This window comes from Apium graveolens, chromosome 4 (assembly GCF_009905375.1).
Source record: "Apium graveolens cultivar Ventura chromosome 4, ASM990537v1, whole genome shotgun sequence".
In the NCBI taxonomy this organism is placed as follows: domain Eukaryota; kingdom Viridiplantae; phylum Streptophyta; class Magnoliopsida; order Apiales; family Apiaceae; genus Apium; species Apium graveolens.
In genome coordinates, this window is record NC_133650.1 from 78508805 (window position 1) to 78580893 (window position 72089).

The 72089-nt window shown below is 37.6% G+C and overlaps 5 protein-coding genes across 5 annotated transcripts; 4 read left to right on the forward strand and 1 right to left on the reverse strand.

The window, feature by feature from the left end:
* The first annotated feature begins 25692 nt into the window (after positions 1–25692).
* LOC141716783 (uncharacterized) lies at positions 25693–26974 on the forward strand. The gene is made up of 4 exons (XM_074518961.1): positions 25693–25819; positions 26068–26097; positions 26195–26498; positions 26589–26974. The coding sequence occupies exons 1-4, from the start codon at positions 25766–25768 to the stop codon at positions 26771–26773; spliced, it is 573 nt and encodes a 190-aa protein (XP_074375062.1). The 5' UTR covers positions 25693–25765; the 3' UTR covers positions 26774–26974.
* A 1712-nt stretch (positions 26975–28686) lies between these two features.
* LOC141718088 (ferredoxin-thioredoxin reductase catalytic chain, chloroplastic) lies at positions 28687–33062 on the reverse strand. The gene is made up of 6 exons (XM_074520451.1): positions 32822–33062; positions 32514–32626; positions 31886–31935; positions 31687–31758; positions 29654–29714; positions 28687–28830 (listed from the first exon to the last, which is right to left on the reverse strand). Exons 1-6 carry the CDS (start codon positions 32934–32936, stop codon positions 28786–28788), a joined length of 456 nt encoding a protein of 151 aa, XP_074376552.1. The 5' UTR covers positions 32937–33062; the 3' UTR covers positions 28687–28785.
* Positions 33063–51974: 18912 nt separating this feature from the next.
* Positions 51975–52448, forward strand: LOC141718655 (zinc finger BED domain-containing protein RICESLEEPER 2-like). The gene has a single exon (XM_074521032.1). It carries the CDS (start codon positions 51975–51977, stop codon positions 52446–52448), a length of 474 nt encoding a protein of 157 aa, XP_074377133.1.
* Positions 52449–54215: 1767 nt separating this feature from the next.
* Positions 54216–54862, forward strand: LOC141718089 (histone H2B). The gene has a single exon (XM_074520452.1). The coding sequence runs from the start codon at positions 54301–54303 to the stop codon at positions 54724–54726; it is 426 nt and encodes a 141-aa protein (XP_074376553.1). The 5' UTR covers positions 54216–54300; the 3' UTR covers positions 54727–54862.
* Positions 54863–56000: 1138 nt separating this feature from the next.
* LOC141718090 (uncharacterized) lies at positions 56001–58571 on the forward strand. The gene is made up of 3 exons (XM_074520453.1): positions 56001–56081; positions 57222–57745; positions 57893–58571. Exons 2-3 carry the CDS (start codon positions 57272–57274, stop codon positions 58415–58417), a joined length of 999 nt encoding a protein of 332 aa, XP_074376554.1. The 5' UTR covers positions 56001–56081; positions 57222–57271; the 3' UTR covers positions 58418–58571.
* Positions 58572–72089: the final 13518 nt, after the last annotated feature.

Genomic DNA, 72089 nt, shown 5'->3' on the forward strand with positions numbered 1-72089 from the left:
CGACGGCGAAAATGAAAATGAACCTAAGGTACTTAGAAAAATGAAGCGACCATGATGTAAATAAGGACTTAAAGGAATAATAAGGGTAATATAAGTTGAGAGGGTGCATAATAAGTAGCACATGAGTGCGAGTCGCCATACATTAGAACGAGACCTAACAAAACGAATTGTGTTTATGATTATAGTTTTCCGAGCGGAACCTAGAGCATCCTCCACCTCGAGATACCCAGTAAAGTTTACAAACCCAACTCCATTTACTGTTGTGTTGTGAAAGGATTATTTTATTATCATTTCATAACTACCATGTTTGCCATGATACGTAGTTATTGAATTTTTGCATGATATAGCGATGTTGTACGTTAAGTATATATCGTGAAACGTTTAATTTCGCTATAAGCATAACATATTATAATAAGACCGAGAGTCGGTCGGGATTTCAAGATAAAAACCCGAGAATTATTCCGGTGATATTATAGGACGATTATAAGTCTATAGTAGTACGTTTTAAAGGGACTCGACGTCCACTTACCAATATTAAACACCTCGAGCTTTTATTAAAACGATTTCCAAAGATCGTATTCCCTCAACTATACTTTATCATTTGGACAAGAAATATTTACTTACTATTTATTTAATAAGGAGAAGTATTCTTCAGTAAATATTTACTTCAATCTCGATTAAATATTAAAGTTATTAATGTATTAAACATAATTTAGTTGAGGAATATTATTTTATTCTTTTAAAAATAAACTCCTTCGAGGTTTAATTAATTATCGATTATCATTTAAATATTTACTATTTATTAAAGGGTTTATTTATGATTTAAAAATAGTAGAACCGGATTTAAATTACTTTCTGATTTTCAAAAACCATTCGAATAATTTCAGATTGTCGGAGAATATTATCCCGACTTATTTAATATTTTGAATATAGTTTCAAGGAGAAACTTTCCCCCCTTATTTAATTATCTATTGACAACGGTCAACTCACATCCTTAGTACTTCCTCCGAAAATTTCAGAAGTATGTATATATATATACATTTATATCTTAGTAAGATTAACTGTTTCTATCAACAAGCAAAACGTTTGGGGAACTTCGATGTGGTTCGAGTTCTCGAGATATGATAGAATTCTTTTTAAAAGGACAAGGGAGGGATAGACTCTGGTACTATGTGTGCTAGATGGACTACAAAAGGTACCGCAGGCGAAGGTACTCTGTGTACTCAGGAACTTGTGAAGTATGTCTATACCCAAAAATGGGACACGTAGCCCGAATGCGGCAAGGGTGATAACCGAATACGAAGGTGTCGTCCTTCTACTAGTAGAAAAGGTTACTATTATCGTATTACGACTGATCATCGTATGCGGTGGCTCCAACAGGTGTCCTAATTCTTCCAATTGGAATTGTGATGCAATACCGTAACCCAAGCCTAGGTTCTGGGTTTACTATTAAGGTATTCGCAGGATAATAAAATCCCCTAAAGAATTATTTTCATAAGAAGGTGTGTATCACCAAGGGAAAACTAATTTCGAATAAAACATAATTATTATATATGATGTTTTACGTAAGTTATCATGCAGTCATTTTCATACTGTATATTATTATGCTTGGCATTATAGCTCACACTTGTTTTCTTAAATTGACACAATACAACAGTGAATTAAGATGCCTACCATGAGAACCACAACAAGGAAACGGGTAGGAAATGGCCAGCTGTTCCGTAGATTGTTTGGTGTTGTACCACAGGTAGTCCGAATAAGCTGAATTGGTTTTCAGTTATTTTTAGTTCGGCTTATTTATAAGTATGACTTATGTAAGGTAATGAACAAGAAACGTACATTTGACAGACGGACTAGCCTTACTTAAAGGTTACTCCCCGGTAAGATTTAATTAATTTTGGGTTGTAATAATTATTACTTTATGGTTGAATTACTCTAGCTATAAATGGTTCGTTTCCAAGACAATAACCTGTAACTGTGTGTGTGATAAGTTTGGGGTCGTAAAGTGTGAGTATTTATATATTATAGTGTGAGGTATGTGGTTTATAGTAGTTTAGATGGCGTGGCCTCCGAGATTCCTGACCCCGGATTTTGGGGCGCCACAGAAATGGTATCAGAGCCTTAGGTTATCAAATTTTGGAAACGATAGGATATAAAATACGTAGACATAGGAATAATAAAATAATCAATTAGAGCTTAAGTCGAGTTCGTCATCGGGCTACACGGGTAGTCTTGACTGTTTTACCCTCAAGGGAATTCCGACTCTAAGTTGGTAACACCTTGCCTATTGTGTCAGGTACCGGTGGAGCCTATGAGGGAGTTTGACCCTGTTGACGATGTTATGGTTCTTGAGCGTGACCCTACTCCCGAGCCAGAGGACCCACCCATTGATGACTCAGATGATGACCCTACTGAGGATGTCCCAGAGGAGGAGACCGACCTTCCTGTCCCAATAGCTGATGACGTTGAGATGACCCAGGGAGATAGCGTAGGCTGGAGGGATGTAGAGATATACCCTCACCCGACCATTCGCTCTCCTACCCCACCCCCAGGGATTCAGAGCCCTATGCCCTATGCTGATGATGATGACGAGGATAGGATATATGCACAGGTCTACGAGGCTTACGACATATCCTCTAGCGACCCAGACTCACCTCTACCACCCCCGGCGACCATACATGTAGCTGTACACGACTGAATGGTGGCTCAGCTTAACGCTGAGATCACTGTGGCATCTGCCCGCATTGCGGAGTTACGCTAGGCATTGACAGCTGAGAGAGCCATCAGACTAGGATACCTAGGAGATTTCAGAGCTGCTTCCCCAGTCATAGCCCGCAGACAGATTGATGAGATCGAGCTCCGTACACGGGTTCAGATGAGGATGACATCGATTGGTGGGTACATCCCGGTAGTTGAAGCAGAGCTGATGTTGGCGGGAGCGATGAGGAGGGTGCATGACCTCACGCGCAGTGACAGTGACTGAGGGACTAGTGACTAGATATGGACCTTGAAGAAGGCTGGGTGACTTGTCACCAAGTTTGATAGGATAGCTAGTAGTAGATAGCGTTCCTAGCCCTTCAGGGTACATGACTAATGTATTTGCATTTCAGTATTCAGGACAAGTAGTGATGTATTATAATCAGGCATGTATGAACTCAGCTAGTTGTTTTGTCCCCCAGATATAAGTGGGAGACCTTATGAAATATATATCTAGAAGTTATTAAGAAATTGACGTCCATATTATTGCACTATAGAAAAACATGCTAAATAATAAATGACATGCTTACATATGAATAAATTAATCCAATTATACAATATTGCAACTATATTGACAATTTTTCATTATCAGAACAATGCCAACCCGTAGAAGAGGAACCAGGGCACAACCCGCAGAATCTGTTAACCAACAACGGAATGAACCTGACCCTGTAGTAAATGAGGAAAGTGAAGAGGACCTAGACTATAATGAATATGACGAAGAAGACTATGTAGAAAAAAGAGGCCGAGAATACCCATCAGGGAGGAAACCCCATGAATAAATTTATGGAACTATTAAGAGCAAATATGAACCAACAGCCTATTCCACCACAGCCACATGTTGCCCAACAGACTGCAGCCACTGCCTTTAGGGCCTTCAAATCTCTCAAACCCCCAGAGTTTCTAGGATCTTCCGACCCCGTTGAAGCACGGGCCTGGCTCAAAGAGATAGAAAAGTCCTTCGAGATACTAGGTGTGGAGGAACGACACAAGACCATTTTCACTTCTTACATGCTGAAAGGAGAAGCTAACTACTGAAGGGTTTTTAGCACATAAACGCAGCGAAAACGTAAATTTAAATCTTAAAAAAATGAAACCCTTCGCAGGATACATGCGAAAAATAATATTTAATTTGTAGTTCAGTATGTTTAGCTTAAGAAGTTTTACGTTAATGGAAAGATGGAGGTCTTTAATGGCGATACAAAAACGATGAACGGAAATCCCTAGCAGCTGCTCCTCAAGTGTGAAGCATTCCACCGGTATCCACCAAGAGTACAATGTGATGGAGGAGGAAGGGGTTGAGAGAATTAGTTGCCTCCCTCTTGTTCTACTTTAGAATTAGGGTTTTGTAAATCTTTTTGGTTGAGGCAAAAATAGGGTTTATAATAGTATTTTTATAGGCAAAATTTTCAGCTGAAAATTTTCCCATAAAATATTATTATTATTAACCCTTTATTATTCTCACTAATAATTAAAACACCTTTTAATTATTAATCCTTTTTCTAAACTCTTTAGAAATAATTCTCTCACTTGATTTAATTTCCAAAAATTAAATTCTTAATTAATAATATTAAGAACCTTTTCTTAATTAATTTATAATCAATTAAATCTCATTTAATCAATTATTAAATTTGCCAATTAATTATTTATTTCATAAATAAATAATTATCAGCCATTATTAATTAATTCCTCCACCATTAAATCATTCTCTTTTATGGTGTGACCCTGTAGGTTCAATATTAAGCCGGTAGTAGAAATAAATAATAATAAAACTATTTTATCATTATTTATATAAATTCTCTAATTCATTGAATATGATTAATTAATAAATTAATCATATTTATTCTACATCGTGAGGGATACTTCTCAGCATATCGCGACTATCCGGATAATACGAATTCACTGCTTAGAATACCAAGAACCTATTCAGTGAGTAGTTACCGTACAATCAATTCCTTCTACCCTGCAATGTCATGATTAAATACAAGGCATGGAACTTGTGTCAAGCCTATCTTATTTAATCATTTGCTTTCCCATTCACTATGCTTAGTTCTATTTAATGCAAATTAGAAACTCCTTTCTAATTTTATTCACTCTGGCCAGAGATTCCTGAACTAGCATAAGTGGATCAGCATTGAACATTCTCTTCCTTCACCGGAAGGGGTAGATCCTTTATTGATCATACACTATCTTCGTGTACAAATTCCTATACCCAGTAGAGCCCTTATAATTGTCCCTGGAGACTAAGAACTAAACCAAAGCATAGTTCAGTGTACACAAGATGACTATGATGACCTCAAGTCTAAGGATACTTGTACAATTATCACTATGTGAACAACTTCTGACACGTGAGTGAACTCCATCAGTTGTTCAGCTGTGTGAGTCATGTTCAGTGAACTTATTCAATAATAAGCACCTACATACTAGCTATAGTGTCACCACATAAATGTCTATGAGAACAGACATCCTTCATAATGAAGCAAGCATAGTATGTACCGATCTTTGCGGATTACTAATTACCGGTTAGTAATCCTACGACCAGGAAATATTTAAGTTTAGAGTTATCATCTTTTAGGTCTCATTATTATGATCTCATCATAATCCATAAAATATCTTTACTCTAAACTATGGTATATATTATTTAAACACTTAAATAGATAAAGCCCGCAATAAAACCAAAACAAGTCTTTTATTAATATCAATGAAATCAAAACAGATTACATAAAAGTTATTCCTAAATCATCATACATGATTGGACTTAGGACACATCTCTTTCAATCTCCCACTTGTACTAAAGCCAATCACTCTGGTATCTAATACCCATCTTGTCTTTATGACGATCAAAGTGACTTTGAGAAAGTGGCTTTGTGAGTGGGTCTGCTACGTTGTAATGTGTGTCAACTCTCTTGACGTCTCCTCTTTCAATACAATACAAGAAATGTTACCGCGCTCCCACTAAGCTTTTTGTAGACACATGGTTCATCTATGTTTTAGATAAAACCAAACTCTTTGATTGTCTCATCAAAACGGATGTTCCATCTACGAGAAGCTTGCTTTAAACTATATATGGTTCGCAGCAGCTTACACACTAGGTGTTCATTTCCCTTGGAAAGAAAACCCTCTGGCTGTGTCATATACACTTCCTCTTCAAGTTTCCCATTGAGGAAGGCCGTTTTCACGTCCATTTGCCAGATCTCATAATCGTAGTAAGCAGCAATCTTTAGCAAAATCCGAATTGAGTTTAACAGGGCTACATGCAAAAAAGTTTCATCAAAGTCAATCCCTTGCCTTTGTCTGAATCCTTTTGCCACGAGCCTGGCCTTATAGGTCTCCACCTGCCCATCTTCTCCAATCTTTCTTTTGTATACCCACTTGCATCTAATAGGCTTAACACCTTCAGGCGCCTCAACCAGAGTCCATACTTGGTTGGTATACATAGATTCCATTTTGGATTTCATGGCACTATGCCATTTCTCTGAGTCAACACTACTCATAAACTCATTATAGGTCACAGGGTCATCATCATCAATGATTGACAACTCATTGTCATTCTCAATGACAAGGCCATAATACCTCCCAGGTTGGCGATACACTCTCCCTGACCTACGAATGGGTTGTTCCACAGAAGGTTGTTCAGTCTGAACAGGTGTTTCCACTTGATCCGTAGTAGTTTGTGCTTCTTGAACTTCATCAAGTTTAATTTTGCTCCCACTGTTTCCTTCAAGGATAAACTGCTTTTCTAAGAAGGTAGCATGTCTGGAGACAAACACCCGATGATCGGTGTAAAAGTAATACCCTAAAGTCTCTTTAGGATATCCCATAAAATTACATTTTACAGATCGAGATTCCAGCTTATTTGGGTCAACTTTCTTGACATAGGCTGGACATCCCCAAATCTTAACGTGTTTAAGACTCGGTTTCCTTTATTTCCATATCTCATATGGAGTTTGAGTAACAGATTTGGAAGGCACCTTATCCAGTAAATATGCTGAGGTTTCCAATGCATAACCCCACAGGAATACTGGAAGATTCGCATAGCTCATCATGGACCGAACCATGTCTAACAAAGTTCGATTTCTCATTTCAGATACCACATTCAACTGTGGAGTATATGGAGGAGTCCACTGGGAGACTATACCATTTTCTTTGAGATAAGCTAGAAACTCTCCATTCAAGTATTCATCACCTCAATCTGATCGAAGAGTTATAATACTATGTTTGGTTTGTTTCTCCACTTCATACTTTTATTCTTTGAACTTTTCAAAGGCTTCAGACTTGTGTTTCATCAAATACACATATCTGAATCTAGATCGATCATCTATGAAAGCAATGAAGTATGAAAATCCACCCATGGCTTGCGTAGACATTGGTCCACATACATCTGTGTGTACCAATCTTAGCAAATCTGCAGCCCTCTCTCCATGTCCACTAAATGGAGATTTGGTCATTTTACCCAATAGACAAGACTCGCATGTAGGATATGATTCAAAATCAAAGGGGTCAAGTAACCCTTCCTTATGCAATGTCCGCAGTCTATTTTCACTAATATGACCAAGTCCGCAGTGCCACAAGAAAGTGAGATTTTCATCATCCCTTTTTCTTTTATTAGTATGTTCAATTTGTAGTAAATTATGCTCTACATCACATACATACAGACCATTATTTAAAATACCACTTCCATAAAGAACGTTATCTCTAAGAATTGAACATTTATTATTCTGAATAACAAACAAAAATCCAGCCAAGTCTAACATGGAATAGAAATAATATTCCTCACAATCGAGGGAACAAAATAACAATTATTTAGAACAATAGTCTTGCCCATAGGCATATGTAAATGAAATGATCCTACAGCTTCAGCAGCAACTCTTGCTCCATTTCCCATCCGTAGAATAACCTCCTCTTCTTCAAGAGTCCTACTTCTCCTTAATCCCTGCAACAAATTGCAAATATGAGAACCACATGCGGTATCTAATACCCAAGTAGAAATTTGACTTAGTGACATATTAACTTCGATCATAAACATACCTGAATCAGAAGTGGTAGTCTCACTACCCTTCTTCTTCTTCAATTCTGCAAGGTAAACCTTGCAGTTCCTCTTCCAGTGCCCCAACTTGTTACAGTGAAAACAAACAGCTAAATTATGACCAGTCAACTTGTGAGCATCTAGTATGCTCCGGAGTGACAGTGTAGAAGACATGACGAATATAGTAAATCTGTAAATGATAAACACATAACAACACTTAGCAAATATTCAATTTCATTTCAAAACACTATATGAATCGGGTCTTTATTCATAAGTGTCTCCCACTAGTTTATCTAATTTATTCAACCCCCTAAGTGAAAATTAAGCATTCATAATGCTAGTGGGAATAGGGATCATACATTCCATCACACAACCTCGGCTGTAGCACGAAACGTCATGTGATGTTCAATAGGCAGACAACTCTTATCAATTACATCTTATGTTATTCCCTAATAACTTTAGCCTCTTGAATAATTGAGTCACGACTGTGGCATGACAAACTCAATATCCTAAGTCAAGTCTAACCCAACATTTCGTACAATTGAATCAGTCTCCAACGGCCCACGGCTGTAGCACGTACCGACCTTTAGATTCTAATTCAATGTACACATCTCTATGTAATAGACAAGTATTTCTTATTTCGAAATCAAAGCGCTCGGCTGTAGCACGAAACGACAATGATTTAAAAATAAGAACCACTTTCTACCATGTTGGAAGGCTATGACCGACACAAGCCCGTTGTGTCATTAGCCAATTACTACTTGATATTATTTAATTTTAGAGGGAATATATTATGTTACAATCATAATCATATTATAAAGAAATTCTTCCTTTTAAATTAAATATTTCAAATCAATAATCGATAATCAGATGTTTCCCAGATCGGGTGGAGCATTGTCAAGAGGCGTCACTTAATAACCCTTTCTTACAGATAGAAATCTGTTATTGACAGAATTATCCTTTCTCTCAATATTAAAAATTCATATTCAATTACCTGTTTCATAAACACAAGAATCTCATGATCGTATTCATAATATTTATTGTTAAGGCAAGAAACGATTCCTATTCTAGATTTTCTAGAGCACGCCTTATATTGATTTAAGTTCACCTAAATCTATCGTCGCATGGTAAACATAGGCATATATCTCATATATAAAATTAAATAAACAAGACCATTTTCGCTTCTTACATGCTGAAAGGAGAAGCTAACTACTGAAGGGTTTTTAGCACATAAACGCAGCGAAAATGTAAATTTAAATCTTAAAAAAACGAAACCCTCCGCAGGATCCATGCGAAAAATAATATTTAATTCGTAGTTCAGTATATTTACCTTAAGAAGCTTTACGTTAATGGAAAGATGGAGGTCTTTAATGGCGATCCAAAAATGATGAACGGAAATCCCTAGCAGCTGCTCCTCAAGTGTGAAGCACTCCACCGGTATCCGCCAAGAGTACAATGTGATGGAAGAGGAAGAGGTTGAGAGAATTAGTTGCCTCCCTCTTGTTCTACTTTAGAATTAGGGTTTTGTAAATCTTTTTGGTTGAGGCAAAAATAGGGTTTATAATAGTATATTTATAGGCAAAATTTTCAGCTGAAAATTTTCCCATAAAATATTATTATTATTAACCCTTTATTATTCTCACTAATAATTAAAACACCTTTTAATTATTAATCCTTTTTCTAAACTCTTTAGAAATAATTCTCTCACTTGATTTAGTTTCCAAAAATTAAATTCTTAATTAATAATATTAAGAACCTTTTTCTTAATTAATTTATAATCAATTAAATCTCATTTAATCAATTATTAAATTTGCCAATTAATTATTTATTTCATAAATAAATAATTATCAGCCATTATTAATTAATTCCTCCACCATTAAATCAATCTCTTTTATGGTGTGACCCTGTAGGTTCAATATTAAGCCAGTAGTAGAAATAAATAATAATAAAACTATTTTATCATTATTTATATAAATTCTCTAATTCATTGAATATGATTAATTAATAAATTAATCATATTTATTTTACATCATGAGGGATACTTCTCAGCATATCGCGACTATCCGGATAATACGAATTCACTGCTTAGAATACCAAGAACCTATTCAGTGAGTAGTTACCGTACAATCAATTCCTTCTACCCTGCAATGTCATGATTAAATACAAGGCATGGAACTTGTGTCAAGCCTATCTTATTTAATCATTTGCTTTCCCATTCACTATGCTTAGTTCTATTTAATGTAAATTAGAAACTCCTTTCTAATTTCATTCACTCTGGCCAGAGATTCCTGAACTAGCATAAGTGGATCAGCATTGAACATTCTCTTACTTCACCGGAAGGGGTAGATCCTTTATTGATCATACACTATCTTCGTGTACAAATTCCTATACCCAGTAGAGCCCTTATAATTGTCCCTGGAGACTAAGAACTAAACCAAAGCATAGTTCAGTGTACACAAGATGACTATGATGACCTCAAGTCTAAGGATACTTGTACAATTATCACTATGTGAACAACTGCTGACACGTGAGTGAACTCCATCAGTTGTTCAGCTGTGTGAGTCATGTTCAGTGAACTTATTTTATAATAATCACCTACATACTAGCTATAGTGTCACCACATAAATGTCTATGAGAACAGACATCCTTCATAATGAAGCAAGCATAGTATGTACCGATCTTTGTGGATTACTAATTACCAGTTAGTAATCCTACGACCAGGAAATATTTAAGTTTAGAGTTATCATCTTTTAGGTCTCATTATTATGACCTCATCATAATCCATAAAAATCTTTACTCTAAACTATGGTATATCTTATTTAAACACTTAAATAGATAAAGCCCGCAATAAAACCAAAACAAGTCTTTTATTAATATCAATGAAATCAAAACAGATTACATAAAAGTTATTCCTAAATCATCATACATGATTGAACTTAGGACACATCTCTTTCAACTACTGGTGGGAGTCCAAACAAAACCTAGAGACTGATGTTGTGATCCCATGGGATAGATTTACCCGATTGTTCTTAGACAAGTATTTCCCTAGGTTTATGGAGACCCAGATGGAGATTAAATTTTTGGAGTTGAAACAGGATAAGATGAATGTGGCAGTATATGAGGCCAAGTTTACTGAGTTGTCAAGATTTGTGCCTGAGTTTGTGAATACCGAAGAAGAGAAAGCGCGAAGGTTTCATCTTGGTCTGAAACAGTGGATCCAAAACCGAGTGGTGGTGTTAGAACTGACAGACTATATCACCTTAGTGCAAAAAGCCCTAATTGTTGAAGCTGGCAGCGAGCAAAGTGTGAAGGAAAAGGAAAATAGGAAGAGGAAGTTAGGAAGCCAAGCCGGATGAGGAGGAGTAGGAACTGGGAACATGAGCATTCCAAGCAGGTTCTTCAGGGAAGCGGTGTCCCAACCTGCACGAGGCCCCGGATTCAGAAAGGCCCCGAGTGAGAGTGTTGGCCAGGGCGGCGGACAATCTAGGGCAACGTTCCATAGCAAACCCCGTGCCCCAATACCCGAATGTCAGACATGTGGGAGAAGACACCTTGGAGTGTGTACCCAGGCAAGAGCCCCTCTAAAATGTTACAGGCGTGACCAAATCGGACACCTTGCCAACAACTGCACCCGACCCAATGTGACGTGTTTCCAATGTGGGAAGGTAGGACACATAAGAAAGGATTGTCCGACATTGAAGCCCCCAACCTCAGGGATGAGCAGAGCTGCATCCAACCGCCCCCCAGCTGCTAGGACCTTCAACATGACCGTTCAAGATGCTGTCTGAAATACTGACGTGATAGCAGGTACCCTTTTGTTAAATTCCGAAAATGCAAATGTCCTATTTGATTCTAGAGCAACCAAGTCATTTATATCTCAATATTTTTCTAAAAAGTTAAAACTTAACACCGTACCCTTACGCGAGGTATTACAAGTGGAAATAGAAAACAAAGAAATAATTCATGTGAATCAAGTACACCCTAAGTGCAAGTTGAAATTAGAAGGAAAGGTCTTCGAGGTTGACCTAATCCCATTTGTGTTAGGAGAATTTGATTTAATCTTAGGAATGGATTGGTTATCCAGTAATGGAGCGTAAATAGATTGTGAACAGAAGAGGGTAAAGATAAGAGTGCAAAATAGGAAAGAAGTAGTGTTTAGAGGTCAACGATAGAACCAAAAATTTCTGACCATGCTACAGGCAAAAAGGTTATTAAGGAAAGGTAACGAGGCTTATTTGGCTTATATGGTAGATACCAAGAAGGGAGTCCCTAATATACAAGACATACCCACGGTGAACGAATTCGAGGATGTGTTTCCAGAGAACTTACCAGGGCTGCCACCTAACAGGGAAATAGAATTTATTATAGAATTAGCACCATGAACGACACCAGTATCCAAGGCCCCATATAGGCTAGCCCTAGTTGATATGAGGGAACTAGCTTCTCAACTACAAGAGTTATTAGATAATGGAATGATAAGACCCAGTGTGCCGCCATGGGGAGCGCCAGTATTATTCGTAAAGAAAAAGGACGGCAGTATGAGATTATGCATAGACTATCGAGAATTGAATAAGCTGACTATTAAGAATAGGTACCCTCTCCCCAGGATTGATGACCTATTCGACCAACTCAAGGGAGCTGTACATTTTTCCAAAATAGATTTGAGAACAGGATACCACCAATTAAAAATCAAACCTGAGGATATACCGAAGACAGCTTTTTGCACTAGGTATGGGCACTATGAGTTCTTAGTCATGTCGTTTGGGCTAACCAATGCACCCGCAGCCTTTATGGATTTGATGAATCGAGTGTTCAAAAAGTACCTAGATATATGCGTGATAGTTTTTATAGATGATATTCTGATCTACTCAAAGACAGAGCAAGAACATGCAGAACATTTGAGGATAGTCTTAGAAATCTTGAGGAATGAGAAATTGTATGCCAAGTTCTCGAAGTGCGAGTTTTGGTTAAGAGAAGTTCAGTTTTTAGTACATGTGGTGAGTAGCAAAGGAGTTTTAGTTGTCCCTGCCAAAATAGAGGCGGTATCCAACTGGGAAAGACCAACTACCCTAACAGGTTAGGAGTTTTGTGGGTTTAGCAGAATATTACCGAAGATTCGTGCAAAATTTTGCTAAGATAGCTGGTCCACTGACTAGACTTACTCGGAAGACAGAAAAGTTCGTATGGACAGAGAAATGTGAGGAAAGCTTCCAGGAATTGAAAAGGATACTGGTGTTAGCACCAATGCTCGCTCTTCCCGATGAAAAGGGAGAGTTTTTGATATACAGTGACGCATCGCTTAAAGGATTAGGATGTGTACTGATGTAGCACGACAAAGTTATAGCGTATGCCTCTCGGAAATTGAAGGAGTATGAGAGCAGATACCCGACTCATGATCTAGAACTAGCAGCCATAGTGTTTGTCCTGAAAATTTGGAGACACTACCGATAGGGTGAGAAGTGTGAGATCTACACAGACCATAAAAGCCTCAAATATATTTTCACTCAAAAGGAACTGAACATGAGACAGAGGACATGGTTAGAGTTGATAAAGGACTACGACTGTGAAATTTTGTATCACCCGGGTAAAGCCAATGTGGTGGCTGACACCCTTAGTAGGAAGGAAAGACTCAAGATGATAATGAGATCAGAGGAGTTAATTAAAGAATTTGAGAAAATAGAAATTGACGTGAGAATGACCGGTAAGGGAACAGAAGGATTATTTGAAATTAAGCTAGTGCCGGAACTGACTGAAAAGATACGAGTATGCCAGGAAAAGAAGGCGGGTGAAGAAAGAGAAACATTGACCGTTGAAGAAGTGAGATACGAGAAGGACGAGAAAGGGATCATGAGGTATGCTGCCTGAATTTGGATTCCAAATGTGCAAGAGTTAAAGGATGAGCTGATGCACGAAGGGCACAGCTCCAGATATTCAATCCACCCAGGAAGTACGAAAATGTACTGTGACATTAAGGAATATTATTGGTGGCCTAACATGAAGAGAGAAGTAGCAGAGTGGGTCAGTAAGTGCTTGACATGCCAGAGAGTGAAGGCGGAACATCAGCGACCTAGTGGACTATTACGGCCCCTGGAAATTAAGGAATGGAAATGGGAGCATATAGCCATGGATTTTGTGACAGGCCTACCAAGGACAAAGACCAATCACGACGCCATATGGGTTATCATAGATAGATTGACCAAGTCCGCACACTTCCTACCAATCAACGAAAGGTACACCGTAGACAAGTTGGTGGATATTTACTTGAAGGAAATTGTAGTGAGACTCGGCGTTCCTGTAGCCATAGTGTCAGATAGAGACCCAAGGTTTAATTCCCAATTTTGGAGAAGCTTCCAGGAATGCGTAGGCACCAGACTAAACATGAGTACCACTTACCACCCCCAGACAGATGGACAAAGCGAAAGGACTATTCAGACCCTAGAAGATATGCTACGAGTATGTGCCATTGATTTCAAAGGAAATTGGGATGACCACTTACCCTTGATCGAATTTGCTTACAACAATAGTTATCACGCTAGCATAGGAATGCCTCCGTATGAAACTCTTTATGGACGGAGATGTCGTTCTCCCCTATGTTGGGATGAAGTTGGAGAACACAAGATATTATAACCAGAGTTAGTCTAACAGACCAAGGAAATGGTGAGACTCATCAGGAAAAGACTGGTAGCAGCTCAGGACAGACAAAAGAAGTACGCCGACCAGACAAGGAAGGATAGGGAATATGAAGTAGGAGATTTTGTGCTATTGAAGGTATTTCCGTGGAAAGAAGTGATGAGATTTGGGAAGAAAGGGAAGCTGAGTCCGAGATTCATAGGACCCTTTGAAATTTTGAGGAGAATAGGACCTCTAGCTTACGAGCTCGCCTTGCCTCCTAATCTGCAACAAGTGCACAACGTGTTCCATGTGTCCATGTTAAGGAAGTACCGTGCAGATGCATGACATGTAATAGAATACGAGCAGGTAGATTTATAACCAGACCTGACCTACATCGAGCAGACAGTAAGGATAATGGTCCAAAAAGAACAAGTGTTGAGGAACAAGACTGTGAAGCTGGTTAGAATCTTGTGGAGGAATCAAAATATCGAGGAGTCAACTTGGGAACTTGAAGACGCAATGAGAAATAGATACCCCCACTTATTTTCCAATTGATTTCGGGACGGAATCCTTGTTAGAGGGGAAGACTGGAATAACTCGAATTTTTGAGACCTTGTAAAACGTTTAATGAATAGTAACCCTGACGGGAGGGAAAAACTTTTGAGCCCACACTATTTAGTACATGAGAAAATGAGTTTCGGAGTTTATATTACAGTTATATGTACCAAATGAGTGTATGTAAACGCTATTAGTTTTCGAAGAAAACGAACTTTGAAAAACGACCATATTTACGACTCATCAAGGATTACGGGAATCCCAATATAATTACAAGATTAAAACCCTATGGATTTATATCCAAGTATGATAATTCAAAATATAAGGAATAAATGCGAAGGAAATTACATCGCGAACCATTTACGAGGAAATATTACGAAAATGTTTAAGCGGCCGAGCGAACGCGTAAACGATTAAATAAATGTACCGCACTAACTAACCATGGTAAGAAAGTAACCATGGTTAATTTATCAAATAGTAAGCTAGATATAGGATGATCAACCAAGGCTAATCAAATAGTGTGCTAAGGAAGCTAAAACAAGTAGCTTAGCTTGTAAACTAGGAAGCTACTTAGATTTGTCCATGGATTTGGCAACAAGAATAAACCTAGGACTCTATACTAGGAGAATATCAAATCAATATAAAGATATCACCAACATAATTTCCAAGAAGCAACCTAGGAGCAAGCATAAAAACTCTCTCCCCCTTCTTCATTTCTTCCATTCGGCTATTTTCATCAATGCAAGGAAATCAAATTCAATTCTTCAAGTTCTAGCCATGCTTAAATCCTCCCATTAATTCTAATGTTTCCTAACAACCAAAATAAGGTAAGATAAATCTTTGATCTCTTTTTATCAAGGTTTGATGGGTGTAATCAAATCAAGAAAGTTGAGAATGAATAGTATGAATAGTAACTCTTCTTTGGTTTCTTGATTTCAATGGTGGTTTTAGGTTCCAAAAACCATACCAAGCACTCCCAAGACTCCACCATCCTCAAGAACACAACTCAAGCTTTCAAGAAAGGTAAAAATCTTTGACCCGACTTTATTTAAGATTCAATTTCAAGATCCTTTTAATATGTAGTTATAAACCTAGTTTTAGAGGTGATATTGTTGAAATCTTGATATTTAGCTAAGTAGATTTGAGGTTGATTGTTGTTGCCTCAAGAACATGATGTTCTTGAGAGGAGTTAGTGTGTTGATGATGATATGATAATTTTTGGTGGTATTATAAATATTTAAGGCGTAAACGAAACTCCGATCGTAAACGTAATCTCGCTAAAATGAACAAAACGTAACTTTACGTTTCTGCAGAAAGTCCCGAATATGTAAACTGTAGTTTTTTGAAAAATAACCCTTGATTATGATAAAGAATGTTATAAGGATCGTTTAGGCGCTGGAATCGCTTGATTCCGATTTATGGATCAAAAGTTATGGATGTTTTACTAAAAGTGATTTACTCGACAAAAACTGCTACGAATTACTAACTTTGAAAATATAAAGGATCGATTTAAGAATGTTCATAAATCATGAAATTTTTACAGAGAGTAATATTTTGAGTTTCCTAATTTCCATAAATATTTCAAGTGAAAATAATGATTTTTTAGTTTTATAAAAATATGGGAGCCGAGACCGCGCGATTAGAAACCATAGAATCCATAAGCGGAGCCGATGGCGAAAATGAAAATGAACCTAAGATACTTAGAAAAATGAAGCGACCATGATGTGAATAAGGACTTAAAGGAATAATAAGGGTAATATAAGTTGAGAGGGTGCATAATAAGTAGCGCATGAGTGCGAGTCGCCGTAAATTAGAACGGGACCTAACAAAACGAATTGTGTTTATGATTATAGAGTTCCGAGCGGAACCTAGAGCATCCTCCACCTCGAGATACCCAGGCAAGTTTACGAACTCAACTCCATTTACTGTTGTGTTATGAAAGGATTGTTTTATTATCATTGCATAAGTACCATGTTTGCCATGATACGTAGTTATTGAATTTTTGAATGATATAGCGATATTGTACGATAAGTATATATCGTGAAATGTTTAATTCCGCTATAAGCATAAAATATTATAATAAGACCGAGAGTCGATAGGGATTTCATGATAAAAACCCGAGAATCATTCTGGTGATATTATAGGACGATTACAAGTCCATAGTAGTACGTTTTAAAGGGACTCGACGTCCACTTACCAATATTAAACACCTCGAGCTTTTATTAAAACGATTTCCAAAGATTGTATTCCCTCAACTATAATTTATCATTTGGACAAGAAATATTACTTACTATTCATTTATTAAGGAGAAGTATTCTCCAGTAAATATTTACTTCAGTCTCGATTAAATATTAAAGTTGTTAATGTATTAAACATAAATGAGTTGAGGAATATTATTTTATTCTTTTAAAAGTAAACTCCTTCGAGGTTTAATTAATTATCGATTATCATTTAACTATTTACTATTTATTAAAGGGTTTATTTATGATTTAAAAATCGTAGAACCGGATTTAAATTACTTTCTGATTTTTGAAAATTATTCGAATAATTTCAGAACATCGGAGAATATTATCCCGACTTATTTAATATTTTGAATATAGTTTTAAGGAGAAACTTTCCCCCCTTATTTAATTATCTGTTGACAACGGTCAACTCACATCCTTAGTACTTCCTCCGAAAATTTCGGAAGTACATATATATATACATTTATATCTTAGTAAGATAAACTGTTTCTATTAACAAGCAAAACGCTTGGGGAACTTCGATGTGGTTCGAGTTCTCGAGATATGATATAATTCTTTTTAAAAGGACAAGGGAGGGGTAGACTCTTGTACTATGTGTGCTAGATGGACTAGCAAAGGTACCGCAGGCGAAGGTACTCTGTGTACTCAGGAACTTGTGAAGTATGTATATACCCAAAAATGAGACACGTAGCCCGAATGTGACAAGGGTGATAATCGGGATACGAAGGTGTTGTCCTTCTACTAGTAGAAAAGGTTACTATTATCATATTATGACTGATCATCGTATGTGGTGGCTCCAACGGGTGTCCTAATTCTTTCAATTGGAATTGTGATGCTATACCGTAACCCAAGCCTAGGTGTTGGGTTTACTATTAAGGTATTCGCAGGATAATAAAATCCCCTAAAGAATTATTTTCATAAGAAGGTGTGTATCACCAAGGGAAAACTAATTTCGAATAAAACATAATTATTATATATGATGTTTTACGTAAGTTATCATACAGTCATTTTCATACTGTACATTATTATGCGGGGCATTATAGCTCACACTTGTTTTCTTAAATTGACACAACATAACAGTGAATCAAGATGCCTACCATGAGAACCACAGCCAGAAAATGGGTAGGAAATGGCCAGCTGTTCCGTAGATTGTTTGGTGTTGTACCATAGGTAGTCCGAATAAGCTAGATTGGTTTTCAGTTATTTCTAGTTCGACTTATTTATAAGTTTGACTTATGTAAGGTAATAAACAAGAAACGTATATTTGACCGACGGACTAGCCTTACTTAAAGGTTACTCCCCGGTAAGATTTAATTACGTTTGGGTTATAATAATTATCACTTTATGGTTGAATTACTCTTGCTATGAATGGTTCATTTCCAAGATAATAAACTGTAAGTGTGTGTGTGTGTGATAAGTGTGGGGTTGTAAAGTGTGAGTATTTATATATTGTAGTGTGAGTTATGTGGTTTGTAGTAGTTTAGATGGCGTGGCCTCCGAGATTCCTGACCCCGGACTTTGGGGCGCCACATATGATCCCCGCATATCCCTTCGTGAACTTCCATCAGACAGTACTGCGCCTCCCCTGGGCCAATGCACTTTAGGATTGGAGATGAGAAGGTCCGGCGATAGAGTATCCCCTCTTCAATGAAGAATTTTGATGCCTTGGCTTTTAATCTTTGAGCCTTCCCTTTGTCTTCCGGGAACTCTCCTTTCTCCAAGTATTTGATAAATGGAGTCATCCAACTTGGGTTGTTGTCCATTTCCATGACCTCTTCAGATTCTATGCTTGGTTTTTGTAACTCTTAGAAGTAGACGGAGCAATCCAGATCTGACGAGTTTTGAACCAGTTTAGATAGCGTATCAGCCTCTGAATTCTCCTCTCTATAGATTTGAGTGACTTGTGTTTTTTGTATCAAGGCGAGGTAGCTTTGGACCAGAGCCTGGTATTTGGCTAAAACTGGATCCTTGGCTATGTACTCGCCGTTTGTTTGCTTTACTACGATCTGGGAATTGCTGTAGATTTTGAGGTTCTGGATCATGAGTTCCTTGGCTAGCTTCAATCCTGCTATTAGGGCCTCATACTCTACCTGGTTGTTTGTTGCTGAAAAGCCAAAGGAGATTGCTATTTGAATTGTGAATCCTTCTGGGCTCTTTAGGATGATCCCGACTCCTGACCTTTCATTTGTTGAAGAACCATCAACTTTGAGAGCCCAGGATCATATGTCTTGATCAGTGTTTCTCTCAGGGTCAATGCTCATGGGCACAGGCTCTTCTTCCGCGAAATTACATTCTATGATGAAATCAGCTAGAGCTTGGGCTTTGATTGTTGTTCTTGGGATGAAACTCAAATTGAATTGGCTTAGCTCGACCGCCCAATTTACCAACCTTCCTGAGATATCTGGCTTGTGTATTATCTTTCTTAAGGGTTGGTTAGTTACCACCCGTGTCTCCCTTTCCTGGAAGTAATGCCTGAGCTTCCTGAATGATGTGACCAAGGCAAAAGCAATCTTTTCTAGCCTTGGGTATCGGGTCTCCGCATCTTTTAGCACTTGGCTCACATAATAAACTGGTTGTTGTTTGCCATTCTCTTCCCTGATCAAGGCTACTCCAAATACCAGGGCCCCAGCTGATAGGTAAAGGGATAGGGGCTCCCCGGGTTGGGCTTTGGTTAACACAGGGGGTTGAGAAAGGTACCTTTTAACTTCTTCAAATGTGGTTTGGCATTCCGGGATCCAATTAACTTCTTTCTTGTTGGTTTCTCCTTTTAATAGGTCAAATAATGGTATGCATCTCTCAGCTAGCTTTGAGATGAATCTTCTAAGTGCTGTCAGTAACCCTGCCAGCTTCTGCACATCCTTTTGTGTTCTGGGAGGCTTCATCTCCTGGATTACCTTTATCTTTTCTGGGTTAGCTTTAATTCCCCGGTTGTTTATCATGAATCCTACGAATTTTCCTGTTCCTACTCTGAATGTGCACTTTTCTGGATTTAGTCTGAGTGAGTATTTTCTCAAGTTGTCGAAGCATTCTCTTAGGTCCCCTATGTGACCGGGGATGCTTGTGGACTTTGCAATCATATCGTCGACATAGGATTCCAGGCTCCTTCCAATCTGGTCTTTGAAGATTTTATTCATTGCTCTCTGGTAGGTTGTTCCCGCATTAGTCAATCCGAAAGGCATCATTACATAGGCATAGACCGCCTTGTGGGTAATGAAGGTTGTCTTCAGGATATCCTTGGGATCCATCTTGATCTAGTTGTATCCCGAGTAGGCGTCCATGAAACTCAGCATGACGTGCCCGGATGTTGCGTCAGTCAATTGATCAATATTTGGCAAGGGGTAAGGATCTTTGGGGCATGCACTGTTCAAGTCGGTGTAGTCGATACACATTCTCCATTTCCCGTTTGCCTTTTTCACCATCACAATATTTGCCAACCATTCCGGGTACTTGACTTCGCATATGATCCCAGCTTTGAATAGTTTCTCAATTTCTTCATCTATTGCTTTCTGCCTTTCTAGGGCAAAATTTCTTCTCTTTTGCTTAACTGGTTTTCTCTCGGGGTTGATGTCCAAGCTGTGCATTGCTATGGATTCGTCCAGCCCGGGCATGTCTCTTGGGCTCCAAGCAAATATATCAGAGTACTCTTAGAGTAATGATACCAAGTCTTTCCTGAAACTAGCCTCGAGTCCGGATCCTATCTTTACCTTTTTGGAAGGATCACTTGCACTGATCAAAATTGTTTCCATTTCTACAGTGGCCTCAATCTTGGCTTGATCCATATTTGATACCAACTGCTGGATCCGGGCATCTGCATTCTTCTTCATATAGACCTGACCCTGGGCTGTCATTTCTTTTTGGTTGTTTTCTTCTACTAGACTTGTTTCCGGGTTGGTTGCTTGCACAATAGGATTGTCTTGGTCGAGGCCTGGGCTCAATTCAATCCCTGCTGTAACTTGGTTATTTTTTTGCTCTTTCGAGCTTGGCTTGGTTGCTTTTGGATCTGGGAGGGATTCTATGATCTGGACTTCTTTTCTTGCATCATCCCTTGAGTGGGGGCGGTGTATCTTAATACTTTGTTATTTTCGAAGTACTACGGCCTTCCTCTTGTCGTCTTGATGAGTTTCAGCCATGACCAGAGCTTGGCTATAGCATCTTTTAGTGACCTCATAATCTCCCTTAACTTCTCCTATCCCGGTTGGGGTTGGGAATTTGATTTTCAAGTGTGATATAGAGGTGATTTCTTGGATCCTGGTCAGGGCTAAGCGCCCGATTATGCCGTTGTAGGATGAGGGAGTGTTGATCACGTAGAACTTTATCACATGGGTGACTTGGTTTGGAGGTGACCCAAATATCACTAGCAAGTATAAGGTTCCCTGGATCGGGACCAAGTTATTCCCAAACCCGTAGAGAGGGTCCTCTCGGCATTCATTGGAGCGCACGCTCACTAGCTTCATCTGGTCCACAGTATGCTTGAAGAGTATGTTTACTGAAGATCCACTGTCTATCAGCATTCTCCTTACTTCGTTATCAAAGATGTCAAGTGTTACTACAAAAGCTTCATTATGATTCAGGTTGACCCCTTCGTAATCCTTGCTGTTGAATGAGATCACCATCTCCGGGTAGGATTGGATGGAGAATACTTCATCTCCTGAGCTCGGGCTCCTAGGGGGAGAGTGTGACCCTCCTAGGACCATATTCACTACATTCTTTCCTCTTCTTTGCCTTTCATCCTTCTGGTTTGTATCCCGGGAGATGTACTGATTCAGGTTACCCTTTTTGACTTGGTCTTCAATGAAATATTTGAGAGAGAGACAGTTTTCAGTTTTGTGCCCATGGGTCTCATGATATTCATATTGTCTGTTGTAGGGCCTGCTTTCTGGGGGAGTCTGCATGGGCTTTGGTGGGTAGTAAAATGGGTTCCCTTTGATCTCCTTGAGTATCTCTTCCCGGGTCCTGTTCAGTGGTGTCCAGTCTGGCTCTTACCTGGGCTCTCTGGCATGCCTAGGTGGACCGAGATCGCTTTTAGATTCTGTCTTAGGACCCAGTCTTTGAAATATTGGAGTATTTTACACCACATTGGTCTGCTGGGCTTGTTGGCTTTGCTTGAACTTCTTCTCCTGACGGTAACCCCCTTTCGGTCGGTCATCAGAAGTTTTGTTCCTGGATCCTCCATTCCGGGTCATTCTCATCGCCTATCGTAACGTCTGTTTCCTTTATGAATCTGGATGCCATAGAGTAGGCAGCGGCTAGGCTTTGTGGCTCTTTGTTTATCAACTCTACAATATACCTCTCATTGTGTTCTGGATCCAGGTTCCTTCGAAATATGCTTAGAGCCTCCCTCTCATCAAGATTCGAGACTTTATTGATGGCTTCCTGGAATTTCCGCATACAAGTTGAGAGTGCTTCGTTATCGTATTGGCGGATTGTTTCCAGGTGGCACATGTGCATTTCATATATCTTATTGGCTCTGAATCTTCTAAGAAAGGCCCCCATGAACTCTTTCCAGGAGTGAATGCTTCGTGATGGGATCCTGTTGAACCATCTTTGAGCCCCCCTTTGAGGGTGGAGGCGAAGAATCTGGACTTGGTTAGGTCATTCTAGTAATATATTTGGGCTATCTGTTCGAAGTAATTGAGGTACACTTCCGAATCCCCCAATCCATCAAAAGAGTTAAAGTTGTAATGTTTGAGATTTTTCTGTCGAGGGATGGCTTCTAGGGAGTGACTGAAGGGTGTAAGGGTTTCCCCAATCTCCAATGTGGAATATTTTTCCATTTTTCGTTGGAGCTCATGAATCATATCCTTCAGGTCCTTCTGCCCCTCCTATTCGTCATCAGAAATGACCTCGGGGGTAGGGTCCCTCCGATTCCTTTTTCCTTTTGTCTTAGCTAAGAGCCTCTCCTCTTTCAGTTGCATCCTCTTCTGAATCTTTAACTCAAGCTTTGCCTCTTCTTCTCTTCTTATCTGTTCCCTCATCTCTTCCAACTTTTTCTTCCTGGTTGCTTCCGTCTCCTTCTTACTAGGCTCTTTTTGATTCTTTTTTGTCTTAGTTCCGATTCGGTCGAAGACAGATCTCCTTGATTGCTGAGAATCCCCGGACTCTTCTTGCTCATCATCTTGCTCATATTCTATCTGAGCCCGGGCTTGTTCATCTCTGTAGAGCCTGATTACTTTAGCCAGTTCATGACTTGTTAAGTTGGCCACATGCTCCTCTGTAACTGGAACATTGGTATACTTATACTGATTGAGCTCTATGACATTTCTGGCATCCCGGGGTGTTACTAGCCTTCCCAAGACCGGGGTATGCTGCGTCAGTGGTTGCTCCTAGAGGGTCTCCCGGAATCTAGGGTTGTGCGCGGTGTGGGCGGTGCGGTTTTTTTCTCAAACCACAAACCAAACCGCACATGCGGTTTGATCAAATTTCCAAACCGCAACCGCACCGCGTACCCTCAAAAACTGCATAAACCACACCACAAAAATGCGGTGCGGTGTGGTGCGGTTCACTGCGGTTTATACATTACAAGTTCCAAAATTTTAAATAAATACAAAACTTAGATTTAATTAAATTTCCGAATAATATAACAAAGTCGCCAATATTCTTCAATAATACAAATTAGAAATTCCACACTGTAAAGTTTAACATAGAAGCTTGGCTCGGCAATTAAATGAGTTAACTATTAAATAGGTGGCTTTGTACCATGTGTCTCATTATTTGTGAAGAAACACAAATAGGATGATCACCACGCAACAATTGATCTTGCAGAAACAAGATGATCACTAAGCAAGTACTCCTAGTATGTTAAATGAAATCAGACTTAATAAATGAAATCATGCAATATAAGTATTATATATATATTAAATATTACGGTACGGTGCGGTTTGAACCGCATTTCAGAAATTTAAAACCACAACCCGCATCGCACCGCGCGGTTTATTAAAAATTCAAACCGCAACCGCACCACTAAAATTAAAAACCACGTTTTGTGGTGCGGATTAGTGCGGTGCGGGCGGTTTTTGCGGTTTGTGCGGTTTTCTGCTCACCCCTGCCGGTCTCCCCCAGGTTCATGAGCCTGAGAGTGGTCCTGATCCTGGACCTGGGTACTAGCAGAGGGCCTACCAACCCTACTCTTTTCTGCTCTTTCCACTACCACAATTGTACAAACAACTGACCAAGATTTGAGGCTAAAAATGTGGATCTAAGTTTGTTTTTTTGAAGATTACAAAAAAATCCCAGAACAATACCAAACTTTCTGGGTTTTGCTAACAATACTACTGAATAAGAACAACAGGCTCTAGAACACAAAGACAATATGCGAACTAAAGCAGATTTGGGTTTTAAAACTATCAAAACTATCAAACCCCAGGCTTCAAGACTATCAAGATTATCAAACCCTAAACAATCAAAATTAACAAACGAGAGCGGGCTCACACAAACGTGGCCTAAAGTAATGAGCTCACACAAACGTGGCTAAAATGAACATTCATATTCAAGAGAGGATATGGTTGCTTTTGTTCTTATAGGTTTAAGATGTGGACTCTCTTAAGAGTTTGTTGATGAAGGTGGATCAAGGGGCACCGAGACCCAAGGATGTTCGACCCCTCCTTCTAGCGCCAAATGATAACTCCGGTGAGCGGGGCGGCTCCTTCCAACGCCGTTCCTGGACCTTCTGAGTGTGTTTGAGGTGTAGTTGCTGTTGGGAGCCTGTAAAACAACACCGGAGGGGGATTTTGTCCCCGAGGCACCTCCGGTGTAAGAATAAGAAGCTGCTTGGGAAAGATGAAGATAGAGAGGACTAAGGTGGTTGTGTGTATAGGATATATGTAAGAGAGTGTGTAATGAAAGTGTTTTTCTAACCCCCAAATCCTTCATCTTTGGGGGTATATATAGCCCAAAGGTAGGGTTTAGGGGTTGTATATACCCCAAAGGTAGGGTTTAGGGGTTGTTACCTCTAGATCAGGGCCGTTGGTTCTTGGGGGCGGAGAACGCCTGACTTGGGTGGATTGCCTACACGTGTCCAGGGGAGGACCACCTTCAGGGTGTCCTAACGGCCTTTTGACACGGGCCGTATTTTTCTGATATGTTGGTTGTTGATAGCTGTCATCGTCACGCACCCACGTACCCTGCCTTGGCGGGTTGTGGAATGTGTAAGTGTTTGCTGGGATCCCCGTCAGGGTGATCCTGGTTCTGGGCTGGATCCGGGTAGGCAGGTGATCCAGGTCATGGGCTAGACCCTGAAAGGCAGGTGATCCAGGTCCTGGGCCGAACCCTGGCTAAAAGATTATCCAGGTCCCGGGCTGGATCCTGGCTGGGAGATGATCCAGGTCCTAGATTGGCTCTGAGCCTGGATCTCTCCATTCGATTGCCTTGGGTGAGGGGGTCTTGGTTCATCAATTGGGCTTGGTACCCCTTAAATCTGTGGGGCTAATAATTTTCATTTCCCATCTCGAATCTTAACCAGGTTACTTATACCCTATCACCTATAATCCTATCTCTCTTTTGTTTGTCATGCATCTCTCATCTCCCTATTTATATCACTCTACTTCCCATTCCGCTCAAACCCCAGTCCTGCAACATGCCACTCAAATCTTTCATCCATCTTTTGGCCATTCTACTTGTTTCAACATTGGTATGCTCGCACTGTTTTAGCTACCTTTACTTGTTTGTATAATATTTCAAATATATAATAAAACACTCTAATGTATTAATTTCTCACAAATTTGGCTCTTGGAGCTTCACCTAAACATTAAAATATAAACTTTGTGTTACAATAGGTAAATGTAGGCATATTCTTGGTAATCAGAACAATTTTTGGTGGTTTGCTTAAATCTCTGTTTCTAATCTCAGTGCTTTACTTCATTTTTCTGGTGTTTGTAGGTTTTATCAAAAATTGAAGAACCCTTGGAGGTAAATATATGAGACGTTACATAACACTAGCTTACAAGATCTCTTATTAGGCTCTCCACATATTTTAACTTTTGTGAATTTTTATCTTCTTCTCTAGAGTGGCATTATTAGCAAAGTACCACCAAAGAGTCCCTTGCAGTCACCTATTTCTCCTGTTCCTGTCAACATACCACCTCCAGTGGCTGCACCAGTCAAAGTACCACCTCATGTAGCTCCTGTTCCCATCAAAGTACCACCACCTCAAGCACCTTCCCCTGTCAAGGCTCCACCACCGCCACAAGCACCTGTCCCAGTCAAGGTGTCACCACCACCACCTCCATTTTTAAAGCCACCGGTTAAAGCTCCTCCAGTTTCATCACCACCTCCCTATGCACCTCCTCCCCCACCAACAAACACTAAAGGTTGCTTTTATATATAAATCACATATGCATACATGCTGTGAATATTTTTCCGTGCCATCTAACGTTCAGGTGAAAATGTATTTGGTGCAGAATGTTACCCTCCATGTTTGGTAAGGTGCAAGTTACATTCAAGGAAGAATGTGTGCCTAAGAGCTTGTGTTACATGCTGTGACAGATGCAAATGTGTTCCTCCAGGACAATTTGGTAACAAAGAGAAGTGTGGCAATTGCTATGTTAATATGACCACTCACGGTGGCAAGAGCAAGTGCCCTTAAACAATGTACTGCCAATCTCTGGCCGGAGGAAGAATCTATTTATATGTATGCATGTAGCTTTATATTTTAAGAATGGGTAGAAACTTTGCACCTAGTTTTCTTCATTGTCAATGCCAGTATCCTAATCCAGTTTTTATGATCTTTGTGCTACTCTTTGTTCTGCAGCTTAAACTGTTCTAATTTGTTTAGGTTTGATTCTCACCTCCTCTTCATAATTTGTACCACCAGATAATCTCTACTGCCCCGGGCTCATTTAAATGTTACAAGGCACACCACCTAAAAATCAAAACGAAAGGAAAAAACAGAATATGATGTTATCCAACAAAAACTGTAAAAATCGGAATCCTGGTAGATTAGTATAGATGACATTTACATTATAATCATCTGTAATGTTAAACTAAAGGTGTAAAAATTCACATACTACTGCAGAAAAAAGACTCCAAAGTCCCCCTATGACAAAAATTTACATAGATTTGGATGGGTTAATTAGATGACAAATGTATAGGTCAAGGAGGGGAATTATACAATTATGAAATGGTGGGGTGTTCAGTTCTGATAGGCTAAATTGCAGAGAGGCGTTAGTTTTTGTACGCTAACAATTGGCTGTATTTATAGATGATCATTGAAACATCTGAAAGCAAGCCACGATAAGATATGACATATTTTTTCCTTTGATATTGCCATCAGGCCAGCAGTTAAATTACTAGGCACTTTCTAATATCTATATTCAATCTGTCCTTTAAGTCCTCAACTGCTACGTTAATTAAGCTAAATGACAAACAAAAAGACCATAGGTATCATCAATCAATTATATTAAAAAAAAATAGGTAAAAAGAGTTTATATTAATTCCTTCCCTGCTTTACTGCCTATAAAAAGGTTATAAGTGAAGCTTACAAGTAACCATTCTTAATCATCATCCATCAGCCTCTAATTGAAACAGATCTCTTCAGCCATGACTTATCAAAAGATTGCTCTGGTTTTGATCATCTGTTTCGTGTTTGCAGCAGTGTCGGTTTCTGCACAAATGTCTCCCGCTGCCCCTCCTACTACTGATGCAGCACCTGGACTTATTTCATTTGAATCCATGTTGATCGGAGTTGTTGGTGTTGCCATTTCATTCTTTGCCCTCACGGCAGCCGTTTGATGATCCAGTATCTGGTGGATCTGTCTGTGGTTGTCAAATATCTAGATTTTCTTTCAGTACACTCATCTTGATTTACTTACAGTTACAGCACACTCGATGTCTTTCTATTATGCTTTTATGTTTTGTTTATGTTCCACTTATTCAACTAGTGCGAGGATACAGATGAAAGAAAGGCTATGTTTAGTGATTTTGAATTCCTGTATTGGAGATTCTTTCAACTGAGTAACACCGCCATGTAACAAATTTGATCGACTGTACTAGTTAAATAAATTCCTACCATTTGTTTAACATTTTCTTCTAAAAATTTCTACCATTTGCCATCTTTAATTTGAATCATTTCATCACATTGGGTATCTGTAATAAATAGGCAAAGGACCGAGCAGGCTCACAGCGCACAAAGCATCTACAAGGCATATAATACCTTAATCAATTTAACCACACCCCTTTATTTTCTTTTCTAATACGTAAGCACCGTTGATCGGACAACATACCCAAGTACAGACCATAACCCTGCCAAATGATTCAACTTCTCCTAAACCTAAATAATGGGGTTTGAACCCTTCGCTACCCCTATTACTAGACTTGTCCTAAACATGACTTGATAATATGTATATCTACAGAGAGGCAGCTCTTCCTTTAAGCAAAACCGTTGAAAGAGGATAGAGGGAGGACCCCAGAAAATATCCACATATCACAATGTTTGGGAGCTTTGGAATTAGATTTAGCTCAACAAGCTGACTTCTAGACTAGTTAACTAAATGAAGAAAGTGAACATGAAAGGATGCTATATAAATTCATCATTAGAATACAAGTATGTATACATACAAACAAAGTTTCCACAAAGAGTGACTAGAATACATTGGACCCCTACATGCCTGCTGTTGTTTCTTTGATTTCTTCCAAGGTAATGGCCTGCATAGAAACAAAGCAAGGTATTATGTAAGTTGGCAGAACAAAATTAACAACTGACCCTCAATTTTATAAAAGGTCTCTACTGAACATTGTTTGTTCTGACTTTAGGGACAAGATTTATGATACTCAGTGATACTCCGAGAAATATCATATTGCATCATCAAATACATTACAGGTCTCATCTGTAATCTCATCAGGATTTTGGGTAAATATGGAAACAAACATTTTGAGTTATTTCACAAAATTTCAAATGGTGCTATTTTTGAGAAACAAAGGGGCAACTTTAAATAGACAATTCACTGGTGAACATTTGTAGCTACGGTATCGCAACCATTAATGTTCCTTATTAAAAAGAAAAGGGTTTAAAACTAATTGGTAGGCAAATTATTATTAAAAGGGTTAATCCTTAATATTTATAAGAGTTTGATGCTTCCTATGTACCAAAAAATATCCTCTGAAATTTCATAGTGAAGTTGCCCCTCTTAATACTAATATTGGCATGCTAGTTCTTCCAAACTCCCCCACTTCTTTTTTCCGGAATTGCAGTGTCCCGGAAAAGTTTTAAACAGTAATTAATACATGTTATTGATCCTATTCAAACCAACTATGACGCTATGTTACCCGGACTCTTCAATCTTCATTTTGCCTTCAATGCCAGTGTCGGACACTCAACACTCAGACTTGGGCACTTGCTTTAGGCCAAAAACAAGTAAATTTGTCAAAATGTTGTTGAGTGTGACACTTGGACACATCCATTTTGGACAATTCTAGCCGAGTCCGGCTAACAAAGCTTAGATGTAAAATGTTGGGTGTACAACATTACCTGATCCTGACCAGCAAAATCATTGTCAGAGGTGAGAAAAAGCATGCAATGGCACTCCTTCCTGACAAAAGAAAAACACGTATAAACATATGGACCCGCTAAAAGAGTTAAATAGATTTACAAATAAAAAAGTGAAAAAAATTGATCTGAAAAAACTGAAAGGTTTGTATACAAAAGAATTAAATATCTGCGTATATGTACTAACTGCCACATAAAATTTTTCAGTACCCAACATTATAGCCTAGCTGAAAACGTTTACAATCAATTTAATTACAAATGATACATAAGGCCCGGTTTGGAGCATCTTAAAAGAAGTAACTTTTATCTTAAAATAAATAAGTGTCTTATAAGTGATAGGTAAATTATTACTTAAAGCAAATCCAATGATGGTGCTATGATGGTGCTAAAGTGGGTCTATTTCTATAATATAGCACCCAAGCCAAAAAAACCAACTCCAATGAGGTGCTAAACTTAAATGTAAAATAGCAAAATGTTATAGTCGGTGCTAAATGTAGAACCAAGTATAGATATTGCTATAACTGCCACATAAGCATGCAAGTACCAAGATGCATTAATAAAGTAACAGTGACAAATATAATTGTATACTTCAGGATTAGGTAATTAGAATATTAGCTTTATTTGGACATATTTGGTGCTATCTTACATTTATCATCGGAGCATAAGTTCTATTTTAGTACCAAAAACCACTTTTGGTCTCAAATAATGGCAATAGCAATAGGTACATCTATATTAACACCCATTATAAGTTACTTAAGTGTTTGAATAAATTTACTTATAAGTTAGTAAGGTATTTGGTAAATTAGAACTTATAAGTTAAAAATTATTGAAAAATTAATAATTTAATAAAATAATGTTAATACATGGATTTTAAATTATAAAAATATTTTAAAATACAAATGTTGAAATGTAAATTATCAAAAAAGCAAAGGTGTGTAAGAAGTTAAAAAAATACAAGTTAGTTTTGCACTGTATTTTCAGTGTATCAACTAATTCTACTTAAAAAGAGAATAAATATCCAAAACCTAAAAAATATATGTATTAAAATTAATAATAAAGATAGTTCATTATTATCGGAAGTTAATTAGGATATACTAAGCGATTTATTTCTTACAAACAATACAGCTTAATAGTCGAAAACAATTTGGTCCAGAAAGATTTATTCCTTCACTTTTACTTGTGGACAATAAGCTGTGAATAAGGTCCCTTGTGCAATTACAAAACACTTGGGTTTAAGCTGAAACTGGATTTTAACCTTTTCAAGTTGCTTAACAGAGGCCCCAAACACCCACATAATTTATACGATATAGTAACTAAAACAATCATTGAACTCAAGATATTTTAGCAATCTAACCAAATCAGTGTAGCAATTCCTTATAAAAATGGTCTGCATAAATACTTTCTAAACGTATAACTAACAAGTGCTGAAGTGTGACAAGTGTCAATAAAGAATCCCATCAATACTCGTTAACAATCAGTTTGTTAGTTTCAAAGGCATTTGGAAAACAATCTCCAAAGTTCATGTATGCAAATGGGCAGAATAGATTGGTTATATAGTTGAACAAAGAGTTCAATGGTTCTCCAGGTAAATACATTCTCTTTATACCAAGAACTGCATAATCTGCATTACCAAAAGAAAGCAATAACTTAAATAACAAAGAATTTACTTGACTGAGTTTGAAATTCCATGCTACACTTAAGTCTGGCTTGGAGAATAGAGGTCAAGAAGCTACAAATATACTGGTTTATCCCCATTACTCTACAGATACACACAAATTATAATAGAGCATAATGTAACTTTTCTAAATTCAACTGTAAGCAAACACTTTATAGAAATAACAATATCTTGGACGGTGAGTTTTAAATAATGTATCACTATAACTTTCAATTAAGCAAAAACTATTCTTGAGAAATCTCGGTGCATTTACGTTCTAGCGGCATTAGAAATCCCTCTTAGTAGGATAACCATCCAAACTGATCAATTCATTATACTTTTGTATAAAAGATGTATATACCTCTCTCTCATTGGAACACAAGGACAATTCCAAAAACCTTGCACGGCCTCTGCAGCCTTGTCATCATAGTGCCTGAAATGTAAAAATGAGCCACATATGAGATGCCAAGGCTGAATTAGTTTTACATGTAATTTTTGTTACACATGTATAGGACTCGTGTAGCTCCACAGGAAAATTATTGAAAAGGAAGATAGTTTACCTGCAAGGGCAAAGTGGTGCACCCAATGTATCTTTATGATCTGCCAAGCCCTGTTTGTCATCAAGCAAGATTTTATCATATTGTCACGAGAAATTAGAATACAAATAAAATGGAGGTTTTTACAATATATTATAGAAAAGAAACAAATTTATTTCTTAAAAGTTTTGTTCCTAGTTATTACTGAAGTCTATTACACGGAATCAAACCAGTACAATAAAATAAAATAGCAGTTTCATACATGAGATATGCATCACTATACTAAGTTTAGTTCAATATCACCAATTTACCATTGAACAGAACTGCAGTGGCAGTAGACTAATGAATTATCAGTTATCACCCAATTATGACCATAGGAACACAGGAAATGCGAAAATGATAACAGCAAAAAAAAGGCAGGTTACGTAGAATACCAATACCTCATGACGAGTTATGAACAAATATTACAAGTATTAATTAATCTCATTTTGGTGATGGTAAAATGTAAGTTTGGAGTGCTTGAGCTCTAAGATCATTAATTAGGTTAGAGAAGCCGAAGTCCATAGTTAATACGAAACTAAACCCCCTTTTATCCTTAATATAAGCATAATTGAAATGTAGAATGGAAAGTGGGAGTTTGAAAAGAAATAACCTTGATGACAACAGAAGTGACACTCTTGTCGACACAGAAATAAGTCCCGGACCTACGAGCATACTGTTCGGAAAACTTCCTCATAATATCAACAGACTTCTCAGTAGGCTCGCCTACAACAAACCACATAAAATTCTCAATAACAATAATAAACCCCTAATGATCACACGCTTAACTTCCTATCACATTAATAAGTAGAATTCCACTAACCAAACCATAAAAATTCAAATTAAATAAATCAAGATACAATCATACAAGTAAAAAAAAAACAAGATTTGAACTTAAATTAATAATAAAAAAGAAGGGACCTTTAGCAGAAATGAGGTGGCGGTGATGCTGATTACGAGGAGAGGACTTGGCGAGAGAGGGAGGTCCGAAGCAAATGGTGGTGCTGTAAGAGGTGGATGCTTGTAAAGCTCTCATCTTGCCTTGCCTTTGTAATTCGTGTATAGGATTATTGATGAGTTAATAATAATTTATAAAATGGGAATAGATTGATCTAGTCTAGTAGTATCAAATGTAAAGGTCCGGTTATTTGGGAAAGCAGCAGCACCACTGGTTACATACAATTTAACAGAGCCAGTCGGTCGGTCCACCATATCTACAACTTATGGCTCACAACTTACTTCTTCACTTTTTTAATTCGGCTCAATTAAAAATTTTGCAAAACTTTTCTCAACATCTACCTCCAAATTTTAAAGTTTATATTAAAATTTAAATTAGAGATATTTATAAAAAAATACAGTCTCTCATTTTTTCTTTCATTCTTACAATCTCTCTATCATTTTTTTCAACAATACAATCCAAAAATATACTTTTATAATTAATTTTTAAAACAACCGTATTTTTGAAAAAAACGTATAATATAAGGATATTTTTAAAAAAAATACTCATTTCTTCATTATATAAATTGCATGGTTTTATTTTTATTACTTAAAGTTAGGTACGCAGATTATAAAAAAATATTCAATGTATTATAAGAATGTAGAATTTAATATTTATCAGGTAAATTACCTTACTATAATTATCATTTCTTAGATAATATGTGTAATATTGGCTTATATATTATCTAGATAATCGATTAAAAAAATGAAAAGTACTCACTTTGAAGGTAATCTCAATCACTCAATTTTTAAATTGACTCTTGAGTTGTACCACAAACTTTAGATCTTACACATATAAATAATATATATTGTTACGCTCAGATTTCTATTGATGCGGAGAACACCCTTCGGTTCATCTAGAACACTCTTCAATTAAACCTGAAAAGAAAGAAAATGCAAGAAATTGGCCCCTGATTCACCTCTGGTGTAAAAATCAGTAATCGGGATGCTAAAAGATTTGAGAATACGAGAAAGTAGTAAGTGTTTGAGTGTGTAGAGAGAGTTGTTTGTTTCTAACTTTCCTTTTGTATATATATCAAATCTTGTTAATTAATGTTTGTCCGTTATGCGGGAAACTGAACGAACTTTGGAGAGAAAAGAGGGGTGTTTAATCTTTGTGCTTTTGCAATGGTTGGCCCACTTGTATATGGGCCTTCGATCGTTGGTCATTCGACCCAACTGACTTCTAGTTATTGGTCCTTCATCTGCTGGGTCGGGGATGGGCCCAGAACTAACATGTCCCTATCTTTTGGTTGGCCCGTCAGTCGACCGACAGGCATATGACTCGCCTCATCTTCGGGTCAAAATCCTAGGGTATGCTTCGTCCTTCAACCAATATTTTGGGAACGCGGCAGTCGTCTGGACGTGGTGGTGGACAGTTGTCCCATTCTCGAGATATGTGCTTTCAACGTGGTCGTGGAATCTCAATCATTTTCATTTGGGTCATTGATTTTAAAAACGTTAGTGGGCGATTTTTTTGGCACCCAAACGTTTCTTGATGCCTATATAAGTACCAAACTCTTTTCCATTTATATTTTTATCAGCAAAAACACTCTCTAAACTTTTTCTCTTTCTTTTACTAGAATTTTTCAGAGATCCAAGTAGGAGTAACAAGATGGGCAATGTCAATTCCATTTTTTCCAAAGCATTCCATATCTTTCAAACATCATCTTGAAATCAGTAAGTAGCAACGCTCCTTAGAATGTTTAGATTTCTTGTTTTGCATGCTCTGGGTTTTGGGGTTTTTCTGTGAAGTACCGCTGGGAATGGTCTTGGGATGTTTATGATAGAATAATGGTTTTGTTCTTTTTTGGATTTGACGTAGTTTCTTTTGTGTTTTCTTGGGGTGCCTTTTTGGGTTTAAAGATGGTATGCGAGAGGTGTTCTTGGGCAAGAACTTCCTTCGAATATTCTTGCCTTAGAACATCCTTAGTGAACCGACCCTTGGAATTCTCCAGTCCTTCTTTCTAAGAGTCGTTCGTTTGGTTCAGAGATATGTACTCGACCCCTTCTTCTTTATTTATTTCTCACAATATGTCCATGTACATGGACTAACAGTCTCTTTATTTTTTAATATAGGGTGTTAGATATTAAATGCAACACAGAAGGGGGGTGAATGTGTTTCTTGGATTTTTAGCCTTTTTAAAATTGTTTGAATTTTAGTTGAAGAAAGCAGTTAAGATATTGTAGAGATATTGTGTTTACAGAATTAATCAACAAGCACAATGTTTTCAAAACTCACTTAATTTGTATTAATTAAGTTGGTCTTACTACAAATTTTGTGTTCTTAATTAAAAAAGAACCCAGCTTCAATATTGAGAGAATACAAGAAATCTAGATCTGTTTGTTACTTGTGAACTAAGGACCCGTGCATGCTTTATAGACTAGCAGCACAGGTTTACAAGAGTTGTACTAAAATGTACTAAACTACTTTTTAAAGCAACCTTTTTCTATTTCCATTTATAGCTTAGCAAATCTGTGTAGAATCTTGCAGGTCTGTGACCATCTTTTGTCCAGTTAATCTTGGCCCTTGATCTTGTATTCTTCCAGCTTGTATTCTTTCAGCTACTTTGTAGATTTTTCAATCTAGTGAATAGATCGTTTGTTGGCTGATAATATTGAATCTTGAACTTGTCTGCATTCTGAATTTGAGAAGTATGCTGAGATCTCCGGTTTGTTCTATAGAGAAATGACATCTCGACAAGTATAATGACTTATCGAGATCTTTGAGTTCTCTATAGGGATACTTGACTTGTTGCGGTCTTTATATGAGAAATTGACTTGTTGATATCTCTAATTCTTCACATCTTCATTTGACTTGTCGATATCTCTGAGATCTCTACATGCAGAAATGACTTATCGATATCTCCAGTTTTCTACATCTTCATTTGACTTTTCGATATCTCTGAGACTTCTCTATAAACCATTTTGGACTTCTCTACAAGTCATTCTAGACTTCTCGAATGACTTCTCTATATAACTTGATCTGTGTATTGTCGATATCTTGACTTAGAACATTTTTCATAGAACAACTTTATTCAACTCCAAGCTTCTACATCTTTTCTCTGAGACATGATCATGGCTTGATCTTCTTCTAGAGTTTATTCCTTAACTTGAATCTGTTCACAGAAAAATCCCCCAATCTAATCTTCTAACCATTTTTACAAATAATGTGACTTAGTCTTGTTATTGTACAGGCATGTGTTGCACAACACAGGGACATGGATCGAACGAACACGTTGGCGGGAACTTCCATGTCTCAGCCCGAGTGGACGGGGCGAAGGCTTTTCGGTTCCCTAGCTTCGTATATTATGACCAATAATCCCTCAGAGATGCCCAAGTCGAGGATCGAAGAGATGTACGGTATCTACAATGTCCCTCAAGGGGAATTTTGGCTATATGACGCCGATGATGACGAGAGGATCTTCGATACTCCAAGCACCCGAGAGGGGTATAGAGATCTTGTGGTCAACATTTTCGAAACTGCTTTCAAGTGTGGCTTCCAAGTGCCTCTGCTGAAATCATGAAGCACTTATTTATACAAAAGGGCATAGCCCTGGGGCAGATGACCTGAATGAGTTCATCCATACAAACTTTTTTCAGAACCGATGCCTGCAGGGGGTGAAGCCTCCCACTCGCCTTTTTTGGTTCCATTACGATTTTCGTAAGAATCCGAAGAGTGCATGCTTTCACACCATTTCCCAAGGGCAGATCGAGCGGATTGAACGGCTACCAATTCGAACAACAAGACCACCCAAACCCACACCCACTGGTGTTTCAGTTCATAATAATCATAGTACAAACTGTGATACTCTTTACATGTGTAAATTGAATGACAAACACTACCACAATGAAAATATGGATTCCGTGGTTTATATTTAACTGTTCAATTCCTAAACTCTGACTTATGAGGAACCGTATTTATCCTAGTATTCTTCCTGCAATCAACATCAAGATGATTAGAACTACCACGCTTAAAACATGTCTTTCTAGGTGCATTAGGAATGGGTTGTATTTTTTCTCTTTACTGACACCTTCTTTTCCATTTCTATTCTTTTTAGGCCGTTTTCCTTGTTTTTCACTTTAACTTCCTTCAGATTTTGCTTAAGCTGTTTCTAAGTCATTAAACCAACATTTACTGACTTGGTATGAACTTGTTCATACTTATCAGTTTTTAAATTTGACATAGATGCTGATGTTGACCCTTTTTCATTAACTGACTTAACAGGATCAACACTTAAGTTAAACTTAATATGTCTTAACTGAGACATGTTCAGTTTTACCTTTTTATCAGTATTTACTGATTTAACTTTCTCATTTTTCTACTTATTACACTTATCAGAATTAGTTTTATCAGCATATCCTAATTCTTATCCCCAACAGCCATTTTCTATAAAACCCTGAGTTGTTTTTCCTGAACTAGGCCAAAGCTTAATTACTTCCCTTTCTTTAACTAGTTCATTTTCTAGGTAAGCATATTTTTCTAACAAATTTTCTTTAACATACAAAGCATCATCTCTTCCTTTTGAGTTTCCAGCATGAAAATCAACTCAGATTCTAGGTGACCATTTCTTTTCTTATGATCAAAGTTTTCAGTTTTAATCCTAGTATTTTCAAGTGTTTGATCCCTATAACTAACATGCAGATGTTTAAAAAATAGCCTTAGTTCATAAATATCATCAGTATCAAAAGCAAGTGTGTTTTTGGGTACCTTTAACTCAACAGTGTCAGCCTCAATATCAGCATTTGCCAGATGAGCATAGTTAACACCATAATCTGCTTCTGATGTATCATCTCAGTTCTTCTTGGTGATCAAGGCTTATTTCTTTTCAGCCCTTGACTTACTGCAGTCAGCTGCAAAGTGTCCTACTCCATCACAGTTGTAGCACTTTTCCTTTGACTTGTCATATTTTCCAAACTTTGACTCCTTCTCGTTAGAGTTTCTTCTGTAATTCCTCTTATCAATTTTTGAGAAACTATAGCTCTTTCTGGAAAACCTTTTTCCCTTCTTAAAGTCCTTGTAGACCATTATTTTGAAGCTTTTAACCAAAAGAGCAGCCATTTGCTCAATATCTTCATTGTTATTATGATCACTTTCAATGTCTAATTCACTTTCAGAGTTTGAGTCATCATCAGAGTTTGGTGACTCAGTATCAGACTTTGCAATCATAACCTTTCCTTTGGAGTGCTTCTTTCTCCTAGCTTTCTCCCATTTCTATTCAACCTTGAGTGCAACTTGTCTTGCTCTAGGTCCTTTCCTCTTACTTCTTTGCTCTATCTCCAGTTCATGAGTCTTTAACATATCATATATCTCATCTAGAGATGTGTCGTCCATATCATAATTATCTCTTGTTGATGTGAATTTAATTCCCACTTTTCAGGGAGTGCATGAAGAAACTTCAAGTTAGAATCTTTCGGATCATATTCTTTGTCAACTAGTGACAAGTCATTTATCAGCTTTTGAAACCTGTCATAGATTTTAGTTAATGACTCATCAGATTTTAAGTCAAAGTGTTCATACTCCTGAGTGAGTATAGTTCTTTTGTTCTTCTTGATAGCAGTGGTGCCGTGACACTTTACCTCCATAGCGTCCCAAATTTATGTGGTAGTTTTTCATCCAATAACTCTATTGGACATGACACTGTCAAGACTGCTGTGCAAAAAATGTCTAACTTTTGCATCTTTCATAATAGATGAAAGATCCTCAGGAGAATAGTACTTTTATGTTTATCAATCATCTTTTCTTCTTGGCCAGCAACAATAACAACTAGTTTCATTGGCCTGTGAGGACCATCATAAATCATGTTCAGGTATTCAAGATCTTTGCTTTTAGACACATGGCCATCTTCACTTTTCAGATCGGATATTCCTGTATCTTTAGGATTGTAACCTTGGTAGCCTCATATCTACTCATGTTGTGGCTGATTGGATTTGTGGCTGGTGGAGGTGGGGGAACCCGTTGTCCTTCTTTGTCTACCATCAATGATTATTTTTATGGATCTTAAATTATTTGTGTATCAAAAACAAGCTCTGATACCAATTGTTAGGCTTTTAATGAACTGCAGAGGAAGGTTACAATTAAACAATAATATCGAAATAACAGACACAATTGAATCAACAGTTTTTATTAGTGTTTTATAAAAACTGTTTACGATACTCTCTCAAAGGATGAACAATTATCCTTGAGAGCTGCTGGGTTATATGAATGATATAATAATTCGTAACTCATAAAGTGTAAACCTAATATGTGCTTATATAATGTGCTTATATAATGCACAGTTACACAATCAATAAGGAATCCAATTACAATACAATATGGAATCCTATAACATATCCATCTATTGATTACTATAATAAGTAAAATCTTACACTGAAAAATATTCTGCAAATATTTCCTTCTTTGAAATTCTCCTAGTTTTCAGCTTGACATATACTGATATGAATAAATCCTGATGACAAAAGCCGATCAGCAAATACCGATGGTAAATGCTGATGATGTCATCACTTTCAAATACTGATATCAAATGTTGATCAATAAACTCTGATAGTTTAAATAATTATATCATCAATTTTTTCTAATATCATATTTCTTTCAAATTTATTTTATAATTGAATATATTTTCGAATAAAAGTATAATTTTTTTGAATAAAATTTATAGATAACTGATATCTACACACCCCTTATTTATTCGTGGACAACTTTTATTAATATTACTAGGGCTGAGCATTCGGTTCGGTTAACCGAATATCGAACCGAAATTACCAAAATAATTCAGTTCGGTAACCGTACCGAAATAATTCATTTTTTTATTCAGTTATGATATTTTGTGTTATTCAGTATTTCGGGTATTTTGTTTTTTTTACAGAAATAACCGAATTACCAAAATTACCAAAATATATTTAATATATATATTAATATATATAATATGTATAATATTTTATTACTTTTCCTATTTTGCTAACCTAGGTCTTTTTTCAGATCAATTATGACTTTGTGGCTTGTGAGTTAAAATCCGATGAATCTATTAAGTATCCAACTTTTTATTTTCTTCTTCGGTCTTTTTCTTGTTATGTACTTCTGTTCTATTCAGTATTCATCACTTCTACTCTCTAAAGAGGTAATAATTTTTTTTTAATTAACTGATGATTCAAGTAATAAGTTTTTGTTTCTTAATTCAATTTGTGGTTTATGCAGGAAAATGGAAGGAGGAAGAAGTGACCCCCTTGGAATTGGTGCAAGTATTGAACCTCCGACAGAGGATGCGACTACAAGTAGTAGAAAACGTAAACAAATGATACTCAGAAGTGATGTGTGGAAGCATTTTGACAAATTTAAGAATGAAGAAGGTCAACAAAGAGCAAGGTATAAGTATTGTGGCAAAGATTATTGCGGGAATACAGGAAATGGTACAAGTGGTTTATCTGCCCACTTGAGAATTTGCAAGGTATATAATCTTCCCTCTAATCAAGCTAAAATTTCATTTCAAAGTAGTACAGATGGTGGTGCTTCTATACAAATTGGACATATGACAAGGATTTATGCAGTGAATTGTATACTAAAATGATAATCATTGATGGGTTGCCATTTAAGTTTGGGGATAACATGGGTTTTCAAGCTTTTATGCATGGTTGTTGTCCGATGTTTCGTATTCCTTCTAGATTCAAGGTTGCCCGTGATTGTTTTACCAGGTATGTTAGTAGGAGAGATGGCTTAATGAGTGTATTGTGTGAGCCAACTCAACGTATTTGTCTAACAACGGACACATGGACATCCAATCAAAGAATCAATTATATGTGTTTGAAGGGTCATTTATTGATAAAAATTGGACGATGCAAAAATGAATACTAAATTTTTGTCCAATTTATAGTCATTGAGGTGAATCAATTGTGATGGCAATTGAGATGTGTTTAAGGGATTGGGAAATCACTAGAGTGTTAAGTTGCATGGTTGACAATGCTAGTTCTAATGATGTTGCAATGGTGAAATTGAAGGAAAAAATGTTTACTTGGCCTACCTCAATTTTAGGTAGCGAAAATATTCATATGAGATGCGTTGCTCATATCTTAAACTTGATTGTTCAAGATGGCTTGCTAGTGTACAATGAGTCTATTAATAAAGTAAGAAATGCGGTCAAGTATGTGAGGCATTCGGTCCAAAGAACTATAAGGTTTGAAAAATGTGGAGACTTTGAAAATATTGAGTGCACAAAAGAGTTGATTCTAGATGTGCCTACTAGGTGGAATTCAACCTATGAAATGTTGGAAGTGGCCGAAAAATATGAAAAAGCTTTTTTATAGATATGATGAGCAAGATTTAATGTACAAAAAAGGTCTCAAGTTAAAGAAAAAAGGGATAAAAGGTGTGTAATATATAATAGATGATGTCAAAGATTACTGAAGCTGACAATGTCATTAGCAATCAGTTAAGCTTGGGGACAATCCTAAGTAAGTTGTATTGTTATCTAAATTTATATTTTGTACTTGTAACACTTAAAGTCTGTAAAAATGCAAAGGAGCAGACTGGAGTCTTTTTCCTAAAACAGTCTCAAGCCTAAGGATTCCATCTGGAAGAAGATCAAGAAGACCATGCCTTAGAAGAATTTTAAAGAAGCTTGGAGTTAAATAAATCTGTTTGGAGAAAAATGCTCTAAGTCAAGATCTCTACAAGTCACAAATTTAATTTTATAGAGAAGTCATTCGAGAACTCCAGAATGACTTATCGAGAAGTCATTCAAACTCCAGAGAGTACCGACGGATAAGCGATATCTACTCGACGGATGAGCTATATATCCACTTGATGGATGAAAAACATCTACTCGATGGATGAAAAACATCTACTCGATGGATGAGCAATATCTACTCAACGGATAAGCTATACATCTACTCGACGGATGAGCAACATCTACTCAACGGATAAGCAATATCCACCGGGAGTAGAGAAGTTAGGAAAGCTACTCGAGAACTCAAAAAGATATCGACAAGTCATTCCTTTACTAGAGAACTCAGAGTTATCGACATGTCTATATCCATTCGAGAACTCAGAGATATCTACAAGTCAAGTGAAGTTATGAAGACTAGAGATCTCGATGAGCTGAAGACCTCTACAAGCCAAACTCATTATGGAGTACCAGAGATCTCGATAAGCCTTTATACTTATCGAGATATCAAGTGTTCAAATGAATCAAACTGGAGATCTCGAAGTACAGTCTCAAAGTACAGAATTGCAGATAAGTTTAATATCCAAGATAAACAATCAAAAAAAATCCAACAACTGGATTGACAAGTCTACAAAAAGCAGCTTGAAGAGTGTGCAAGATCAATGGCAAAGATTAACTGACAGAGGAAGATTAAAGTAAACACGGGATGCTAAAGATATGCTAAGCCAGAAATGGAAGATTTGCTTTTCTATAAATAGAAATGACAAGTGACAGTTTAGAAAATCTAATAGCATATTTATTATCCACTGTGTAAACCAGCAGTTAACTGAGCTATAAAGTTAACACTGGTCCTCTAGTTAGAAGTAAAAATTAGATAAAAATTCTTGTAACACTTTCGAGAAGAAGTTGAGCTCTTTAACTTAGAAGAGCTTAGAAATTTTGTAGCAAAACATCTTAATTTTTAATACAAAAATTAAGTGAGTTTTGAAGATCTGTGTTCTTTATTTTATGCAAGTTTAAATTCTGCATGAACACTTTTCTATACAAGATTTAATTTACTTTGTTCAACCATTATCTTTCAAGAGAAGCCTAAAATCATAAAACACATTCACCCCCCCCCTCTGTGTGTGATTCATTACCTAACAAGTGGTATCAGAGGGAAATATGAAAGAAAACAGATTCAAGATCTTAGAAGAATGAATACACAGAAAATCAGTAGCATCAAAATCCCTACCTTTGACAAAGCTAACTACACTCTTTGGAAAAAGAAAATGATGATATTTATCAAGATGGCCAATCCACTATATGTTCAGATTCTCAAGAATGGACCCTTCATTCCTATGGTAAGAGTTGAGGAATCTACAGGTGGAGACATGGTCATACCAACTCATTATGTTCCTAAAGATCCATATGAGTATTCTGACCTTGAAAAGGAGAAAGTCTCCCTGGACAGCAGCTTACAATTGATATTGATTGAGTCACTTGACAATGTGATGTACAACAACATTGTCAATTGTGACACTACTAAGCAAATATGGGAGAAAATTGAAATACTCTGTGAAGGAACTGAGGAAGTTAAATCTAATCAAAGAAGAATACTGATTTCACAGTATGAGGGTTTTATGGCTAAGCCCAAGAAAAGCATTACTGAAGTGTTTGAAAGATTTAATAAGCTGATAAATGACTTGCAACTTCATGACAAGTACTATGAAGCTAAAGAGGTGAATCTAAATTTTTGCTTACTCTTCCTGATCATTTGGAACAGAAAATCTCAGCAATCAGGGAAGGGAAAGACTTGAGCAGGATAACTATGGAAGTTCTATATGGAATTCTCAAAACCTATGAACTAGAGATGATTCAAAGGCAATCATTGAGATCTGTCCAAGGACATGTTATAGATGGTTCAAGTACTTTAATAGTAAATGAAGGCCAAACATCCAATGATGAACTCAGATCTCATACCTCAGTTGTCTCAACAAGTGAGCAGAGAACAATTGATTCACAGGAGCAAGTCATACTAGAATTGGAAAATGATGAGTTCTACACTCTTGAAGAACTGGATGAGCTAGATCAGTCAATGGCTTATCTGGCTAGAAAATTCTCTAACATTAGAGTAAGGAAGCCAAGATACTTCAAAAGTAAAGGACAGTATTTTAACAAAGAAAGCAGCCGGAAACAGAAAGGGAAGTACAATTCTGATAGCAAAAGTGGTTACAAAACTGGATCTGTTGATAGATCTAATATAAGGTGCTTCAGCTGTGATGAACTAGGTCACTTTGCTACAGAATGCAGGAAATCCAAGAAGGCAAAGAAAGATAAGGCTTATCTTGAACTTGAAGCAAAATATGAAGCTCTTCTAAAGAAACAACAAAGTAAAGCTTATATTGTAGAAGGTAAAAGTTGGGATGATTCTGAAAATGATGAAGATGAAGAACTTGGAAACTATGCACTCATGGCCTTGGAGCAAGGAGAATCATCCTCATCTAAATCACAGGTACCAACCCTTACCTCCACTGATTTAAATGAAAATCAATATAAGGAAACTTTTGAAAAAATGAGCACAGAAATGTTTAACATTCATACACGCATGGTTGCTGCTAATGAAGAAGTTAGCAGATTAACAAAGTTAAATGAGAAGCTTGAAAGTGAAAAACAAGAAGCTGAATTGTTGATAGTGGAGCTTGAAGCCTTGAAATAAGAAAATGGCTATCTGAAAAATAAGCTCAAGTGTGCAAATGAGATTGAGAGTGTGCTAAGAGAAAAACTGGAGAAAAGTGAAGTAAAGTTGAAGTCCTTCAAGAATGCATCTGAATTGGTTGGTCAGTACCATGAGAAAAACAAACCATGTACAAACATTTCCATTGGTCTTGATTATAACACCTTAAACATCAAGAAGAAAAACACTGGTGATAGAGAAAAAGCAACAAAGAGTGAAAATGTTCCAGCAATACTGAAAAATGTTGGGTCACCAGTATTTAAGACTTGTGAGGTAAACATTAGTGAAGAAGAATTGATTATCAAGTAAGAAATTGCAGATGAGGATAATGAAAAGAAGAATACAGATTCAATTCAATCTTCCAAGGCTAAAGAAAATCTCATGGACAACCAAAGTGCCAAGACTCATGTCAAAGAAACCAAGATTGAAGATGCAAGTAAGAAGAAGAAAAATAGAAGTGGAAGAATTGAGAAAAACAAAAGCAACAATCTGAACTATGTTGTAGACATTCCTGGCAAGAAGTGTGGAATATGTAGTTCTACAAATCATCCAACTCATCCTTGTAAAAAGGGTGTTAGTAAGCCAACTGAAGGAACCTACAAATATAATGAAGCAGATTTAGATGATCCTTACTAATTCTGTGATAAGTTTGATTGCATCCCTTGCAACTTGAAAGTGATGAAGAGTTATCACAAACTGAGAGTAGACTTAAGAGAAACACAAATTGAGTAGGCATTGTTCAATGTTCTCAGCTGCCAGAACACCTCAACAAAATGGAGTAGTTGAGAGAAAGAATAGAACATTGGTTGAAGCTGCTAGAACAATGCTGTAAGATGCCAAGTTGCCAACACATTTCTGGGAAGAGGCTGTCAACACTGCATGTTATACATATAACATATATCTCATTAACAAGGCACATGGCAAGTCACCCTACTTAATCATATCCAAGAGAAAGCCTACTGTAAAGCATCTTCATGTGTTTGGAAGCAAGTGTTACATTTTGAAAGACAACTCTGAATATGTGGGAAAGTTTGACTCAAAAGTCTTTGAAGCAATTTTTCTGGGATATTCACTGGAAAGAACAACCTATAAAGTCTATGTGATTGATCAAAAGAAGATCATGGAAAGCACAGATGTAACCTTTGATGAAGACAAGTGTCTAGGCTGGGAATGCCTCGATGACAATGAAGCTGAAGCCTTTGCATTTGATCACATCAACATTGATAGTGATTCTGATGGAGAAGATGAAGTTAATGCACAACAAATGATGTATGAAGAGTCTGCTGAGCAAGAAAATCATGGGAATGGAAGCTCATCTCAAACACCTGAATTTGATGGCACAAACTCAGGGGGAGAAAGAGAAGAATGATCCACCAGTTATACCAATAATGAAGAAAATGATGAAGGCACTAGTCAACAAATACACACAAGAAAGTAGGATAGAAGTCACTCTAGAGAAGCAATTATTGGTGATCCTACTGATGGTGTGAGGACTAGAAGTGCAACAGCTAATGAGTGCCTACATGCATATTTTCTGTCTCAAGTGGAGCCTAAGAAAATTGATTAAGCTCTAATGGATCCTAACTGGATATCTGCCATGCAGGAAGAGCTAAATCAGTTTGAAAGAAGCAAAGTCTGGAAGTTAGTTCCTGCACCAAAGAACAGAAGCATTATTGGAACAAAATGGGTGTTCAGAAACAAAATGGATGAAAATGGTATAGTTACCAGAAATAAAACAAGGTTGGTTGCAAAAGGCTACTCACAAGAAGAAGGGATTGATTATGATGAGACTTTTGCTTCTGTTGCAAGACTTGAAGCTATAAGAATTTTTCTAACATTTACTGCACACTCAAATTTCAAAGTGTATCAAATGGATGTCAAAAGTGCCTTTCTGAATTGTGAGCTAGAAGAAGAAGTTTATGTGCAATACTGGCTTTGAGGATCCAAAATTTCCTAACTTTGTGTATAAGTTACTCAAGGCTCTATATGGACTAAAACAGGAACCTAGAGCTTGGTATGATACACTATCAGATTTCTTATTAAAGCATGGTTTTACTAGAGGAACCATAGACAAGACTCTCTTCTCCAAGAAATATGGTGAAGGTATGATCCTAGTTCAGATCTATGTGGATGATATCATCTTGGTTTCTACTAATGAAAAGTTGTGCCAAAGATTCTCCAAGCTTATGCAAAATGAATATGAAATGAGTATGATGGGGGAACTAAGTTACTTCCTTGGACTCCAAGTCAACCAAAGAAGTGATGGTATCTTCATCAGCCAAACTAAATATGTCAAGGATCTTCTGAAAAAGTTTGGAATAATTGACTGTTCACCTGCATCTACACCTATGTCTACTGCAACAAAGTTGGATGAGGATAAAAAGGGCAAGAGTGTAGATATCTCAAGCTATAGAGGGATGATTGGATCATTGCTTTACTTAACAGCAAGTAGACCAGACATCATGTTTGCAACATGTCTATGTGCAAGATTTCAAGCCAATCCAAAAGAATCACATTTGATGGCTGTAAAGAGGATTTTCAGATACTTGAAGGGGACTCCTAACTTGGGATTATGGTATCCCAAGGGAACTGGTTGAAGCTGTTGGATACACAGATGCAGATTTTGCTGGATGCAGGGTTGACAGAAAGAGTACTAGTGGAAACTGTCAATTTCTTGGACAAAGACTTGTATCCTGGTACAGCAAAAAACAACAATTTGTATCAACTTCTACATCTGAAGCTGAATACATAGCTGCACGAAGTTGTTGTGCTCAAGTGCTTTGGATTAGAAATTAGCTAATGGATTATGGCCTAGTATTACATAAAATTCCTATTATGTGTGACAATACTAGTGCTATATCTACAGTAGCTAATCCAGTTAATCATTCTAGGACAAAGCACATTGATGTGAGGTACCATTTTATTAGAGAACATGCTACTAGTGGTACCATTGATCTTATTTTTGTACCAACAGAAAAATAACTAGCTGACATTTTTACTAAACCTGTGGATGAAGCAACTTTACTAGACTTGTAGGTAAAATTGGAATGCTCAATTCTTCACCCTAAGGCAATAACTCAGCTAATGTTTTGCAGCAGATTAATCTCCAGTAAATCAAAGTTAATTTGATTAAATTGGAAATTAACTGAAATATAAATTATAAATATTTCAGAAATCTCTGCATATTTGTTTTTTAAATTCAATTACCTTGGAATTTTTCAAATTCTGAGTAAACTGCTTAGTTGTTAATTTACATCATTTATATGTAAAATTAACACAAGGCAGAATCACAATAACCAAAAGTATCTAGCAAACTGAGTTCTTGATAAGTATAAATTGACTTCTCGACAAGTCATTTTAGGACTTCTCGAGTGAGTCCTCGATAAGTCAACTCACTGACTTTTCGAGTGACTTCTCGATAGGTTTAAAATAACTTATCGACAAGTCCTTGTAGAGTTCTCTAATAATGTTCATTCACAGAGTTCTCTACAAGTACAATTCTTGACTTATCAATAACTCAGAACTGAAATAATTTAAACTGATAAATTATTTTGGTAAATTGCTTTTGGAAAAATTATTCTAATTTTATTTCGAATTTATTCAAATAAAAGTTAGAATTGATCTAGTCCGCTTTTTGGACAAACTGGGTATTTACTTGACATTTTGATAAGTCAAGTTTGAGTTCTCTATAAGAGTAATTTAAAATGACTTCTCGACATGTACTTCACTTCTCTAAATGACTTCCCGATAGACAACTCCAAATGTCTATTTTTGAGTTCTCGACAAGTCATCTACTTTCACTATAAATACCCAGACTTCTCGATTAATTTGAACTTGGAATTTTTAAAAATTCTAAGTAAACTGAATATTTATTACTTCACATCCTCAATATATGAACTTAATAAATAACAAATCAAAAGAAGCAAAAGTATAAAAAACTGAACAAATTTAATTCATAAATTCTGTTCAGAAAAATACTTTTGACATACTTTGTCTCTAATTTCTATGACTTATTGACGCATGTATATGCTTATATGATTTCTTGTTTACGTGGAAATAGGTTAGTCCAATGTTAGTAGACTAGTACATTATTTGTGTTGTTTTGAGTATGCTGATAATGGTTAATTTATTTGACTGAATGCTGATAGGAGGAGTTACTTTTTGTGTAGGGAGTACGTGCTTATTTGCATGGGGAATAGTCACTCTCTAAAGTAATCTAATATTCTTGAGTACTTTCATGGAGAATAGTAACTAGTCATTTCTAACTGTCTAATATGCGTATGTGTTTATTATTCGTATTATCCGGGCAATTCAAGAGTCTATTGGTTTCTATCTTTACTCCCTCTATAAATTAAAAACGCCTCCCTCTTTATCATTCATCAACACTCTCTTTTTAATAAACTTTTTAGCCTCAAAACTCACCTATTGTTCTTTTCGCTCCAATGGCTGCCCCCATTTTTCACACACTCAATCACGGTGTTTATCTTCCAGCTCGAAACTTAACTGACGATAAGGTCTATTATGACCCTTTTGGACTTCAAATCCGCATCAAGGGGTTCGTATGCAGCCCTTTTGATCTTCCACGAGAGATCTTTGATGAACTCTCATGGGATGATCAACTTGGTATTCTTTTTTCTGAGATGAAAGTATCTCTCGAGCAGGAGAGACGAGCCAGGGTGGCTGAGCAGCAACGACTTGCTGCTCTGGAGCTGCATGAGAGAATCATTTCTCTTGCAAACTCCATGTCCAGAGCGTACAGGGCAAGGAGGTTTGCGACAGAGAAGAAGAAGCCTGAACTAGAGTATTTAGGATTAGGATTTACTTGTTAAATCTATATCTTAATGTACTTTGTTTCCATTTTTAATGAATGTTCTGATTTTTATGGCTTGTGCACATGGCAGTAACCCAGTCAAATCCCCTCCAATTCAATTTGAGGTTCCCACTACAAGTGGAGGACAACACACTGTCATAACTAGAGAGCAATCTGTGAGTCAAACTGTGACCCCAGTCATAGATGCTTATGCACTCATTTTTCTGGTGAAATGAGTATGATTAGCCCTATATGGTCTTCCCCTAATCATATGATCACAGATTAACTCTTCTCAGCCACCTCTCATTTCTGTAGGACAAACAATAATTGAGCCTTTCATGTGAGAATGAGAGAATAGATTGAGAGAAAAACTGAAAATAAGAGAGGCGGGATCCTTCCTGGAAAAAGGAGAGGTAGAATGAGTGTCTGGATTTAGCAATCCTTGTGAGGTAACTCTGACTCTTAAAAGTCATGAGACTAGTGCAGTGAGAAGTAGTAAGACTACTTATTCAAAAGAACAGAGAGCTTAGGATTTTCCTATTCTGGTCTACTTGGTAAACTCATCACTACATACTTCACTAAAACTTGAAGCTGCTGATAGTGTTCTACATGAACATTGACAAAAGCTTGAACAATGTGCATCTAGCTGGATCTTTCATCCTGAAGATAATGTCAAAAAGGGGGAGAATATATCTAAATGCCAAAACAGCTAATGGATGTTGCCAGATAATAATATTCTTCTCTTGATAGGGATAAGGAATCTTTTCTTGATAAGGGGAGAAGGAAGAATAAATCTAAATGCAACTTTGTAACTCACAAAAGAAGATCAGATGGGAAAATTGGGTTCTTGGGTTTTGCATTTAGATAAAGTTTTGACATCATCAACCAGAACTTGTGCATAATTTCATAATGAACAAGTTGGGGGAAATTGTAATATATTATAGATGATGTCAAAGATTACTGAAGCTGACAATGTAATAAATCTAAATGTAATTCTGCAACTCACAAAAGAAGATTAGATGGGGAAATTGGGTCTTGGGTTTTGCATTTAGATAAAGTTTTGACATCATCAACCAGAACTTGTGCATAATTTTATAATGAACAAGTTGGGGGAGATTGTAATATATAATAGATGATATCAAAGATTACTAAATCTGACAATGTCATTAGCAATCAGTTAAGTTTGGGGCCAATCCTAAATAAGTTGTATTGTTATCTAAATTTGTATTTTGTACTTGTAACACTTAAAGTATGTAAAAATGCAAAGGAGCAGACTGGAGTCTTTTTCCTAAAACAGTCTCAAGCCTAAGGATTCTATCTGGAAGAAGATCAAGAAGATCATGCCTTAGAATAATTTTGAAGAAGTTTGGAGTTGAATAAATCTGTTTGGAGAAAAATGCTCTAAGTCAAGATCTCTACAAGTCACAAATTTAATGTTATAGAGAAGTCATTCGAGAACTCCAGAATGACTTATCGAGAAATCATTCAAACTCCAGAGAGTACCGACGGATAAGCAATATCTACTCGACGGATGAGCTATATATCCACTCGATGGATGAATAACATCTACTCGACGGATGATCAATATCTACTCGACGGATAAGCTATACATCTACTCGACGGATGAGCAATATCTACTCAACGAATAAGCAATATCTACCTGAAGTAGAGAAGTCAGGAAAGTTACTCGAGAACTCAAAAAGATATCGACAAGTCATTCCTTCACTAGAGAACTCAGAGTTATCGACAAGTCTATATCCATTTGAGAATTCAGAGATATCTACAAGTCAAGTGAAGTTATGAAGACTAGAGATCTCGATGAGCTGCAGACCTCTACAAGCCAAACTCATTATGGAGTACCAGAGATCTCGATAAGCCTTTATACTTATCGAGATATTAAGTGTTCAAATGAATCAAACTGGAGATCTCGAAGTACAGTCTCAAAGTACAGAATTGCAGATCAGTTTAATATCCAAGATAAACAATCAACAAACAATCCAACAGCTGGATTGACAAGTCTACAAAAAGCAGTTTGAAGAGTGTGCAAGATCAATGGCAAAGATTAACTGACAGAGGAAGATTAAAGTAAACACGGGATGCTAAAGATATGCTAAGCCAGAAATGGAAGATTTGATTTTCTATAAATATAAATGATAAGTGACAGTTTAGAAAATCTAATAGCATGTTTATTATCCACTGTATAAACTAACAGTTAACTGAGCTATAAAGTTAACACTGGTCGTCTAGTTAGAAGTAACAAATTAGATAAAAATTCTTGTAACACTCTCGAGAAGAAGCTGGGCTCTTTAGCTTAGAAGATATTAGAATTTTTGTAGCAAAGCATCTTAATTTTTAATACAAAAATTAAGTGAGTTTTGAAGATCCGTGTTCTTTATTTTATGCAAGTTTAATTTTTGCATGAACATTTTTCTATACAAAATTTAATTTAATTTGTTCAACCATTATCTTTCAAGAAAATCCTAAAATCAGAAAACACATTCACCCCCCCTCTGTGTGTGATTCATTACCTAATAAGGTGAATTTGATGGTAGGCCTACTACCAACAATTGGATTGTTGTTAGAAAATTTGCATCTTGCTTGAAATTTTTTTATTATCTAACTTTGAAAGTATCAGGCACATTTTATGTTACTTCCAATCTTTTTTTTCCATGAGATATATGCGGTTCATTCTTTCTTACAAAATTGGGTATTTGACATTGATAGTGACATGTATGAAATGGGACAAAAAATGCTTGAAAAATTTGAAAAGTATTGGGGAGATCTGAAAAAAATGAACAATTTTTTTTTCATTTCCGTAGTACTTGATCCAAGACATGAGTTACAAATTTTGGTCTATATGCTCAAGGACATGTATGGAAGTGTAGTAGGGAGGAAATGGGAAATGATTTGGATGAAACATTATCCAAAATGTTTGATGAATACAAGTCTAAGATGGGATTGAATAATGTTAGTGGCGGTAATGAGAATGTGCATCAAGCAAATGATGGTCCGGTGCATCCTTCTTTAAGGTTGAGGCTCCAATTTGAGAGGTATAGTGGAATGGTCTTCCATAGTGTTGGTTGTTCGGATTTAGAAGAATATTTGAGTGAAAAACCGAAAACTTTTACTGATGATTTTGACATATTAGGTTGGTGGAAGGTAAACTCATTGAGATTTCCCGTTTTGTCTCAAATGGCTCGGGATGTTTTGGCCATTCCTCTATCAACGGTGGCTTTTGAATCGGCTTTTAGCACGGATGGGAGAATTATTAATGATTTTAGGAGTTCTTTAACTCCTATAATGGTTCAAAGTCTTGTATGTGCTCAAGATTGGATGCGTGCAACAGCTAAAGTTATCAACGTTCAGTAGTCGCCCGATGATATGAGAGAACTTGAAAAAGGTATATAATCATTAAGAGTAATTATAATAATTTATGTTGGTATTAACTTTGATACTAATTTGTTTTTTAAAAAATTATTTTGTAGATATTAGCATGTTGGATATTCGAGCCGGACAAACTTCTCCAACAACTGCCAATTCAGGATGCCCTGTTCCCCTGTTTTTGCTCTATTTTTTTGTGTTTCTGACCTACTGCTACTACCTGCAGTTGGTTTTTTGAGCAGTCTGGAACCATCTGCAGTCCACTGCTATCTTTACATTTTATTATTAGAGCTGCACTGACTTGAACCTGATTAGAAGAAATTTCAACATGTATTGTTGTGTTGTTTTGAACTGCAGTATGCATTTAATGAATTTTCTGTAATTTGATGCATTTAAACTACATGAATTTTCTGCTTTATTTGTCTGTTTTCAAATTTCTTTAATTTTTTGCACTTAAGCTGCATAAATTTTATGTTTTATTTTTCTAGTTTTCAAATTTCTGCATTTCAGCTATTTGTGCATTTTGCCATTACCAACACTAATTTCTGGTTTTGCTATTTTAGGTCTTTTATTTTGCTGATTGATCTGTGATCAGACATCCGCAATGTGTTGCTGACTCTATTTTGTGAATTTGTGAAAGTCTCGAGCGGTGGAGCCTGTGGAAACTGGAAAGCCTGGACCATAACTTTATTTTGTTAATTTTATAGACTTATTGCTAGCTAGTTGTAGACTTGCAGTTTTGCAAGATTCAATTAATTCAAATATGCAAACTTGCATGTGCTGAATGCCTGAAACCGAGACTTTTTGGCTTGTTTAATTAAGATATTCAATTAAGACTTGTTAGTTCTTAATGCTCCTCCTTTCATTTGTATAATTTGTATAGCGTGTTATTCGGCAAATTTGGAGCTGGAAGGATAGTTTGTTCACATATCAGTGATGCATGCATAAATTTTTCAGACATTCCAGTAGTTCAAAATTTGGATCAACTGTCTATGTAAAATTCAATTTTTTTTTGTAATTCGGTATTTCAATTCGGTTTTCGGTTTTAACCGAAATATTTAATTCGGTTCGGTAAATAACCGAAATTATTTCGGTTCAAGAATCAGTTAAAATTTTCCCCCTTATTCGGTATTCGGTAACCGAATAATATTTCGGTTCGGTTCCCGAATTACCGAATGCTCAGCCCTAAATGTTACAATGAAATTATCGAGATGTGCATTTTAAATTCTAACTATTCTAAAAATTATGTAAATAATTTGTTTTAAACTTTTATATTATAATTTTTTTACTGTTTTTGAAAATTTTTGAAATGTAAATAATTAAAAGAAAAATTATAAAAAAGAAAATGTAAATAAATAATTGAGATAGAAGGAATATTAGTTATAAAAATTAAAATTATTAATTTTAAAATTATTTTAATAAATTTTGGCGACTGACCTAACCCAATCTGACCCGACTTACATTTGTGTTGTGCCCAAGAGCGAGGAGGAGGGAGGTGGCTATTTTACAAAATGTTTTTACAAAATTTTAACATTGCACCGATTTGCGAAAACGGAGGGAGTTTTAGCAATATTAATACTATTATTAAAAAAAACAATATTACTACTACTATCTGAGCCATCAGTTTTATGACACGTTAAAACGCCCGAGTCGCGCTAAATCAACGGTGTGAGACATTGCCATGTCACCGATCCGCGTCCATCCTTGAAATCCAATCATATAAACTTTCCAAACAATATAAATAGAAAACACCCCCAAACACCTCCTCATCACAATTTCAAATCCCCCTTTCCTACCGCAATTAATCAAATTCCATAACCTCCCCAAAATTTTAAAGCAAATGGCTCCCAAGGCAGAGAAGAAACCGGCCGAGAAGAAGCCAGTCGCCGAGAAAGCCCCGGCCGAGAAGAAGCCCAAGGCCGGCAAGAAGCTCCCCAAGGAAGCCGGCGCAGGCGCAGTAGACAAGAAGAAGAAGAAAAGCAAGAAGAGCGTGGAGACTTACAAGATTTATATCTTCAAGGTGCTCAAGCAAGTTCATCCTGATATAGGTATTTCCAGCAAGGCTATGGGAATCATGAACAGCTTCATCAACGACATTTTCGAGAAATTGGCTCAGGAATCTTCTAAGCTTGCCCGGTACAACAAGAAGCCTACCATTACTTCTCGGGAGATTCAGACTGCTGTAAGGCTTGTGCTTCCTGGTGAATTGGCTAAGCACGCTGTTTCCGAAGGCACCAAGGCCGTCACCAAGTTTACCAGCTCTTAAACTGTTTGATGTAATGTCTCAATGATGTTTTCTAAGTATTAGCAGCCTATAGGTCCCCTTTCATTTTGTTTGTCAATCATGAATCTGCTACTGATATGAATTAGTGTTTTGGTTCAATGAAATTATGTTTAGATTATATTTGTTAGTATTTTAACTTGTTAATTAAATCTGGTCTCCTTGCATCTAAATTTTTCGATCACATAATAAATTATGTAATTACTGTGTGTTGAGGAACTTGGGGTTTTTGGGAGCATTGTCATAGATTTGTTATAGGCTACATCTAAATAAAAGTGATTAATGTTGTGGGGATTATAAACGACAACCAGCAGTTTTCGTTTCATAGATATTGATTGATAGAACATTAGTGTTACTAAAGATAGTAGGATATGCTAATTGTACTCGAACTTTCTTAATAAATTTATCTAGGCAAGCATATGAAAAGAAGAAAATAGGATTCATATTAGCGTTTATATCTTTGCTCTATAATTTTACTTTGAAATTATACATGCGGTACTTAATTCTTTGAGCATCTGCATAGCTTCCGTCCAATATAAGAATTGATTCACAGCGTCTTACGTGTTGGTGGAAGTTCAAAATGTCAATTATTCAAGTTGCTTATATTGATATTAGCCGCTACAGACTACGTGTGTGCTTTTCTTTTGTCCTCTGAATCCACCATGAAAAAGGAGTCCTAGTCAATATTCTCTGCACTTTGCACTTCTGACGTACCAATAATATTATTATTAGTCTATATTTTTAGGAGATGATCTTCTTTGCTTAATTAGCCAACCTCCTCAAATGGGGTTGTTGTTCTTTATTTATAATAAGTCCCAAATGGGCTCAATCCTTACAATCTGGGCCTTCTTGGGCTTTACATGATGTATTGTGATTATTCTAACTATAATCCCTTTGGGCCGACTTGTCCTGGTCCAACATTAGTCCCCCCCCTTGCTTTGCGCGATATCTTTAGATTTGCGTTTTCGTGCTCTCCACCTTTGCGCTTTGAATTCCGAGGTTTTTGTCTTGATACCTGAATAAAGTTAGTGGCAGGACGGGATAATGAAATGAAGGGAAAAATTAGTGAAAAAACGAATGAACGAAGCAAAAGAAAAATAGGAAATAACTGTTAATTCGAGATAGGAGTCAAATGTGTGTGTCCGAAAAAAGAAAGGAATTAAACGTAATGCTTTTTTTTTTTTTTTTTTTTTTTTTTTTGAAGGTATATATCCGCTCATGTGTGTTTTTGAATTTATTTTTCCAGATTTTTTTTTGTTTTTGCAGGTTTCCGGGCTAACCTCTTCGGCTTCCTCTCCAGGTATCTAAAAGGGGATTGCAGCGCGTGCTGGGCTCGCACTGTAAGTCGTCTACTCTCTCTCTTTATTGCTTTTCCTTTTTATCTGCGGGTCGGTCGTGTTTATAGTTTACCGGTTTATAATGGCCGACTTTCCTTCGTCGTCGTCGTCGCATAGTGCCGCCAACCGGGATCCCGGGAAGCGACCGTTAGAAGAGGGTGACGAGGAGTCTGTTTTGAACTTGGATAATTTAGAGATCCCGGACCTAGGTCAGTGTGGATCTTTCGATTTCTTAGGAAGCGATGAGTTTTTGAGGGAGGTGCCTCCAGGTCCTATGCCTTCCCCACCTTTAAGTCCTCGTACCCTGGAACTTAGGAATAGAACGGTCGAGGAAAGTCTTCGATTGGGTAGGATCGAATTTGAGAGCAAACCTAGTTTAAACTATCTTAGTTATTACATCACTGTCGACCCCCCTGTGAGTAAGTTGGAGAAGTACATCGACTTGTCTAACGGCTACCGGTATCGAGTGCCGACAGCAGATGAAAGGGTTTGGATGATGCCCGAGTTCGGGATGCATGGGGTTGCGATGATAATGTTTCAGTTTGGTCTTCGTTTGCCCATGCATCCGTTCTTCCTGACGATGTATGAGGCTATCGGATGTGGTCTAGGGCAGCTGACTCCAAATTCTGTTGCTCAGTTAAGTGGTTTCGTGGCGCTGTGTTGTGATAAGGGTCGATCACCGACTTTGAAATTGTTTTTCTCTATTTATGGTGTGCGGTACTATGGTGGTCAAGTATATTTCGACTCCCGACATCGACGGATGAAGATTGTTAGTGTTAGGTCATCGAATTCTGGTTATCACTCGCAATGGTTGTACGTCGGGGGTCCTGACTTGGAATTTGTAAAGCCTTGCGGGAAAATTAGTCAGGGCACGATTGATTATTTAAATAACATGGAGAAGCATGATACTGTCTACCTCGATGAGTTTCATGGGTCGAGGACATGGTATACGCACTTAGATTTGAAGGACTCTGGATTTTTAGGGATGCACGACTGTAAGGGGGATATATTAATTGTTATTGCCCTTATTTTGCTTACGTATTTAGTTTTTGTACTTGTCATTTTCGGCTCTTGCTTATTTTAAATTTCGTAAGTGTTTATATATAGGAAGGCTGACTTATTGTTTTGTTTGTTTCTTTGTAGTGGAAGGCGCCTCACTTAAAAAAGTTTTAGACGGAGGGATTCGAGGGGGAATGGACAAGGCAATGATGTTGTTATTGCAGCGTGCTGCGAGGAAGCCTGTTGATGCGGCCAGGGCTGGACCGTCGGGGGTTCCTCATTCAGTTTCAATTGAATTGCTTGATGACCAGGGAAACAAGGTAATTGAAGATAATGAGAGGGTTGTTTCAGATCTTGTCCGTGTGGAGGGCAACCCTCGAAAGCGGTTTCGGAGGGAGGACGATGAAGTGGCTGTTGGAGGCCGGGGGTTCGAGGGTGTGAACAAAGATGTGGCCACTGCCGGGGAAAGGGTTTATGGGAAGACCGTCGACCCTCGGTCGAAGAAAGAGGTGGTGAGGGTCGAGATCCAGCCCACGGAGCGATGGACGGGGGGGTCAACTGTGCCCTTGAGGGCACTTAACCTCTTTAACTTACCTCAGGACTTGGTTGCTTATGATGGGAGGAAGCGTGAGGACCTTGTTGATCGATGTAAGAGCCGGGCTGGGAGGGTACGTTCATTCCCCTCTCTTTTTTAATGTGCACGTTTCTTTGTTTTCATGTTCGGTCATGGTCGTTTATAGTCGTAGTTGCCGACCCTGTTTTAATGTCCCCCCCTTCTTCCTTTTTTTTTTTTTTTTTTTTTTTTTTTGTTGCAGTTTCTTTCCGATTTTATGCATATACTGGAGGATTACAAGGCTGATGTTGATGGTGAGGCTTGTTCCAAGCTCGAGGCTGAAGTTGCTGCCTTGAAGGGGGAAAAGAAGAAGATTGCGGTGGGTTTTGCGGAACTCGAGCACAGGGTGGCTGATTTGACTAAGGCGAATTCCGCACTGTCTAAAAAGGTTGCTGAGATGGGGGCTACGGAGCAGGTGTCGAGTGGGAGGATACAGGAGCTGGAGGGTCGACTGCTCGAGGTGGAAAGGGAGCTTGAAGAGGAAAAAGGGAAGCGCCAAGGCTTGCTTCGACAGGTCGAAGGAATGGAAGTTTCCTACAAGTTGATCGTGCAAGAAAATGCGGATCTGAAGACAGAGGTAGAGAAAGCCGTTGAAGATATCGCTGGCGCTCTGGGCGACGGTTATGGACGATGCCTTCAACGGGTGGAAGAGGCTGGTTTTGCCATCGAGGGTCATGCCTTTGATGATTATCTTCGTGACCTGGCATCGAAGGGTGGTAACGCGTGAAGGCAGGGTATGCCCTGCGATTTTTGTAATCGTATTTGAACATTTTTTAAGTGTTTAAGAGCTTTATTGATACCAACATCATGGGGGTCCCAGAACTTGAGAAGTGTATTAAACATTGTGGTCCTGGATTTGTAAGAAGTATAAGGTATGCGATCTATTGTTTAAGCTTATTTCTATGATGTAAGCAGTTACGTATTGGCTGGTTTTGCTATCTATTTGTCTCGAGTTTGAAACATTAAGTCGTTTGTTAGCTTCGTAGTCGAGTGTTTACATTATGAGAGAGATTTTATTGACCAGACCGTCGACGTGAAGTGGTTGTATAAACACTTGTTTAGAAATGAATGATTATTTTTAATTAAGTAAGGAGCGAAGGAATTAAAAAGTCTGTGCTTTTTCCAAGTTAAATAAATTTGTTCATCATAACATCGTGGCGACCCCTATTACATCGAGGGTTTGTTTTTGAAATGGCATTTTACTGCCTCAAGATAACAAGTTACAACTGAGATTAAATTACTGATAGAACTTTTTGAGGTGGATTCCATTCCAAGTATTTTTGATGGGTTTCCCGTCGAGGTGAGCAAGCTCATAGGTCCCCGAGCTTACAAGTCTCGAGATCTGATAAGGGCCTTCCCAAGCTGGTTTGAATTTTCCTGAGACAGTGGGTTGTGACGCTGCGGAATCTCTTAAGACAAGGTCGTTAACCTTGAAGTCTCTGGGTTTGACTTTTTTGTTGAAGTACCTTGCAGTTTTTTCTTGTTGGGCTACCATCCGCATTCGGGCTTCTTCCCTTGTTTCTTCTAACAGATCATTGTGAAGGCGAAGTCCGACGAGAGATAAAGCGGGATCGAATACGTCGATCCGTGGTGAGCTGAGACTTATCTCGACAGGTATGACAGCGTCGACTCCATATGCAAGTCGAAAGGGAGTTTCGCCCGTCGCACTTCGGGGAGTTGTCCTATACGACCACAATACATTCGGAAGTTCGTCGACCCAACATCGGGGTATTTCTTCAATTCTTTTCTTCAGGCCTTGTAGGATGGTTCTATTTGTTACCTCTGCTAGTCCATTTGCTTGGGGGTATGCTACAGATGCTTTGATGTGCTGGACTTTTAATTCGAGCAGAGCCTCCTCAAATCGCTTTCCTACAAACTGAGTGCCGTTATCAGAAACTAAGATTCTGGGGATCCCAAAGCGAAAGACGATGTATTCCATAAAGAATTCTATCATCTCTTTTTCTCGTATTTTAGCAAGTGGCTTTGCTTCGACCCATTTGGTTGCGTAATCCACCGCGACTACGATGTATTGGCACTGATTTTTGGATTTTGGAAAGGGACCCACAATGTCTATTCCCCATTGGAAAAAAGGGCATGGGCTGAGAATGGAGTTCAGCTCAGTCGTGGGTCGACGGTTTACATTTCCGTGTAACTGACATGCTTGACATTTCTTGACGTAATCTTCACAATCTTTCCGGACTGTAGGCCAGAACAGGCCTTGTCGGATAACTTTGAGGGCTAATGTTTTTCCTCCTAGGTGTTCTCCACAGATTCCCGTATGTATTTCCACGATCGCTTGGAGAGCCTCTTCTGGAGACAAGCAACGGAGCAGAGGCTCAGAGAGGGCACGTCGGTATAACTCCGAACCCACAACACAGTAGTTCCTGGCTTTGAACATGAGAGTGCGGGCTTCGGACTTATTCTCAGGCAACTTGTTGTCGATAATGTATTCAAGGAAGGGTTGGCGCCAATCGAACCTAGCCTGGATTTGATTGACTGATATCTCATCGATAGAGGGGGTTTCCAAAATGTCGACGTATGTTGGGCTGAGATTAGTGGGGAGACTGGAAGAGGCTAGTTTGGCTAGAGAGTCTGCCCACTGGTTTTCCTCCCTGTCGACGTTTGACATTTTCCATGAAGGGAATTTGCTAAGAAGCTCTTGTGTTCTTGTTAAATATCGGGCCATCCTTTCATTATGCGTCTTAAATTCGCCACTTATCTGCTTGCAAACCAACTGAGAATCCCCAAATATGTCAATGACCTCTGCTTCGAGATCGGATGCGAGCTTTAGACCGGCAATGAGTGCCTCGTATTCGGCCACGTTGTTTGTGGCGGAGAACCCGAACTTGAGAGCCTGTTGAATTTTGAATCCTCCTGGGCTGATTAATATGACCCCTGCTCCTCCCGAGCCGGACGTCGAGGATCCATCAACGAACAAAAGCCACGGACGAGACTGGTCCTCATCAGGTTTGTGCGTCTTGGACTGGAACTGGCATTCGGCGACGAAATCTGAGAGAACTTGGGCCTTGATCGCCGTTCGAGGTTTATACTCGATGTAGAACTGGCTTAACTCGATGGTCCAAGCTGCGAGCCTGCCTGTTATGTCAGGCTTGTGCAGGATTCTTTTCAGAGGAAGATTGGTCAGGACATGGATTTCTCTCGCTTGAAAATAATGGCGTAGCTTACGACTCGCGACAACGAGAGCGTATACGAGTTTCTCGACTTGAGGGTACCTTGTTTCCGCGTCTCGTAGTGAGTGGCTGATGTAGTACACAGGAATATCTTTTTCCTCATCGACACGGACCAATACTGCCGCGACCGTTTCGTCGGAAGCTGAGAGATAAATCCGTAGCGGTTCACCTGTTAAGGGTCGTGTTAGAACTGGAGGATTTGTCAAAAACATCTTTAGCTCCGTGAAATTCTTTTCACAGTCTTCGTTCCATTCAAAGTGCGATGATCTGGAAGCTTTTTTCATTGCAGAGAAAAACGGGAGGCATCTCTTTGAAGATTGAGGAATGAACCTTCGAAGTGCGGCTATACACCCTGTGAGTTTTTGTAAGTCTTTAATGGATCTTGGTTTGCTCATTTCTAGGATGGCTTTTGTCTGAGCTGGATCGGCCTCAATGCCTTTCTGGGTAACAAGGAATCCCAAAAATTTACCTGCAGTAAGGCCGAATGAACACTTTGCCGGGTTCAGTCGCATGTTATTTGCCCTTGCATTGGTGAACGTTTCTCGAAGGTCTGTCACGTGGTCGGAGGTAGCTTTTGACTTTGTGATCATGTCATCGACGTATATTAGCATGTTTCTTCCTATCTGCGAAGAGAATATTTTATCCATTGTCTGCTGAAAAGTAGCACCCGCGTTGATTAATCCGAAGGACATTACTTTGTATCCAAAGACCCCTCTATGAGTGATGAAAGCAGTTTGTTGCCAGTCATTGGAATCCATCTTAATTTGATTATACCCCGAAAAGGCGTCCATAAAGGACAGGAGCTCGTTTCCTGCTGTGGCGTCGATGAGTTGGTCGATGTTGGGCAAAGGGTAAAAATCTTTAGGGCACGCCCTATTCACATCTGAATAATCAATGCACATTCTCCACTTCCCATTGCTTTTCTTAACCAGAACTACGTTTGATATCCACGTGGGGAATTGCACGGGCTCGATGAAACCGGCATCGAGGAGTCTGTCGACCTCTTGGTCGATGGCTGCTCTTTTCTCGGCCGAAAATATACGTTGTTTCTGGCGCACAGGCCTGGTGTCTTTACTGATGTGCAGCGAATGTCGAGCAATGGTCTCCGGGATGCCGGGCATGTCTTTCGGGACCCACGCGAAAATGTCGGAGAATTCCCGAATGAGGTTTGTGATATCTCTTTTGAGATCTGATGAGAGGTTTTTACCAATTCTTGTTGTTTTATCTGGGTTTCCTTCAAATACTTCTATATCCTCTGTTTCTTCGAGAGGGGAGCATGAATTGCTTGTGGATGACTCAACCAATTCTCTTGGGTCGATATCTAGTACTTGATTGACTTCTAGCTCTTCCTCTGTCTTTTTTCTTGGAGAAACGGTGGTTAGATAGCATTGTCTTGCTGTTACTTGATCACCAATCATTTCTCCCACGCCGAAATCTGTGGGAAACTTCATTTTCAAGTGGGATATAGATGTTATAGCTCGGAGCGCGGTGATCGTTGTTCGTCCCAAAATAGCGTTGAAGCTTGAGGAAGCGCTAATCACATGGAATTTGACCATTTTCCAAATCTGACAGGGAGGGGAACCGAAGAGCACTGGCATATCGATGGTTCCTACAACGTGAACCTCATTCCCTGTGAACCCGTATAGCGGGGTTCGGGAGTTTTCGAGTCTTCGATCTCCTATGTCCATTCGGGAAAAAGCATGGTGATATAACACATCGACGGAGCTACCATTATCGACCAACATTTTCTTAACCGTATTGTTTCCCACCCGTGTTGTGATGACGAGAGCATCTTGATGACCTTCGATGAGACCGGGACGATAATCGTCATCAGAGAAAGAGATGACGGGGGAGGGATTCACTCGAGGGCGTTTAGCTGTCGAGGGATTGACATTAAAGACTTCTCGAGCATAAATTTTGCGAGAGTTGTGGGAGAGACCCCCGGCGGCTACGCCCCCGAAAATAACGTCGATTACACGGTCGTTTTCGCCTCGATGCTGACGTCTGGGTTCATCATCGTGTTGCACATAGTGGACTAGTTGCCCTCGACGAATTTTTCCTTCGATGAGATTGCTAAGTTGAAAACATTGCTCTGTTGTATGGCCGGTGTCTTCATGATATTCACAATATCTGGAGCTTGGGGGTCTCCCTGGTTTCATGGGTCTTGGAGGGCGATAGTCCGGCTCCGTTTTCAATACCGCCAAAATTGTCGTTTTCTCAGTGTTGAGTTTCGTGAACTCTTTTTCAGATCGATTGTGGAGTTGCCAATCCCTTTCTCTTCTATCCCTCGGGGGGAGGTCCGATGTGCGAGGCGGGGGCGACCTACGTCGCTCTCGGCGTCTTTCCCTCGCAGGGGATCGTGGACTGTAGCTTCGTCGTCGTTCGTACTTTGACGACCTCCGTGGAGATTGTATACAGCTTACCGCTTCTTGAAGCATCATGCGGTGTTCTATAATCTGGAACGCAGCCTGTAGTGTTTTCGGCCTTTTTTCAAAGATCTCTTCTAAAAGGAGGCCATGCCTAGACTTATCGATGCCCGCTGTCAGGAAATTGACAGCCATCTGTTCTATTAAGTCTGGAATTTCTGCTATCTCTTCCCTGAACCGGGTTAGAAAACTCCTGAGACTTTCGCCGGAGCGTTGATGCATCGTCATCAAGGATGCAGTAACTTTGATTCCTTTGTAGTTGCTGGAAAATCGGGCTTGAAACTTGCTTTTCAGAGTTGTCCACGAGTCGATTGAGCGAGGTGGCAAGTTACTGTACCATCGGAGAGCCGTGCCTTGAAGGCAAGTGGAGAAGAACTGACACCTAGCGATCTCCGAGTGGCCGAAGAAAGCCATGCGACCGTCAAATGTATTTAGAAATGCTAACGGGTCCGAGGATCCGTCGAAATGATCGAGAGCAGGCGTTTTCAACGTCCTGTCGATGCGCGCCTTCTCAAGCACTAATGATAGGGGGCTCTCAGAAACGGTTTCAAACCCTGCCTGATTTCTCATCAAGGTACGCATCTGGGCGATTTCTTCCTGCATTTTAGCGAACTCCTCGTGAGATATAGATTCTGTGGATTCTGTCTGATGTGAGACATCGGCAGATGACACTGTCCTCTGTCGACGTTCGCGAGGTTGCGAATATGTTGACTCCGCCGAGGGCTCATATTCGTACTCCGCATCATCCTCATCATAGAATTCATCATCTTGTCCTTCATTTTGAATTGTAGTTTGTTGGAGCTCTCGACGGAGACGGTGAATCTCACGTTTTCGCTCAAGTTTAGCCTGCAATCTCTGAGCTTCGCGTTCTAGAAACTCGAGTTCTTCATCTGAATCAAGGGAATCTTTCGGATTTCCTTGGTTTTGGGCTTTTAGCCTTTCTTTCTTTTCCAAATGTAGCCGAACGTCGCTCGAGAGAACTTTTTTTCCTTTAGATGTTTGAATTCTAAAACGCTGGTCTGGCACAGCTTTTCTTTTTCTGTCCCTTTGGAGTGAATCCTTCAATCCTAGAAATTGATCTTCTGAAGGAGCCTCAGGTGGAGGGAACAAACACTTCGGTTTCAATGCTGGTTGTTTTGGAAGCTCACGATCGTCGAGGGTCGAGGGGTCGGCGGCAACTTCTGCCGTCAACTTCTTTACCTCAGTTGGTCCGGCGGTTCCCGGATCAAGCTCCTCTACAATCATCTTCTGGTTGGATCTTGTTAAAGCAAAGCTCCTTCTAGCGCCAAATGACGTACCAATAATATTATTATTAGTCTATATTTTTAGGAGATGATCTTCTTTGCTTAATTAGCCAACCTCCTCAAATGGGGTTGTTGTTCTTTATTTATAATAAGTCCCAAATGGGCTCAATCCTTACAATCTGGGCCTTCTTGGGCTTTACATGATGTATTGTGATTATTCTAACTATAATCCCTTTGGGCCGACTTGTCCTGGTCCAACAACTTCCATATCATGTTAATTATCATGAGGTATAATGCTTGAATAACTTGTTTCATGTTTTCAAGTTCAGTGAGCTGCTAATCTCTAATTCAAATTAAAGCAAATAACGGAAATATCTGGAAATTTCATGGCATTGGCTGACTCTGAATGGGCAAGGGGGAATCGCATGATAAATTAAATACAGTTTGATAAGATTGTCAAAAAATATCAGCAAGGAAAAGAAATGGCAATGCATTTCAAAAATGGGATGGGTGAATGTTATGTCTTCTTTTAAAAGAGACAGAGTAAAAGATCAAGAAAACAAGTTCTCTTATGCCTTTCAAAAGAACCCTTGCAGATCTTATAATATAAACAACCCCCTCTTTCATTTAAAATAAAAATGTATATCTACTTTGTAAAATACAGTTTGCAACCCTTAATTTTCAATATCAACTGCAACATGCATCCCTTGCGGTTATAAAATTGAAATTGAGATGTTAATATTACTAACTAAAATTTCAAATTAATTAAAATATTTATTTTAATGCATTTTTTACATGAAAAAAATTATAGCTATTTTCTATTAGTAGTATTCTAAATTAATCATATTGCTAAATACTTAAAATATATTTATTAAGCAAAATATATGTTTATATATATAATCATAAAGTTTCTAAATATATCTATATTTTAAAATTTTAAAAATTATACTGAGTAATAAAATAATTGACATTAATATTATTTTTATAATTTGAAATTCTATATTTTAGTTTAATTAAAAAAAATTAAAATTATTATTTAAATATTTTGCTGAACAATTTTACCCTCCACAATATAAATATTTTTAACAAAATGGTTAAAAAAATGCATATTTTATTTGATATCTAAAGTTAAGGTAAAGGATTGTAAACTCTATTTTTGAAAATAAGTATATAGTTTTATTATTTAATAAAAGGTAAGGATTGATGCAATTAACTCTATAAATAAACTGTGGAAGTTGAACCGGATCCTTTAACTTGCAATTTGAAGGAGCCTCTATCATTTGACTAGTTACCAAAATTTTCCACATATAAGTGTTTGGATTAAGCACTTTAGGGTATGGTTATATTTTTATCCTGTTGTTTTTGAAATTATCATTATCGGGAACTAGTTTCAAGCTTATTTTTGTCTAGCTTGTTATTGCTATCATAAACAAGAGTTTCTTGATTACATTGGGTAAGTTTGGTTGGTGGGATTCTTTGTATTAACTCGGTCGTAATATCCCATTCCCGTCGTAGTGAAAGAAAAAAAATGTCAAAAGTCTGAAACTTGCATTTAGGTTACTACGGTTAACATAATAAAAACTAGACTCGCAATTTACAAAACTGAATTCAATCCCAACTTGTATTTACATTACTTAGATTAATAAAAACTTGTAACTAGGGTTACTCAATAAAAATAAACTTGCAAATGAGAACTAAATAAAAATAAACATAATATTTAATATATATTTATATATATATTTGTGTATATATATACAGATAAAAACACTATAAATTTAATATAATATATTTTTAAATTAATTAAATTTTTAAATATAAAATATATTTATTCGGATTCAGATATTATCAGATAGGAATATGCCTATATCCGTATCTGTATCCGCAATCGTCAAATTCGAATACGGATAATATCTGTTTTTTTTGGATACGAATAATATCCGCTTTATTTCGGATACTAATGCGAATTTTTCGGACGAAAAACGGATTTTTCGAATTTTTTTGACATACCTACTTTACTTATTGGGACCAAAAAGCCATTTCAATCAGCTAACTACCCAATACCAATATTATCCTTTTCATTTGTTCAAACATCTAATTAAATATAATAAACTAATTTTATCTCAAAAAGCTAACTTCCAAACCTGGCCTAAATTTGACCGTGACTACTATAATATAATATTTAAAACACGATTTTCATTTTTATGATTTTCGATAAATACAAATTTGATTTCAATTGTTATTTTTAATATTAAAAATAAAATTATTAATTTAATTGAGTAAATAAATGTATATAAATGAAAATATGTGTTATATTATAATTTTTTGACTTTAATTACCGAATTGTAAGTTGACTATCAGTTTAATAATTTAATTACAATTTATTAACAATTCAATAAGTTAATTACAAATTTATATTAGTTCATTTAATCGAGTGCAAATTTTTTGAATTTAGTTACTGAGTTACAAATTTTAGATCAATGTGATTATGTTTTAGTCTATTACCTCGAAACAAAGCAGAATACTACTATTTTGATATGAAAGACCCTGTCACTGAAATCCTTCTTATGCCCCACAAATTGTCGCACGACCCTAGTCATCAGAACATTGTTTATTAATCAAGTTCAGCTGAAGAAGAAAATTATTTACTCTTCTACGATGTTTTTTAACTTAAGTGCCCATTTGAGAAATTTTAAAATAATAAATTTATAATTTAAAATGAATAAGTGTCTTTATAAGTGATAATAAGATAAATGCTTATAAGTTGTATACGTGTTTGGATAAAAGTCATAATATTTTTTATTTAATTGAACAAAAATAAATAAATTATAAATAAAGTTATCTTAATTCGTGATTATTATATTAGAAAAATAGTTTAAAACACATTTTTTAAAATTAAAGTTAATAAAAAAATAAAAATTCAAAATAAGTTAAGAAAAAGTATTTGTTACTAACATTCAACTTATCAGCTTATAAGTTACTAAGTTGACAGACAAACGGGCCTAACCACTTGGACTGACGTTTGCGAAAATGATCAACAAATTCCTCTATTTCGTATGAATTTACTAGTTCATTCCTGACCAAGTCTGTCTTATCTCGAAAATGATCGACAAATTCCTCTATTTCGTATGAATTTCCTGGTTCTTTCATGACCACGTCTGTTTTCACGTATTACAGACGTCCTCCAAAATCATTGCAGAATCCATTCGAGATTGGTTGTTGATCTTTACTTGTCACAAGTTTATGCAGATAGAATTAGTAGTACAAATTTCCTAATTATTTTTAATGGTTTCAAGAAGAAATCACAACTTGACTACTAGTTTCCATTCACCATGTGTTTTACTTATGTTCTCTTGCCTTATTTTTCGGTAGTGTCATTCACAAAAGGAGTTTCAAGTAGGCGTAATCCTCGACATGGGATCTTGGAATGGAAAGATGGTCCACAGCTGCATTAAGATGGCAGTTTCTGATTTTTACTACCTAAACGCTCACTACAAAACTAGGCTCGTTCCCCAAACCAGTGCCTCAAAGGGAGACCCACTGCAAGCATGTAAGTTTGATGGATCAATAAAATTACTTAAGTAAATCACAGAAAGAAGATAAAATTAAATAAGATTTTTTTGATTGCTTAATATGCAGCTCAAAGTCTAGTGGTCAATATTGTAGAAGCCATGATTGTTGGTCCAGAGATGTCTCTTGATGCAAAGCTGTTGGCCTTGATTGATGACAAAGCAAAAGTTCCCATTTTTTCTTTGGGTGGAAGTGCGTCGCCCTCTGATGAATATCCTTATTTTCTTCAAATATCAAACGTTGAAGCAATGCAATTTAAAGCTGAAGAGCAAAATAAAATGACAGCAGAAGCTATCTCATGATAGATATAATCATGAATCAATGATTGCAGAATGAATCAATGCAGAGAATAAAGTAAAAAGAAATTGTATTAAAACTGCATTGAGAGACAGATCTGATAGGCTAGGATAAATAACCAATGTTCACACACCAGGACAAAACACACATAAGGATAAACGTTTATCCATACATCCAATAATACTAAAACAGAATAAAAGAGAATATGGTAAGGTGATGTGTCATTCTTCATGAGCTGGCCATGCATTGATTTATTCCTTTCCTTATCACTCCCCCTCAAGCTGAGAAGAGGGAACTGAATTGGTCATCTTGCGAACATGAGCCTGATGAAGCTTGACAGGGAGAATTTTAGTAAAAATGTCTGCAACTTGTTGAGTAAAAGAGACCTTTGCAGTGGAGATGTTACTAACTTTCAGTTCATCACGGACATAGTGACAGTCTATATCCACGTGTTTGATTTTCTCATGAAGGACCGGATTCGTAGCAATTGCTATGGCTGCCTGGTTGTCACAGTTTAAAACAGCTGGTGGGAGATTGTGAATGCCAGGATCCTTCAACAATGCTGTAAGCCAAGTAACCTCACATGTAGTGAGTGCCATCGATCGATACTCTGCCTTAGCTGAACTTCTAGCCACCACTGTTTGTTTTTTTGATTTTCAAGAGATGGGAGATGAGCCAAAGAAGATGCAGTAACCAGGTGTGGAGCGTCTAGTCATAGGGCAGCTGGCTCAGTCACTGTCACAGTAGGCAGTGAGCTGGGCGGCTCCAGATGCAGCCAACAAAATGCCTTGGCTCACAGTGCCAACCAAGTACCTCAAGAGTTTTTTTTGCAGTCTGATAGTGAACAGTTGTTGGAGAGTTCATGAATTGGCTTAACAATTGTACTGAGAAGGCTATATCCGGCCTTGTTATTGTAAGGTATATTAATTTTCCCAAGAGTCTTTGATAGATGACTGGTTGAGGTAGAGGATATTCTTTGTCCTGAGTAAGCTTGAGATGAGAGTCTAGTGGCAGGTTTAGTGGTTTTGCAAGAGACATACCATACTCTTCAAGGAGATCTTTAGTGTATTTGTGCTGAAAGAGAAAAAAATCACTTGTTGATCTGTCAATTTCAAGTCCCAGAAAGTACTTTGCAGGCCCAAAGTCTTTCATGTGGAACTTGTTGGAGAGCATCTGTTTAAGATGGTTTATTTGAGTGTTGTCATTTCCACAAATCAGGAGATCATCCACGTATGCAAGCACCACTGTGATGTTTGTGACAGATTTTCTGAAAAATAAGCTAGCATCAGACTTTGACTGCACATAGTTGAGATCAATAAGAGTGACAGACAGTTTTGAAAACCACTGTCTTGGAGCTTGTCGTAGACCATATAAAAATTTGTGCAGTTGACAGACAAGAAGAGAATTGGTCTAGACCAATGTTTGATTGACTTGAATCCTGCATCCAAGGTGAGTATAACCCTGTGGCAGTTTCATGAACACAGTTTCATATAAGTCTCCATATAAAAAAGCATTTGATACATCCATATGGATTTTTTCTCAGTTTGCAAGAGTAGCAACTGCCAGTAAGGTCCAGACAGTGGTGAGTTTAGCAACAGGAGCATATGTTTCAGTAAAATCTTCTCCCAACGTTTGATTACAACCCAGAATCAAAAGTCTGGCTTTTTTCCTTTCAATAGTGCCATCAGCTCTATATTTGGTTTTATAGAGCCATTTACACCCAATGGCTCTCTTTTGAGGTGGTAGAGTGGTAATAGACCAGGTGTGGTTTGTTTCTAATGCTGTAAGTTCAGCATTCATGGCTTCCACCCAGCCTGAACCTGTGACAGCATCTTTGAAATATATGGGATCATTTGTAGAGATAAGAGTTGATAGAAGACATTGGAACTGTGGTTGGGTAGAGATGAAGGCCAAGTTTGACACTTGTGGTATATGAGCCGAGGTAGGTCTGTCAATGGATCGGGTTTGGATCGGATCGACCTAGATCCATATCCATATCCATTCATTTTTTCGGATTCGGATTCGGATCAGATCGGTTCCGGATTTTTTATAGGCCGATCCATATCCAGATCCGTTCGGATCACGGATTTCGGATCGGATATCCGCTCCATTTATGTATATTTATGTTTTTACCTTTAATTATTACAAAATCTATTTAAAATTGACAATTTCGAAAAATATTAAAATACAAGTGAAATATAACGAAGTCCAAAAATAAATTGCGAACTAAAATTCGCTTTTTGAAACAAAAAAACTATTAGATTGTATAGTATTTTAATTCTAAGAATGAAAAAAGTTGATGTTGTAAAATGAAAGTATTATATGAATTAAGACTTGGGTTATGCGGCTCTAAAAGGTAAAAGAATTAGGGTTATAGAAATGGACATTGTAGAGATCGAACCGAACTAAATATAGATCATGAGACTTGATTCGAGGATAATGGGACTTGACTCGAGTATAACGGAACTTGACTTGGAAATTAAAGTGTTATATGAATTGAGATTTGGGTTATGCGGCTCCAAAAGGTAAAAGAACTAGGGTTATAGAAATGCACTAGACTATAAAGACCGAACCGAAGGAAATATAAATAATGGTATTTCACTCGAGGATAATACATTTAAAATTAGAATTATTAAAAAATATTTTAATTACATTATATATATATAAACCGGATCGGGTTATTAATGGATCGGATCGGCCTAAATCCATATCCGCATCATTTATAATCGGATTTTTCATATCGGATCGGATCTCAGATCGGATTTTTAATAGGTCGATCTATATCCACTAAAATGGCCTCGGATCGGATCGGGTCAGATCGGATTTTTGCTCCATTGACAGGCCTAAGCTGAGGTATTGAGTGAAGAAGTGGCCTGAAAGGTTTGATACTGTTGGAGCCAATGTGGAGTTTGTCGAGTTCTGTTAGATCTTCTAACAAGAGGTGGTGGACTATCATCAGGAGATGTGATGTTTGGTGAGGAGTTGGTTGTGTCTGAATGAGTATCACATTCAGAGGACAAAGGTGACATACTATCTCCATTTTCTGCAAGACTCATGTAGAGATCAAACTCATCAAACACTGTTTGTGGCTGAATAATTGTTTCAGAGACTGACAGGGGCTTCATGTAACTGGAAAGAGAGTCTGGGTGATAGGGAAATATAGATTCATGAAATTTCACATCTCTTGAAGTTAATGTGACTTGAATGAAAAGGTTTAATAGTTTGTAGCCTTTTTGAGAAGAAGGGTACCCAAGGAATATACAGGGAACAACTCTGGGGGACAATTTATCTGGAGTGAATGAGGGGTTATTAGCAAATGCTAAACAATCAATGACTTTTAGATGAGAATAATATGGTGGTTTGTTGTGTAGAATATAGTATGGTGTAGTATTTTGCAATACAGGAGTAGGGAGATGGTTGATGATATGTACAATAGCTTGAACACAATCACCCCATAGTGACACAGTCAAATGAGCATGAAATCTGAGGGCCCTTGCAATTTCAAGAATATGGCGGTGTTTCCTCTCCATCCTAGCATTTTGCTGAGGTTTATGAGAGCAGGAAGTCTGGTGCAATATGCCATTATCATGAAAGAACTGGATGAATTTGGAATCAACAAATTCCAATGCATTATCCAGAACGAACAGTTTGGATTTGTTTTTTGAACTGTGTTT

What these genes read in the sequence shown, in the direction of transcription:
- LOC141716783 (XM_074518961.1), top strand. Translation starts at nt 25,766, where the DNA reads ATGCCACTCAAATCTTTCATCCATCTTTTGGCCATTCTACTTGTTTCA. An exon ending in AAATTGAAGAACCCTTGGAG is followed by an intron (nt 26,098 to 26,194) that starts GTAAATATATGA and finishes CTTCTTCTCTAG; the next exon opens with AGTGGCATTATTAGCAAAGT. An exon ending in CCCACCAACAAACACTAAAG is followed by an intron (nt 26,499 to 26,588) that starts GTTGCTTTTATA and finishes TATTTGGTGCAG; the next exon opens with AATGTTACCCTCCATGTTTG.
- LOC141718088 (XM_074520451.1), bottom strand. Translation starts at nt 32,936, where the DNA reads ATGAGAGCTTTACAAGCATCCACCTCTTACAGCACCACCATTTGCTTC. An exon ending in TCACTTCTGTTGTCATCAAG is followed by an intron (nt 31,936 to 32,513) that starts GTTATTTCTTTT and finishes GATGACAAACAG; the next exon opens with GGCTTGGCAGATCATAAAGA. An exon ending in ATTTTGCTGGTCAGGATCAG is followed by an intron (nt 28,831 to 29,653) that starts GTAATGTTGTAC and finishes GTTTCTATGCAG; the next exon opens with GCCATTACCTTGGAAGAAAT.
- LOC141718655 (XM_074521032.1), top strand. Translation starts at nt 51,975, where the DNA reads ATGGGAAATGATTTGGATGAAACATTATCCAAAATGTTTGATGAATAC.
- LOC141718089 (XM_074520452.1), top strand. Translation starts at nt 54,301, where the DNA reads ATGGCTCCCAAGGCAGAGAAGAAACCGGCCGAGAAGAAGCCAGTCGCC.
- LOC141718090 (XM_074520453.1), top strand. Translation starts at nt 57,272, where the DNA reads ATGGACAAGGCAATGATGTTGTTATTGCAGCGTGCTGCGAGGAAGCCT. An exon ending in GTAAGAGCCGGGCTGGGAGG is followed by an intron (nt 57,746 to 57,892) that starts GTACGTTCATTC and finishes TTTTTGTTGCAG; the next exon opens with TTTCTTTCCGATTTTATGCA.